The sequence below is a fragment of the Vigna unguiculata genome, chromosome 7 (assembly GCF_004118075.2).
Source record: "Vigna unguiculata cultivar IT97K-499-35 chromosome 7, ASM411807v1, whole genome shotgun sequence".
Taxonomy (NCBI): Eukaryota; Viridiplantae; Streptophyta; class Magnoliopsida; order Fabales; family Fabaceae; genus Vigna; species Vigna unguiculata.
This window is the reverse complement of record NC_040285.1, coordinates 33,375,266-33,436,213: the sequence shown is the minus strand read 5'-3', so window position 1 is coordinate 33,436,213 and position 60,948 is coordinate 33,375,266. Positions and strand designations below refer to the sequence as shown.

The 60,948-nt window shown below is 30.7% G+C and overlaps 6 protein-coding genes and 1 non-coding gene across 15 annotated transcripts in view; 4 read left to right on the top strand and 3 right to left on the bottom strand.

Moving 5' to 3' along the window:
• Positions 1 to 226: 226 nt before the first annotated feature.
• On the top strand, positions 227 to 9,201 carry LOC114192081 (carboxypeptidase SOL1). Of its 5 annotated transcripts, none has more exons than XM_028081655.1 (15): positions 227 to 437; positions 874 to 946; positions 1,058 to 1,153; positions 1,348 to 1,378; positions 1,492 to 1,548; positions 2,301 to 2,396; positions 3,570 to 3,692; positions 4,016 to 4,120; positions 4,563 to 4,609; positions 5,160 to 5,285; positions 5,379 to 5,481; positions 6,628 to 6,690; positions 7,893 to 7,976; positions 8,336 to 8,399; positions 8,727 to 9,201. In XM_028081655.1, the coding sequence occupies exons 1-15, from the start codon at positions 335 to 337 to the stop codon at positions 9,128 to 9,130; spliced, it is 1,575 nt and encodes a 524-aa protein (XP_027937456.1). In that variant the 5' UTR covers positions 227 to 334; the 3' UTR covers positions 9,131 to 9,201. The 5 variants fall into 5 exon arrangements, with proteins under 5 accessions (XP_027937456.1, XP_027937457.1, XP_027937460.1 ...); XM_028081656.1 differs by having other exon boundaries at positions 235 to 437; positions 877 to 946; XM_028081659.1 differs by lacking the exon at positions 227 to 437 and adding an exon at positions 1,841 to 1,896 and having other exon boundaries at positions 873 to 946.
• A 685-nt stretch (positions 9,202 to 9,886) lies between these two features.
• Positions 9,887 to 16,098, bottom strand: LOC114190472 (probable S-adenosylmethionine carrier 2, chloroplastic). Its single transcript, XM_028079369.1, has 12 exons — positions 15,923 to 16,098; positions 15,510 to 15,614; positions 15,064 to 15,146; positions 14,052 to 14,128; positions 12,712 to 12,802; positions 11,668 to 11,721; positions 11,497 to 11,592; positions 11,133 to 11,222; positions 10,766 to 10,817; positions 10,622 to 10,683; positions 10,456 to 10,536; positions 9,887 to 10,368 (listed from the first exon to the last, which is right to left on the bottom strand). Exons 1-12 carry the CDS (start codon positions 15,954 to 15,956, stop codon positions 10,249 to 10,251), a joined length of 945 nt encoding a protein of 314 aa, XP_027935170.1. The 5' UTR covers positions 15,957 to 16,098; the 3' UTR covers positions 9,887 to 10,248.
• Positions 16,099 to 24,000: 7,902 nt separating this feature from the next.
• LOC114192038 (probable choline kinase 2) lies at positions 24,001 to 28,465 on the top strand. Of its 2 annotated transcripts, XM_028081589.1 has the most exons (8): positions 24,001 to 24,219; positions 24,595 to 24,993; positions 26,699 to 26,820; positions 26,904 to 27,099; positions 27,234 to 27,351; positions 27,475 to 27,522; positions 27,818 to 27,918; positions 28,014 to 28,465. In XM_028081589.1, the coding sequence occupies exons 2-8, from the start codon at positions 24,640 to 24,642 to the stop codon at positions 28,164 to 28,166; spliced, it is 1,092 nt and encodes a 363-aa protein (XP_027937390.1). In that variant the 5' UTR covers positions 24,001 to 24,219; positions 24,595 to 24,639; the 3' UTR covers positions 28,167 to 28,465. The 2 variants fall into 2 exon arrangements, with proteins under 2 accessions (XP_027937390.1, XP_027937389.1); XM_028081588.1 differs by lacking the exon at positions 24,001 to 24,219 and having other exon boundaries at positions 24,484 to 24,993.
• A 2,538-nt stretch (positions 28,466 to 31,003) lies between these two features.
• Positions 31,004 to 35,126, bottom strand: LOC114191883 (probable aquaporin NIP5-1). Its single transcript, XM_028081329.1, has 4 exons — positions 34,387 to 35,126; positions 31,707 to 32,126; positions 31,557 to 31,618; positions 31,004 to 31,457 (listed from the first exon to the last, which is right to left on the bottom strand). The coding sequence occupies exons 1-4, from the start codon at positions 34,606 to 34,608 to the stop codon at positions 31,262 to 31,264; spliced, it is 900 nt and encodes a 299-aa protein (XP_027937130.1). The 5' UTR covers positions 34,609 to 35,126; the 3' UTR covers positions 31,004 to 31,261.
• Positions 35,127 to 42,174: 7,048 nt separating this feature from the next.
• Positions 42,175 to 53,246, bottom strand: LOC114192016 (type IV inositol polyphosphate 5-phosphatase 3-like). Of its 4 annotated transcripts, none has more exons than XM_028081549.1 (13): positions 53,164 to 53,246; positions 52,990 to 53,076; positions 46,687 to 46,789; positions 46,394 to 46,514; positions 46,200 to 46,262; positions 46,026 to 46,098; positions 45,820 to 45,924; positions 44,879 to 45,692; positions 44,066 to 44,247; positions 43,759 to 43,867; positions 43,101 to 43,240; positions 42,697 to 42,893; positions 42,175 to 42,489 (listed from the first exon to the last, which is right to left on the bottom strand). In XM_028081549.1, exons 3-13 carry the CDS (start codon positions 46,717 to 46,719, stop codon positions 42,470 to 42,472), a joined length of 1,857 nt encoding a protein of 618 aa, XP_027937350.1. In that variant the 5' UTR covers positions 46,720 to 46,789; positions 52,990 to 53,076; positions 53,164 to 53,246; the 3' UTR covers positions 42,175 to 42,469. The 4 variants fall into 4 exon arrangements, with proteins under 4 accessions (XP_027937350.1, XP_027937353.1, XP_027937351.1 ...); XM_028081552.1 differs by having other exon boundaries at positions 52,990 to 53,073; positions 53,164 to 53,181; XM_028081550.1 differs by having other exon boundaries at positions 53,159 to 53,173.
• Positions 53,247 to 57,869: 4,623 nt separating this feature from the next.
• On the top strand, positions 57,870 to 57,942 carry TRNAF-GAA. The gene has a single exon. It is a non-coding gene; the product is annotated as a tRNA-Phe (tRNA).
• A 1,141-nt stretch (positions 57,943 to 59,083) lies between these two features.
• The window catches only part of LOC114192492 (30S ribosomal protein S1 homolog A-like), a 6,364-nt gene continuing 4,499 nt past the window's right edge, over positions 59,084 to 60,948 (top strand). The window contains exon 1 of the mRNA XM_028082231.1: positions 59,084 to 60,094. Coding sequence (XP_027938032.1) covers positions 59,195 to 60,094 — 900 coding nt within the window. The 5' untranslated portion in view covers positions 59,084 to 59,194. The remainder of the gene's footprint in view (positions 60,095 to 60,948) is intronic.

Sequence of the window (60,948 nt, the reverse complement as noted above, 5' to 3'; positions counted from 1 at the left end):
TATATTTTGTAGTCTAAAAATATAAAAAATGATTTAAAGATTGTAAAATTTAAAAAGTTTTCTAACTACGTTATCTAAAACTCAAAAAAATACATCTAAATAAAAAAAGAAAATTATGAAAGTGCGGGAAGAAAGTTATGGAGGTGCAGGAAGAAAGTGGCTGAAGGTTGAAAGAGACAGCCATTTAGAGCCCAAATAGAGAAAAGGCAACAACATTTCTTGAATTTGAAAATTTCGATTTTTCACGTCACGTGAGCGTGACCCAGATAAATCGCAGGAAAACGAACAAACAACCTTAGTCTGATGCCTGAAACCGACATCTCCGTCCACGTCCATGGTTATGAAGACGAACCTGCTATTCTTTCTTCTCCTTTTTGCTTCAACAATTTCCTCTTCTCTTGCCAAGGGTTCCTTGCAACAAACCCTTCTTCCTTCAGGTATTCTTCGTATCTCAAACCACGCTAATTGCTTTTGTGTATTTGTTTTATTTTAGTTATCCGAGTTAATTTAACTCGGTTCCATTGCGTTATTTGAGTTAATTTGGCTGCATTAGGAATTAAGTTGGGATAACTATATTTAAGGTTCGGAACTTTTTATTTTATGATATTTTTTACTTGTTATAATTATTTTTGAACTTCTCGAGGTTCTGAACGGATGAGACTGGAAATAGTCTTGACTTGCATCTGGATTTATATTCTGTTTATTTATGTTTTAATTGCCTGAGTTAGGAGTTTGAAGTGAAATGCTTCAACTTTGGGGCGGGCTCAGAATTTACATGTTGTCATAATGAGTTGCCTGATAAGCTTTGCTGTTTAGTTTGGAAGGTTGAATTTTGAATTTGAAGTTTCTAACTCGTGCTTTTCTCGGTATTAGAAGAATTCAATGACCGTAGTAATGCAAGTCGCACAAGGCATTTGTTAGAGAATGAGTCTCAGGCTCAGACAAGGTAATCATAATGGATCTTCTCCTGGATTGCTATGATGTAGTTATTACTATGTTTTGTTCTGCATTTAATGTGTTTTCATTTTTAATGTTTGTTTATTATGTTATCTATCAGTGTTGATTTGGTACAAGGATATATGTCCAATGATGACCTTGAATGGGCCATCAAAAATTTTGGACAAAGATGCAGCAACATTTCCAGGATATACAGGTGATTCCTCATACTGGTACACTTCTCAATTGTCTATCCCAAAATTGTGCCCGGCAGAGGTCATTTGAGCTTACTGTCACTGATCCTCCATTTACGAATAGATGAACTTGTTAAAAGGTCTGTTCTTCTTGCAATTGCTCAACTGACTTGCACTTTGTTTCTCTCTTTGAGGGATTCTTGGAATGGGCTATCAGTATTGGGAATAGTGTAAATGGATTTCCACTGGTAATTTCTTTTCATTTTAAGAACTCATTTATAACTTAAACTTAAATCTAAATAAGTTTCATATTACTGATTGTCATCGCTTTTTTTTTTTTCTTTTCCTCCATTCCATATAGTTGGTGATAGAGATTTCGGACAAGCCAGGAGAAGAAGAGAGTGAACCTGCATTTAAGGTGAGTGTTTGCCACCCAATACCAGTGGAGCAACTAGCTTATGATATTATTTTATTTCAATTTTTCTGCTTTTGACTGGAAATATTACATACATTTAAAACTGTTAAAGTAAGAATACGATGATACATTGTATAGTAGATTGAAATAAGTTCTCCACTCATTTATCTTCAACACTTTTGATTCCCAACTTTATCCAATGGTTATTACTTAAGAATTCTTGTTCATTAATTTCCTATCCGTGCCATATGGGATACTTGTCTTGATATTCCAAAGTTTTCTTGTTCTTTATTAGGAACACTAATGCATTCTGCATGCATCAATTTACTGAACTGGCAGAAGTTTTACGGGGTAAGTGATCAAATAATTCAAAGATTTGAAGTCTAAAAGAAATCATTGATTTATAATTGCGTAGAAGACATCTGTCATAAGAATCCCACTCCTGTTCAATGCCCCTCTAAAATAATTATCTCAGTTAAACTGTAATAGGATGCAAAATAATCTTTGGAGGGACTACTCTATTTTTTTTTGGGATTTTTATGCATATAAGGTTTAACAATATGTTGTTGCTTTTTCTCTCAATAAATTATTATTTATTTTTCTTTTTACTGATATATGGAATAGTTGTGTTTTCATTTTTGGCCATTATTTTGTGTTCTTTGTCATATTTATACTTCTATTTTGTTAATTAAATCTCTGTGGAATGTTCTGTGGTCTTGTATTCAGCAACTCTGACCAAAATTATGCTGATGCAGTATATAGGAAATGTGCACGGTGATGAACCTGTGGGACGCGAGCTTCTTATAATTTTGGCCAATTGGTTATGTGATAACTATTTGAAAGATCCTTTGGTATTTTTCTTTCCTTTATTTGCACAGATATAATCTGATATGTTTCCCGTGTTTGTCACTTTGTTGTGCATGACAGATATGTGCCTTTGCTGTTACATTGCTGATAGTGTTAGAAAATCATAAGAACTACTTAAGAAATAGTTAGGAATATTGTTTGGGGAAAACTTATCTAAACTTTACGATAGATACATTTAAGGAGACATCACAGTTGTTCATGCCACATGCACTGGAATTGTAATGTCTAACTAAATAGTAATGATGATAGAATTATAAGGTCTAGCTAAGTAGTAATAACATCCTAAAGATATATCTGACTATGACAGCACAAAGAACATTACTGATACTGGTGCAAATTCTTGAAGATTATAAGCTGTTGTAATAAAGATTTTAAATTGAGGTTGTAGTCTCATCACACCCTTGATATTGTGGAAAAATTGGGGACAAACGCTGCCACAATTGTGGTTGCAAGTGATTTTCTTGATATTACTGTAAATTTTGGACAAATGTGGTTGCCCGTGACATCCTTGATACTGCTGTAAATTGTGGACAAATTCGGCCATGTTGCAGTCACAGTGACTGTAAACTTTGACATTTTAGCAAAAAATATGGTTGCATACTGTTATTTAAAACCTTGGTTGCAAATTGGATATTTATTGTTGTGCAGAGAAACGCTAGTGACTCTTCAAGAGAAAATTATTCTACAGCCTGATGACGATTTCTTCATTTTTTTTCCAGTATTGAATCTTTTATAATGAAAAATAGAATGAAAATCATCAAATAAGGCTTTCCCTTCCTGCTGTTAATATGAATATTCAGATGAGTGAATGTTAAACGACTATTCATGTTACAAATTCATTCAATATATAAATGAACTATATTTTGGTATATCGGAATTCATTTAATCTGCTTCAGTGCTCATATCTTCCATTTTGTCAGTGACACATTATTGGCAGCTTCTTCCTACACCCTATCAAAGTTTCCGGAAACTTTTGTCTGGAATAGGATTGTGATGAGTGTCTTCCGGAAAATGTTTTCTGGAATTGATTTAATGTGTTCCAGAAAGTAAAATCCAAAATTGATGGGGTGTAAGAAGAAGTTGCCCACATTATTTTATGATTATTTATTATTTTGTTTTTACTTTTACATTGTCCGACTTTTAGTGAAATGTTTCAGGCGACATTGATTGTGGAGAATGTACACCTTCATCTGCTTCCATCAATGAATCCTGATGGGTTTAGTTTAAGAAAGCGTGGTAATGCTAATAATATTGATTTGAATCGGGATTTTCCTGACCAGGTATATATATATGTTTTCTATTACTAATAGTAAGTGTAATGTATACAATATGCTAATGAGATTGGTTGACGTTCACTGTTACTATGAAATAAAATTCTAATATTAGAATTAATATTGATGTTTTCATGTTGAATGAGAATTTAATATTAGAACCATTAGCTTTTACTTTATGGATGTGCATGTATACAGATTTTTACCTTTTATTTGAATTTAATTTAAATTTAAAGTTGCAATTTGTATGTCAAATTGTTCGTTAAAATTACTGCTATTTCTTGCTAACTCTTCTAAACATTATCCTACAATGTTTGAATTCAAAAAATCAGTTCTTTTCTGTAAATGATGATGAGGATTCCCGGCAGCCTGAGACAAGAGCAATAATGAATTGGTTGAAAGATATACGATTCACAGGATCTGCCACGTTGCATGGGGTATTAATTCTTTGGATTCACATAATATCTTGTTTGCTTGATCTATTAATTCATTAATTTTTGTGAAGTATACTCTGGACTCAACTGTTCATTTCCGGTTTTTCTTTCATATATATATAGGGATCCAGCTATACATGAAGAAATTACATCCTTGGTTTTTTTCTGCAATCTTTCAATTTTCTCCATTAGATATACATACACACTGCTAAGCAGAATTATATGGGTTTGTTTAATGGCAATAAGATAAATTTGTCAAGTCAAGTCATTGAAAACTTGTGTTCATTTCTTCACTGACATTCACTTTATTTTCATTCTATGGTTGAAAATGTGAAATAACCCAGAATAGTGGATATTTTAGAATTGATTATAGCTCGTTTTCATTAGTATTTTTCATGTATGCAGACTTTGTTCATTAATAGTGTCTTTTTCTTTGAAACCTCAGGGTGCCCTTGTTGCAAATTATCCGTGGGATGGTTCTGATGATAGAAGGTTGTAAAATACTTTGGTGTATTCATTTCTCACTATTTTAATTTGCATTTTGTGTCTACTTTGCAACTCATTATGTGTTTCCTATGTCATAATAAAAGCTATTTCAATAGCTCACCATTTTTCTTCTGAAAGGAAAATTTTACCTCAACTTTAAGACTTACGGAGCTGAATGTTGGATGGTAAAAAAGTCAGTAAGAGAAAAAGTCACTGTAGTAGATAAGATAATACTGCATTGAATGAATAGACATACTAGACAACATAGGATAAGAATATATATGCATTAAAGAAAAAGTTAAAGTAAGTTGTAGAAAAGATGGTAGAAACATGCCTTAGTTTGGGCATGTGTGAAGCAGACTAGGAGAAGCTGACAATAAGGGGAGTAAATCAGATGGAAAATAGCCATATTGTTAGAGGTAAAGGGAAACCAAGAAAAACTATAATTGAAATTATTAAGAAATTATTCAGCCATCTTTTGTGCATTACATTAGAAATGTATAATGACATGTTTCCATTTGTGTTGAATTTGTCTATTGATATGAATAAATTACAGGACAAAGTACTATGGGTGTCCTGATGATGATGCATTTCGGTTCATGGCAAGTATCTATAGTCATTCTCATTACAACATGTCTTCAAGCAAGGAATTTCTCAGTGGAATTACAAATGGAGCAGCTTGGTATTGCTTTTTTGAATGTATTGTTTTGTAGTTTATTACTGAAATCTGTTTCCTTTTAATGTGAGCACAATTTAGAAATGGTACTCTCTCCAGGTACCCTCTATATGGCGGAATGCAAGATTGGAACTACATACATGCTGGATGTTTTGAGTTGACCTTGGAAGTTAGTGATAATAAATGGCCTAATGCTACTGAGGTTAGTTCTAACTTTTAATTCCTTGCAGTTTTAAAATGACCGAAGTATATGCAGAATAGGACAAAATAATTAAGACAAATTACACTTTACACCTGATATTTTTTTCTTTTCTTTTTACTTTGACCTCCCTTGATAATTATAAATGGATAAGAAATGGCAATATGTTGTTTTAAATTAAGAGGTTTGTTTAAGGTGAAAAAAATGGAGGCAATTGAATGCAACTATATTAAACCTTGGGGTATGAATGTAATTTTTCCTACATAATTATTACAAGAGAACACATAAAAAGCAAGAAAACCGTAAGTGACAGGAATAGTGGTCCAGTCAAGAAGCCCCAGAAAAACTTGGGATGCATTGTAACATTATTCAAGCATTCAATTGGAAGTTTTGATTGTCAAAACAAGTAGGATAAGAGGATATGTTTCTAGGTCACATTGTCTCTTAAATCTGTCTGGAGCCTTAGCAATACAATTACTACTGTTCATCCATTTTTAATATTTTTACCCAGATCTTACCTGCTCCATTATTAAAAATAATTCTCTAGATTCAATGATTATGAGTTTTCTTCCATTCCATTTACATAGAAGTTGGACTTGAACTATTGTAAGACACGTAATTTTTTTCAAGTTCTTTTAACTGCACTGTTTTGGACTCTTGACCAACATAAGCACGATAAGAGATAGTGGTAGACATATAGAAGTAATGATCACAAGGCACTAGATTCACGTTGACAGTGTGGTGGTTAAAAGGAATATGAACTCTAGGGAGCAACAGAATTATTATATGGTAGGGAGGAGTGAAGTGTGAACTGTCATAGAAAATGATTAAATGGAGAAAGTGGAAGAGAAGCAAAGGCTTGACAAGAATGAGAAAGGTGGAAGAGGGGCTTTTGGGAGGGGTAGAGTATTCTGTGCATCTGCAAAATTTCTTTTACTTCCCTGTATTTTCTTTTGTAATTTCAATCTAAACAGAGTTCTATCTAACTCTGCATGCTTTAGGAGCTTTTTTTCCACCTCTTTTGTATCCTAACTCCATGTATCTGTCAGATACTTACTTGGTTTGCATGCTTGGTATCTACATATAATTGGTTATCATTTACTTTAAGAGTTTCTTATGATGACACCTGTTTACTTTGTTAATGTGCAGCTTCCTATTCTTTGGAAATACAACAGAATGAGCTTGCTTAATCTTGTGGCAAGCCTCGCGAAGGTATGCTGTTTCTTTTCATAAGCTTACCTAAAGAACTAATGTGAAATTATCCTGTCTTTTGCTTCAGAATTTTTGTAGAAGCCCTTCAATGGTTCTTGTTAATATTCAAGAGAGAGGATGTAGGAAACTACAATCTGAGTGAATGTATAATTGTATACAAGTGATCTTTGACATTATGTATCAGCTTTAAATTATAAAGAGAATGAGGCTCTTTGCAGTCTGTTATAAAAGTCTGAGAACACATGCTAATTACATTACACGCAATATACTACAATGGCTACTATTTCAACAGCTTCTAGTGATAAAATCATATTTTCTTTTTGACTGTTGAAATTAATTCCCCTATATATGGTCACTTTTGTGCACAAGGAGAATGCTGATAGAGACCGGTTGACATAAAATATGATAATAAGGAGATAGATATAAGTTCTTAATTCGATGTTCTCCCTAATGGAACTGGACTTCTCCCATCATTTCAGTTACAGTTAACACTGAAAATCCGCATCAAATGCAAGCATTACACGTAAAAGAAATTACTTTCACCCTTCTTCAGATTCCATTCTAATAGAAAATAGATCCAAAACATATTTAAGCATTGTGAATGTATCCTGAGAAAAGGAGAACATAAGCTTCCAAGAACTCTTAGGCATGTCATAACCAAGCAACTATGAATCTACTGTCTCATGTATCCTCTATACTATTTATAGCAATTTACCAACTAAGGCTGTGAAGCCTTATTTATTTTTTTTGTGGTCATCTACTCAGAATATTTTCGAAGGGCAATGTGCACAAGGAAAAGGAAAGTTTAAAAAGGAGCTTCAGCACATTCAACTGCTTTCTATCAATTACAACCATGTGCACATTATCCTTTACCAGACAGATTCTTTTCCTTTGATTTCTAATATTATACTAATCTTCCCTTCGAATTTTACAAACATTGAAGGAAACCTGAAACATTCAGTTTCAAAAATGCTTGAAATAAGATGTGCAATAATATTTTGACAGTTTTTATTTTTGTTTATTGGGCTTAGTTGTATTTTATCCTTTCCACTTTATATTTTTTTTATTAAAAGATAACCTTTTACGTTATATAAAAACTATGCATAGATCGGTTAGCAGATTCTTATATTTGCACATGCTTAAAGTGTTGCTCCTACTGCTTCATATTTAGATCGATTCACAATTTTTTATCTACTCTCTAGACAGGAGTGCATGGAAGAATATATTCTTCAGTCGATGGAAGGCCATTACCGGGCTCTGTAACTGTCACTGGAATAAATTATACAGTATGTGAGGCTATTTATTTATTTATTTTTTGCATTTTTCCTTTCAAATCTGTCTCTAGCCCCCCTCCTTTCTGTATGTCTTTTCCATGCAGGAAGAATATATCTGCACATTTTGTGTTCAATTAGATAACAATGCGAAATTTTTATACTGATCTGTTGTTGTACTGCATCTTGTTTGACCGATTAATTTATTAGATAGAAAAAAAAATGATATCTTAAGTTTAAACTTCGTGTTTTAATTGATAGTCTATGGGTTGTTTTGTTCGTTGCTATAATTCTTGATATTTCCCAAATGCATGTTTGATTCACGCTTCACTTTGATGGTTTAATATGTATCTGTTAATTATCTGGACTGGCAGGTTACAGCCGGAAAAACTTTAGGCGACTATCATCGCTTTCTTGCCCCAAGAGATAAATACGAAGGTATTATTATATTTAATTCAAATTCTTTTTTCAGTATAGATTGAAGCCTACCCAGAAGACGTTCTCAAATAATTAAATAAAAAATGCAAATTTCATGATTTGGTAAATCTAGATGGGTTCTCAAGTCGTCCCTGTTATTTAGTTCCCTATTATTTCAACAAATTGAACACAAAGGGAATTCAGATTTTACTATGCATTAGTGAGAAATTCCTCGATGGAATATAGATGTCATCCCAACCCAGATGATAATATCCTCTTTTTTTCGGCCTATTACATTAGTTTCAGTTTCTTTATCATTTGTAATCAATTTCTCAATATAAATTGCAGTGGTGGCTACCATGATTGGCTACAAATCAAAGAATACAACTATTTGGTTGGATGATGGACCTGTGTCATTGGATTTTGTTCTTGATCCTGAAGTCAGTGTCAAAGGAAGTGTACTGCAGAATGTCTATGATTGTGACTGTGGCAGTAAAAGCACAGAAGAATTTGTTCAGTTTCTATGGGGCGCTCACTTGGAAGTTTTCTTTATTTTGATTGTCATTTTAGGATTTTTACTTTTTTTATTTCGGAGGAGAGCAAAAGTCAAAGTTTCTACAAGCAGACAGTTATCGGGGTCAAAAAAACTGTCGAGGTTTAAAGTTAATGAAATGCTGTTTGTATTAAAGTTTTGTTGTATATTAAGGTTCGATTCCTTCAGATGGCTAAAGTGTATTCATATCACTAAATGATGCTGTTTGAAGAAACTAGGACAATATTCATATGAATATTTCTGAAGATGCATAATGTTCGTTCATGTTTATTCGGCGCTTTATTGTTGGTACACTTCAGTTCGTGAAAGGAAGAAAAGGGGAAATTAAAAGAACGTTGCCCAAAACATCCAATTTTACTGGCATCTGATACCAATGTATTAACTGTAAGTTAATAGTTTCTGTCCAATAATAACTCAGACAAAATACCCATGATGTTTTGGAGAAATTATAAATGCACCATTTAAGCGTGGGTGAATCATATAAACTTCACTTTCTAGTTGGACATTTCAAATTCATAATTTGCTTAGCTGGAAGGTTTAGACAGTTAAAATATATTTCAAAGCTATTGATTTGAATTCGGCTTTTACTTTCTCCACCCCATGATTTCTTGCGTCTCAAGTTTTAAAAATGACCACTTGCTTCTGGATTACATATTTTGGAAAATTTTCAGAATAAGTTTTTCAAAATTTTCAGAACAAGATTTTTATAATGAGATTTCCGAAAGATTTTTCAGATAAAAATTTCTAGAACACAAATTTCTGAAAAAGGAATTTTCAGAATGCATAAAATACATTTTAGAATAAGTTTTATGAAATAGAATTTCTAAAACAAACTTTCTGAAACACGTAACATATAATGTCTCTTGGAACGAGTTTTTCAGAACACTTCTACACGATGTGTACAGGTTGAAAACGCATGCTTTTCATTTAAAACTGAGAAATGAGTTCTAGGGGCTAGAAAGACTACGAGCTACAATTTTATTTTATTTTTCTCTTCCTTTCCAAATCTCTATAGTACACTCTATTGTTTCGTATTTTGAATAAAACGAAAGAGAATAATTCTTCAGAAAAAAAAAAAGATGAAATAAATAAAGCTCCGGGAAGCCTTGTTAGCCTATTTAGAGAAAGCTCCGGGAAGATTTTATTCAGGCTTTATGACAAAGCCCAAATTTCAATTTAGGCCTGTCTTGAGCTCATCCTTTCAGGCCCGGCACCAATATAGGAATGAAGCTGAACAAAAACTGGCTCAATGCAATCATGAAATTAAATTAAATGTGCATTGCAACATCATCACCCTAATCCCTGCCTAGAAAAAACTCACTTCTGAATCTCAGCTTTGGTGTGTCGATTCCGAGCAAGTATTTGCTTTGTCTTCTCAAGAACACAAAAAAATATTGAACCACCAACTCCAATCCACAAAACCCTAGGCCCAATACCCTGCAGAACAGTGCAAATGTACAAAGTAAATCAGATAAAGCATTCAGCAAGTTTTGAGTTGAAGAAAAGTAAGAACAATGAGTATACCTTAAAAAGGGCATGAGTTCCTTCTTCTTTAACTATTGTCCTCACACAATCACTGATGCCTTTGTAATGGTTTTGTGATCCCTGAAGTTAGTGACAAAGACTTCAAATAAAGCATGTTCTAAGAGTGAAATCCACATAGCAAACCGTTAAAAAAAATTCTGTGTACCTGAACCATCAATCTGGTCTTTACCACATCAAGAGGAGTTGTGACTGCTCCAGTTATGGCACCTGTCAGGTATCAAATTCACCATTCTCAGTTCAAACAAATCAAGTTCGGCAAAACAGAGAGGTTTTAATAGATATGTAGTACCAGCCACTGCCCCAAGCATAGCATTCTCTGGATCATTAGGATCTCTTTTTGCCTGTAAAGAAACAAAAATTCCGGAACAATGAAATACCTCTAGCGAGCTTTTTGTTGTAACCTCATTCAAGCAAAGAGAAAGAGCCGGTTGTAATAAATCTGATAGTATTAATATATATATGCTTGAAATCCTTATTCCTGAGTTAACTACAATAATAACTAATTTTATGCACTTCTTTTCTTCATCTCAGACAAAATGAGATATACAATTTTACATGAAGCAGAAGCTTCATTTTTTAATAGATGGTTTAAAATCAAAAACAACTTTTTATAAAATTTCATAAAAATCAATTGACACTTCAAATTGCAAGCTTACCGCTAATTTATACCCAATACGGAGCTGCTCATAAATGCACAATTCTATGGCATCAAATGGTAAATCTCGCAATAAGAAAGATCCATATCCCTACAATATCCAACAAACAAAAAACAAAGTTCATTATAATATTCAAATAGCATGTAAAAAGGGAAAGCTAAGAAAATAATGTAAAAAGGCATTAAAGTTCCGATCACTCGGAACATCATATCTCTTCTCAATTACATAAAACTGCTTTTCAGAGTTCTCTGAATAAAAGGCACCACCAGGAACAATATTTTTAAAGCAGAAATCATATATGGTACCTATAAATTAGTAACTAACCAATGGTGATTCCAAAGATGTGAAATTTTGTCATACATACCGCATAAAGACCTTTAAAACCCTCATTTGAGACAATGAGACGAACAGCATCTGGAGCTGATCTAAATTGCCCAATCTGCATCCTTTGCTTAACAACCTAGAACGACATGGATATATTCCAAGTTCAAGAAGGCAGAAAATGCATGGCAATAAAAGAAGTAAAGCTAATTACCTCTGTTGGAACCCGAACAAGAGAAGAAGCAATGCCTCCAATAGCACCTGCAGCCTGCAATCAGCTTCAGAATATCAAAATAGCAAAAATTAAAAAGAAATGTCACTCCAACTTCAAGGTCAGGGCACCAGGCTAAGTGGCTTGTGTGGCAATCACTGAAGACAAGCTTGACGTTTAGATGATCAACATAATAACTCACCAAAATGTTTGGTTCACTAGTCATTAATAAGTTTTATAACTTCTATTTGTCTGTTTCAGTTTATATGAATCAAATTTTTCTCAAAAATTTAAATTAAGTTATACACTTCGGCTTTTGAAGACATGAAAATTGGGAGAACTTCTAAAGAATCAGAGGTACGTAAGTTGATTTTAACCACTGAGAAAAGCTTGATGCATTTTACCTCTTTATTTTATTCCCTTATAAGTGCTTGTTGAGGAGCTCATCTAAACTGGACTTCATGCATACTGAGGCTAACTGGTAAAATATTATAAGTCTGCTATCTTATTGGATTGGTTAACAAATTTTTTTGGAGAAATTTCTTGTAAATTTGGAGAGCAAACAAAATTACTAAATATTAGATATCATGATAGGTCTTTAAGATTTAAAATTGGACGAGATTGACTTTGGGGCATCATCACATTTTTACTTTGCAATGTCTTCCCCCATATCATTTACAAAGGTTGAAAAGTATCTTCAATATGCATATAAAATAATAAAACATGTTTGTAAATATGATTTGGTGGTACCCTTTAACATCAATATCATACATTAAAGAATTGGGTTCTCATGTTTTTGGTTATGTACTCATCTTGCTGTCACTCCTGGTTTGTGTATCCTAGGATTTAACTCACTAAGCAATGTATGAAACCAGAAAATTGGTATACAGTCATAAAAATTAACATCGGAATTCTAATATTATATGCAGGCGAAGAGCATAATCACGTACATATCTAAGGTGGAAGTTGGTGTGGCACATGGCAAATAAAGTCACTGCATAGTTAATTTGAAGAGATCGTTTCTTTTAAAAAAGATAGCCAACTTACAAAATGAGCCACAGCACTAAGATTCTCAGGCAATGACCTTAGCAATTGCTGCTTTGTGGGTTCATACACTCCAATAAAAATTGCAGACGCTCTGCAAGGAAGAATGGTCTATCAGGCATACGTGCTGATAATCAATTAAGAACCAATGTTTTTACCAAAATAAAAGAATGTTAAGGTCAATGTATCCTGGAAAAACTATCTCGTTGCAGTAGATAGATTAAAATTGTTATTATCTTCCTCATTGAGATATAGTAGAGTGAAAGCAAGAAATGCCCAAAATAGATCCTCTCCAACTATTGCCAATGATAATATGTTAGGAACAAGGCAATAAAGGAAAGAATAAAGAAGAGAAAAATAGACACATAGAATTTAACGTGGTTTGGCGTACAATGTGTATGCCTACGTCCACGACTACACTAGGAAGTATTTGTATTTCTGGTGTATCTTAAAGCTTTAAGGTGTTGGGTTGAGAGTGGTGTCAATGCCTTATGTGGTTGGGCTTAGGTCTCATTGGTGATGTATCTCCCCAGTGTTCCTCCCTCCTTAAAATCCTAACAAGTGGTATCAGAGCCGATGGTTAATACCGGCTCAGACGAGTGTAGTACCAGTATGGTCCTAGTATCGAAAGTCTTCCTGACAGTGTGGGTCAGGTAAGCGTGTCCCGTTAAGAAAACAACGACGGTACAGAAAAGGGCAGAAAATGAGTACTCGTGGTTGGGAATACCAAAATAGAGAAAGTAGAGCACCATATAAGGATCAAGGCCCATAAACCCATCGTCTTAAGGTTTTGGGTTGAGAGTGGTGTCAATGTAATACAAGGTAATTATGCTTTCAAATGCTTTGCTCATACTCTGATTATAAGTTAGAACAACATTAATGTTAACTTGTGTCCTAAATCATAATAGTAATGAGCTCTAGGCTCCAAAGAGCTGAGATAGTTCTGAGTACAGAAATAGCAAGTAGTGTATATGCTATTGCATATTTGCTCAGCTTAAAATCAGAATACGATCCATCTTTTTTCCCAGTACAAATACACAAACCACCTTCAAGAAAATAAAGAAAAAAATTCTTTATTCAGAACAAGCAGTTACAGAATATTTCAAAAAATGATTATAGAATAAAAACAGATTCCTTTGGTCAATTCCTAATAGGTAAAACTAGGAATATAAAATTTACATGCTTAAGTTTATGGCATATAAGCTAAAGCATCTAACAAGCTCGAATCTAGATAAGTTTGCTGCTGGAAAAGAATAAAGTGAAAATCAAAAACTCAAGATAAACAACAAAAAAGTAATTGCCTTAAAAAATTATGTAAATATGAAAAAAAAATGTTCACTCACGGCAAGACACCAACAAGATTTCCAGACAATCCAGTGTACAGACCCTTCAGAGCAATCTTTCCTCCATCACGAGCAACCTGATATAGGATGGAATGAGTTATAAAATCAAAATTGATGCAAGTCTGTTTGTTCTACAATTTTGACACTGAAACTGTAGAAAGGTAAAATGGCCAGGTTAATTGTTACACAAAAGGAAGAATTCCATGCATTGGTCAAAGTCGATTTATGTTTAGTGGCTTATACGAGAAACTCATTCTAAGAAGAGATGGTCAAGGGAAAATGGAAAAATACAACAGAACTAATACTGTTGTTGGAATATATGAAATATCTTATCATATATTAGGTTATCCTCGAAAGTTAGTTCCTTTATTACCTTGTTAAGATTGGTTACTATATTTTTTTATCCTATCATATGATTATTTTCCCGAATGAGTTAAGATACGATTAGAATAAAATTTATAAATAAGGATTAGTACTATTGGTCTTATGGACATATAAACATCATCGCACTGTAATACATCTCAATTAAGATCAATTCATTTTCTCGTTCTCTTTTTTCTATCTTCCTCCTTCTATGCTGAAAACACCATAATTTCAACCATTCTATTACTTCCTCCCTATGAGGATTAAAATATCACAAGTTAAGCAATCTCATCACAGTGCTCCATTAGCATAAGAGTTCACATCAAACACGGTACAATGAATGTTGCACACAGTCAATATCTCACGCAAATATACAATTTGAATATCACATATTAAGTGACAATTGTGACATTTACAGAATTCATACTTTGACATGAACTAACATTTAGAAGCCACACTAAAATGGGGAAAAGAATACAGTAATTGGATAACCGCATGTTCAGAACTACAATACATGCTTCCTCCTGCGTAAATGAATTTGGTTATATATGTTTCCTTCCTAGTTCCTCCCTTCCCTTCAACCGTCACCCAACAGATGATAACAAAGAAAAACTAGATTTAAGGTCTAGAATATATACACATAATTCACCTGTAGTCGAGTTTTGATGGTATCAATGGGGTATAAAGCTGTTTCTACCATAACACCCGCAACACCTCCAGCAATGCAACCATCTACAATTAGATCAATATTTGTAAATATGTCATACAACAAAATACTAATAACAAAATACAATTAGAGATGCATGATCAGATCCAACTTAGGACCAGTTTGAGTTCCAATGCCAGACCCTGCATCATGAACCATAACTTTGCATAGAAATAGAAACATCGTCAACTACTTTTCTTGTAAAATATGCTTTGAAATTTTTATCAACATAAATGTCACTGGTATCATTATCTGCTCAAAATGTAACATAATACGCATAATGCAATGACACCGTTGATGAACATGTATCTAACACCGTTTAAACACCAAAGGATTGCAGTATTTTATCCATGTATCGAACAATCTTCAGCTGGGATGGCAAAACTTACCATATAGAACACGTAAAAAGTCAAATGGCTTTTTCTCTCCTTCAGTGATGGACATGAAGAACTTATCTGTGTCCTTTTGAACAGACATTTTAGACTTCAATGCATCTGTACAGACAAGTCACTTGTTCAAGATAAGCAATGCAAAGCACAAACACAAACCTCTGGCAACAGATTGACACAGCAATTTCAAGGTATTAATTTTAAAAAATTAACTTAAAAATAACATAGTCCTCCTTGAGTCTGAGACTCTAGAAAAAGGGAGCAGCATGAAGAACCTTTAGGCTAACAATGGGGACAGAATGAAAGTCAGGGTCACAAAAAATAAAATTGAAATTTGAGGAAAACCCATGTCGAATGCGACAGAGTAATGGCTACTATGATTCTCAGTTACAAAGTGGGAAAGAGTGGAATACCAATTGAATCTGGGGAGGGAACTTTCGAGCTCATGGGCAGTGTGCAAAGATCAAAGCTTTATCAAACAAAAAGCAATTTTTTTCAGACAATTCAACCAACCAAGTTTGCTGAACTCGCTTACGGCGGGTGGAGAAGCCAAATCCTGCAACAGAGGGGTTTTAGTTCCGTTTGTTTATTTATCTAATAATAAGGTTAAATTAACTTAATTGTTTTAAAAAATTAAGAAAAATACTATTAATAAAATAATCAATCGCTAACAACTTTTACGAAAAAAATTTCTCAAATAATCTCATATTTCCCGAAAACACTATCCAAAAAACTTATTAAATAATTATAAGACTAGACCTATCAACTATAGTAGGTCAGAAATAAACTTTTAAAGAATCAATTTCTGTGAACTAAAATGACTTTCAGACAATTTAAAATAGTTGGAATTTGATTCTTCAAAAATTTGAACTTTGATTTTGTTAATAAATAATAGTGATGGTAACGATGATCATAATGCATCCCACAGCACATGATTATGGTTGCCATTGATAATTCGAAGGGTGACCAAATGGGGAGAATGGTTTTGCGGAATGAAAATTGATTTGACCATTTCCCAGTGGCAGTGAAATTGCCCTGCGATTTGAGTTTAAGAAAATGTGAGTTCAGATTTATATTGAGATTTTTTTAATGTTGTCTTGTTGAACATTAATAATCCAAATTCGAAAATGTCTGTGTTATTTTGTCTGCTGCGGTTCCCTAGTTTTCTATTGTGCTAGAGTATGTGTGTGTATATATGCATAGTGGATGAGATCTTGCAATTAGATTTATGTTTGATTAAATTTATTAAAAAAAAGAAAAAAGCTGAAAACTTTTTTTGAAAAACAAGTTGTTTTAAAAAAAGTTTTTTTTTTCTATTTCTATTTTCCTAGGATATTTTTAAGAACAAATAAATATATCCTTATTTTTAATTTGAAGATATTGTAATATATATTGAGATAAAAATTACTATTACATTGATATATGGTATAAAATTGTTTTGTCACTTACTGAATATTATTTTTTAATATTTATAAATAATTTACAAATAAAAATAGAGTTTTACTTTTTTCATACTATGGTTTTATTTTATTTAGATACTAAATTATGTCTTTGTATTTTTCTTCCATAAGGTGTGCCCCTTCCACACTTTGCTACAAGATTGACTCACTGCTTCATTCATCCCCACATTTTGAGTTTAGGAGACACTAATTTCTTTTGGTAATAAAATACTAAATTCATTCCTTTTATATAATTTCATCAAATCTTTCAATTTTTAAAATGTTTAATTTATTCTTTAATTTTTTTAAAATATGTTCCCTATTGCCCTTTTATCCAAACTAGTACGGATGACGTTGATGAATTAAGATAAAGGGATAACATTAAACAGATTTTTAAAATAAAAGGATTGAGTTAAATATTTAAAAAATAAAAACCAATTGAAAAATGAAAGCAAAATGAGAAACTTAATAAGTTGACTAGTAGGTTATACTTATCATCACTACGTGAAGGTATATTAAATTTAAATTTATGAAGTTGTCTCTTAAATTGAATGAGTCATAGCAATTGTTGAATCATATTAATAACTTATGGAGTAGGTCTATCATATTCAATATGTTTACTGTGTTATAGTTAATGAAGGATAAGTCAAAGTTTGATTTTTGGGTGTTTTTGGTTATAATTTGACTTTTAAAGTTGATTAAGAAGATCGTAGGGTGTTGTACTTCACCGTCTTCAGTTTCTAATTTCTTAAACCATAAAGAAAATCAAGGCAAGATAAAACTACTATTATTTTATATCCTGGTTTAGGTTTAAACAGATTTGAAATTTTTATCTGAACAGTGTTGTGATTAAGGTATAAAAAAACTAATTTTTTTAAAAATGTTCTACACAAATTTGACGTATGATTTAATATATAAATTATAATAAATAAAACATCATATATTATAAAAAAATATAACATACGACATAAAATATAAGAAGATTTACTATTACAGTTATCTTAAATTATTATACTGAAAAGGAAATATTAAGGCACATAACAATGTCATAAACAGAACTTAACATAAAATCGTTTGACAACAAAATTGTTCAACAAAACAAGGAATTTAAACTAAAATTGTTCTTTAAAAGAGGCTCACAATGAGCAAAGATCCAATGTGCCTAACTAAACACAACATCTCCATCTTCATGGTGATCAGTAGGAGTTCTCACATCTGCTCACACCAACATTGGTGATCATTACGAATGGAAAAACCAAACAAGAAAACAGACATAGAGATAGGGTAAGCTAGTGAGAATGATTTTAACATATCAATGAGCAAGCAAATTATTAAACGTAGTATCATGTGATAGCAACCATAACAGACCATCTAACTCAATTATCTGGATACATGTAATGAGATCAGATTCACTGGTTGCTTACACTTATTGTCGTCTCTACTGCTCTGCAGAGTCATTGCCAATAGGTTTCATCCTACCACACACAAGATTAGTCCATGATCATCTAAGGTCATTATCTTGCCAAAGACTAGGACTTTCTGCTATTCTCACCACTTACAAATTGACTCTATATGAGTCTGATTGATTCATTAGAGTGTCAGGATGCAGTCTTATTTAAATTCTTATTTCATTACATATACTACAATAACACCACCATAAAGTCTCTCCCAAGAAACTAATGGAATTACGTCAAACATATACCATATACATATTCTCACACATCCATTCTCATCTCATACCAAGCATATTGATTTCAGTTCAAAATATCCCATAATATATGCGTAGTCACATACTTCATGCTTTCTCAAGAAATACAACCAAACACAAATTAAGTAAGAGAATTAAAAATAAGTCTGCACCATTCTCACTTAGGCTAGAAGGTCTCACTCAAGCAATAAGGTCCCTCGCTTAAGCCAAAACCTTCTCGCCTAGCCGAGAACTCGAACAGCAAGGACAATGTACATCTACAGATTCTCACTTAAGCTAGACATTCTCACTTAGACGAGACTGCTCTCGCTTGGACGAGAATTCTCGCTTGAGCGACAACTCGCGCAGAAACAAAAGGGAGTCCTCTGCTATTCTCGTTTGGGCTGGCAGTTTCTCGCCTCGGCGAGAATAGCAGATTCTCAACTGCTCTTGTATGCAAAACCAGAACAAGACCAAACCACATCCAATTCATAACCATCCAATCACACACATCATTCAGTAATTTAAATCACGATTTAGAATAAAAACAATCATGCATTTCGAAAGTATTTGAAAACCTTAGCTTCCCTTACCTTACAGCTATTAACCTAGCAAAACAAGTTCCCCAACGAAAAGGTGCTACAACTTCAGAAACAACTACAGAGCTGAAAAACACAAGGCACGGGAAAGGAGAGTGAAACTCCATACAAGAATCGAAGTGGAACCATAGCTCCAGAACTAAAAGAGAATGAAGATGAAGGTTCGGAGCTAGATTTACACAAAACTTGAAGACGTTCTATCCGCTCGGAGAGGGATTCTGCAGAGGTCCTAGCTCAACTTCTGTTTCAAAAAGGAAAGAAAAAAAGTGAACTATTTTGAGTGGAAAAGACAAAGTGAGAGATAAAGTGAGCAGCTGAAAGGGTTGGAAAAAATTAATGGACAAGCTTTGACCCTTTTCAATAAAATTGAACCCAAAATTTTTAAAACAGAAAATAGATCTTACAATTTGTTTTAAGAATAATCAACTAGGGTTCAATTTTAGTTCTTAAAGGAGTAGACCTTCCATTGATACTTTATTTAAGGATATGTCAATCTCAAAATTTCAATGTACAATTTAATTCGGTAAACCTAAAATTTTGTGTTTGAGAACATGCATCAATAGAGACACGTTAATGTTATATAAAGTTTTTATACGTATTCTCTCTTGAACTTTAGTTTGAAGGTTTTGTTATATCTAAAATTTGAATTACAAGTACCATATTTAAATATAGATATATAGTTTCATATTCATAGAGTAGAAAAATTTTGAGGTGTTAAAAAAACAAATATAATATTTTTCATCATAATTAGGACACGGCCTCTATTTATACAAAGAATAAAGTAAAAACAAATAATTTACTTTTCTTTTCTGTTGAACTAAAAATATTATATAATTTTTCTATTTTCTATTTATTCTCTTTTTTTTTTTTCAAACAGAGCTTTCATAATCTTTATTCACCGTTACTAATCTCAGTATAGGTACGAGCATACTATCAAGAAGCATATAAATTATAGTTTATACACTCTTCTCTAACATCAACTTTTATTATCACACAATTATTTGTTCCCTCCCGTACTTTACTCATCACTCTAAAAACACGCTCACATTAATATTTATAGATGAATTAATATAAATTTGTTTCATTTAATATTTACAGTCTTGAATTTAAAAGTACAGATAAAAATACACATTATCCACGTTGGTAATATTTTGGAACATGATAATATAGGACATGGGAAATAGCTGCGCGACAATGGACATTTCATATACACATGTATTCGATTAACCCAAATGTACAAATTAACTTTTTTTCTTTTTTCGGATAAATGTTCAAACATGAAGGACCATTCATGGTGGTGGGACATACACAGATAAGGCCAAGAATCTTGTGATAAGTGTGCCACCAAATTCATCACAAAATAAAATCACTATTCCCACGTGCCATAATAAATGGGTAGCCACTTTTTCCAAGGATGAATTGTAAAACACAATACCAACATAGATTCACCTAAACTTTCTTTCCATATTTTCCAATAACCTTTTACTTGTTTTGTCTCCAGGTTCTAAGTTTGTAAATTTCTATTTATTTTTTTTCCAGAAATTTTCATATTTCATGAATTTGTTTCACAAATTTATTTTAAAAAATTAACAAAAAATCATTTTTTATTATTTTTTCTAATAATTTTAATTAATAGATAATTTTTTGTGAATAATTATTTTATACAAAATTATAAAATTTATAAATATTTCTTAAAAGATTTATATAAAAATTATTTTGTAAAAAAGTTAGTACAATTTCTTGCAAATTTATATGTATTTTTTGCGAAAAAAAATTAATAATAAAATTAACAAAAAATGTGTTTTATTAATAGTGAAAACTTATAATTCGGTAAAATGAAATCAGTTTATATATTTAACATAATTAATGCCTATTAATTAATTGAAGTTTAAAGTAAACTAATTTAACAATAATTGTTTAGAATAATTAAATATTTTAAAGTTACTTTGCTTCTTTAAAATTGTGAGTCTAAATCTCACATTGACCAGAATTGAGAAAGTAGAGCACTATATAAGAATAAAGACCCATAAACCTATCGCCTTAAGGGTTTGGGTTGAGAGTGGTGTCAGTGTCTTATGTGGTTAGGCTCAAATCTCATTGGTGTTTTATCTCCCCAGTGAAACCCCTTCCTTATAAACCTAACAAGTGGTATCAGAGCCGATGGTTAAAACCGGCTCAGACGAGTGCAGTATAGTCCTAGTATCGTGCTTCCGCTGGAGGGGGTGTGTACCAATGTGGTTGAAGGGACTCACCCTTGAGGGGGAGATTGTTAGGAATCCAAGTGTGAGTCTAAGTCCCACATTGACCAGAATTGAGAAAGTACAGCACTATATAAGAATAAAGACCCATAAATCTAGGTTTTGGGTTGAGAGTGGTGTCAGTGTCTTATGTGGTTAGGCTCAGATCTCATTGGTGTTGTATCTCCCCCTCCTTGTAAACCTAACATGCTGGATATTTTATATCGAATGAAGATAAAGTAAAATTAACTGGAATCATCTTATAAGTCATAAGTTGATTTTATAAGGTTAAGTTTAAATTAAAACCCTCTTCTTTAAATGATATTAGAAGTCTATCTTAAAGAAATTTGTTATTTGTTGAATTTATTATGTTATATATTATCATATCACTAATAATACATACTTTCATCATGTTTAAGATGCATATATCTATACATGTTTATTATTTGTTAGGTCTATTATATCATCTGCTATTGGATAGCTATCGCAATGTTATTAATGTATAGTCTTACATTCAAAATGTATATACCTGTACGTAAAGAAGGTGTATTAGTGATCTTATATCGACCAAAAGTAAGACAAGATTACTATAAAGTAGGTGCAAAACTCATTTTATAAAAAAATTTATAAAATTAAATTAAACTTAAAATTTAATTAAATTACTATTAATTTATTTTTTATGTTGTGTTCGCTTGAGTTCATTTGTTGTTTGAAAGGAAATGGAAAGATGGATTAGGAGGTAATTAGTATGTTCGTTTGCGTTGAATCAACTACGAGTGAAAGCAATGATTTGCAGAATGCACAACTTTTACGATCTCACCTAACATGAGCAAATTTGAGATGATTAATTAAGCAAATACCATTTAACCTTTGTGTGTGGTTGATAATGAAATGAGAAGTACGTGGAGAAGACCGTGGTGGTGAATAATGAAGTTGGAATCCATGCATGAAGTGGTTGTTCACGAGGTCTGGAACAAGGAAGAAAATAAACAAAGTTGGATCCGATTCAATCACGTGTGGAACCAATCCACTTAAAAGGAATCTGATCTATGTGTTGTTAGAATGATCCAAACATGGTATGTGGAGAAGAGATATGATTCCATATGAGTTGGAATCAATTCATATAAATACCAATTTATACTACTTATTATATAAATGACAATATAGTAATCTATCTATTGTTTTTATTAAAACATTTGTTTTAATCTATCACATTAATAAAATCACTCATTAACTTTATTTCTAAAATCATTTATTATCACATCTAAATCTTTAAAAAAAAATTAATACACAATTTACTTTCAAATTCATTCCAATTCATCTAATCTCTCAAACGTATTTACTCAAGTGCTACTCAAGTGCACACATCGTTAAGAATCACGAACCATGCTATAAAAGTTATAGAATCACTTGACTCGAAGAGCAAATGAAGGGTGAAGAATTATGAATGAGAACAAAATTTGTGGTGGTGAGTATGTGACATGTGATGTTGGACCCACACATCTTGATTCCGTGTTTGTACTTGTACCGTTACTTTACCGTCTAAATTCTTTATAATTAAATGAAAATTGAAATATTGACTTAAAATGGTGACAATTACACTTACGTCATAAAAAACATTGTTCAAAGGTAATATTAGTTATTTTTGTTTTAAATATCTTATTATATTAATACTGTATAATAGCTAATATAATGTAATACAAAAACAATATATTTCATATCAATTTATAGTGTTTGTGTAACGCCAGACACAACCGTCCATGTCGTGATTTTGATATACCCGTTTTCAACGCTCATATCATAGCCGAAAAGGCAAAAGAAAAAGCTCGTTTTCAATTTAAAACCTGAGAAGATAGATACAACTACATTGTTACCATATCCATTTCAACACAATTATTAAGAAAATGTTCATCTATTTCAAATTCAAACAGTGATATAACTCCTATTTTTGTTCACTATATATTCATATTTTTTAATAAACAAAAAGCTATTTCGTTGGAGCCGTGTTAAGCGATTCAGAACGCCATTTTTTCTGTCCCCAATTCATCACACGTTTCGTGAGGACGCGGTTCATCTTTGAGCCCAATTTGTCTTTTTATTTGCCCTAAAAATCTCTTATTCGTCCTTATCCTCTCGTTTTTTTCTTTCTCGTCCTGCTTAACTTCATCTTTTAATATAATTTAACCAAAAATAAATAAATTGAAACCACGAACGTGAACTTTTACCGTAATAAAATATACTTTTTTAATTATGAATGCGACGTTATAATAGTTTTTTAAAATATATTTTGTTATTTATAGTAATAATAATAATAACAATATCTTACTTTAGTATTCAATAAATTGATAACTTTTTATATTGAAATGGTCGCGAGTATCTTGCATTAACTTTTTTTGTTGATTTTTTTCTATTAGTCAATTACTATGTGTCAATTCTCATTTATTTTGCTTAGCAAATAGCGATGGAAAAGTTTGACTATTGGAACTAGAAATCTTTGAGTATAATCCACCGATATAAATGTTTTGTTAAACATAAAGAAGGAATGGTGTGTGGTCAAACAAAAACCAAATAAATTCGCACTGTAAACGGCCAAGACTTTAGCTAATAGAATACTTGTCTTCTTTTTTCTCTCTCTCTCTTTTTATAAATATATGCTGCAACCTTTCTCACTTCACAACAACATACAACAGCAGTGTCAGTTTATCATCACTAAACTCTTTCCTCTGTTTCTGCTTCTGACTCCTTTTGGTAAGTACCCCAAACTCTCTAAATTATACTTCTTTTCTCTTTCCCTTTCTCACCCTTTTGTCATTCTTCACGGATCACTGATTCCTGACGCCTCTCCTCAACTGGGTTGCAAAAAAGATTCTGTCTTTTCCACGCAATCTTCTACTTTCAAACCCTTTTCACTCTCAGCATTTCTCCTGTTTTCGAACTCTGTAATTCTCTGTTTTGGGGTTGTGTTTTAGAACACGCAACTCTACTCTGTTTTCTTACAATTTTCTTTTAAAGGGTAACCGGTTGGTGAAGTTTTCTCGCAATTGGGTTCTCAAAGCCCGCATCTTTCTTCGTATGTTTGTGCATGCAAAAAGGAAAGTTAGACATAACCAAAATCTGTTTCAGCTTCCTCTGTTTTCGGGCACAAACAGAGTTGTTCTGTTTTCGAGAATGGCCATCAAGACGATTGAACTGTTGAAAGGGTGCGGATCGCAGGAAGAGATAATGGAAGTGCTTGCTGCGGTGGCGTCGGATATGGGTGATGCGATCGATGACGTGAGCAGCTTGCAGGTGATTCCTCTGAAGGGTGCAATGACGAATGAGGTTTTCCAGGTAAAATGGCCTTCTAAAAATGGTGGTGAAGTCAGAAAGGTTCTGGTTCGTTTATATGGGGAAGGTGTTGAAGTTTTCTTCGACAGGGAAGAAGAAGTGAAAACCTTTGAGTGCATGTCAAAGCATGGTCAAGGACCTCGCCTTCTTGGCCGTTTCACTTCTGGTAGAGTTGAGGAGTTTATTCATGCCCGAGTATGTTCTTATCCTCTTTCTTTTTTAATATTTCTATTTTAAAAAAAAAATTCACACGATTGTTACACGGCCTCAGAAAGTTATCCTTGCTTACGAGATCAAATAGTTGTAGTTGAATTTTGATCCATTAAAGTTAACTTGGGGATCTGGTAAACGACATAGAATTTGTAATTTAATGCATGTTAGATAAATTTGATTTTTATATGCTTATTTAGCGTTTCTTAATGATGTGTTAATGTGTAATTGAATGAGTGAAAAGGAATTTAAAAATAATATGCAACTGGGATGACCGAGTCATCTAAATTGGCTGAGTTTCAACGACTTTTTGGCACCTTTGTGGCTGTTTTTCAAAACACAAAAACTCTCCTTGGAAAATAAGGCATATGTGACCCCAGCATAAAACTACCTCTTACTACCATAAATTTTAGTGTCTATGCATGAAACACGACATTTTGATTTGCTTCACTTATTGTAAACATCCAAACTACTAATACTTTTTTATTTATTTCGTATTTAGTGTTGATACTTTTATATACTTCCTTAACAAGTATTTGTGAAACTTCTATGCATTTACGGTGTTCATATATTATAAAACTACATGAATCAATATATATGTAATATAAAAATATTATTTCTTCATAAATCAAATAAGGATATACGTAAATGATATAAAGGAATTTATGATGATGATTTTTTTTTTTTTTGTGTGTAATGTTGTGGAATATATACATGTTGCAAGTATCGTATCTTGGTTTCTTTATATCGTGTATTCTATGCGTGTATCAGTGGTTGCAATGATTATTACAACTGGTTCTTGATCTTTAGAGAGTATATGCTGAGTTGAAAGTGAATTAACTTTTTGTTGTCCATTTTGCCTTTTTCTGTAGTCAAAAAGCTTTTCTTTGGGCTGATGCTCTCTCTTTTTCGTATTTTATTCCCTTTACTCTTGGAGCAATGGAGGGTTACCAATAACATTACCTGTTTAGGCTTAATAATTAAGAAGCATCTTTTAGAAATTCAATTGAATGGTGTTGAGTCAATGGGATCTGGTGCTCTTAGCTAGTGGCTTTATCATTCTTCTTACTACTTTGCTAAATGTTATTTTCTCTATTAGAAAAAAAGTACCATAATAAAACACCGATGGTACTGGGAATAAGCATCTGCATTTTTGTATGCATAACTGAAAATATCAGACTTGGGATTCATATTTGCTTTCCACCCATTAAATGCTCATTAATAGCTTCATAGTTATGCAATTAAGTAGCTGCCAAAAAAATGTTGTCACCTTTGTTTCGGACACTTCTGGATGCATTGAAGAGTTTCAACCCAAAAGGGCACTTTTATCTTCTGTTATCTCTGCATTAACAGTGCCATTCAGAGATTTAATCATGTGTGTCCACTCAAACCTGTCTATTTATGAAGATTTTTTACATATCTTGCCCAGATATTACGAAAATGAACAACTCAAACAAATATTATTGGTTATAGATAAATTGTGTGAACTCAAGACCACTTTAAAAGTAAAATCGTGAGGATTCCACACAACTTTTTCATGAATTTTTGAGAAAGTAAAGTCGTTGGGACTCCTGACAGACAAAACAATCGAACAAGTGATGATTATGAGTTATACATGCAGTGTTATTTATGTTCCTAGTACAATGATTGTGTATAACCTGTCTGCTTTTTTTTTTCTTCCTTTATTTAGACTCTGTCAGCTGCTGACCTCCGTGACCCTGAAGTATCTGCTTTGGTAGCATCTAAGATGAGAGAGTTCCATAATCTTCACATGCCTGGTGCAAAGAAGGCTCAAATTTGGCACAGATTGAGGTAGCTATTGGTCAGATCAGTCTTAACATCGTTTTTCATTGCTATGTTGAATATTAAACACTGTCTCTTGTGTTATTTACTAGGAATTGGCTTGCTCAAGCCAAGAGTCTGTGCTCCCCAAAGGATGCAAAAAACTTTGGCTTGGACAATCTGGATGAGGAAATAAACATCCTGGAGAAAAAATTATCTGAAGAATATCAAGAGATTGGCTTCTGTCACAATGATCTACAGTATGGTAACATAATGATGGAGGAGGAGACAAAATTAATCACTATAATTGTAAGTTGCGTGCATATATATTTCTGTATTAACTTTGGGACATAGGAGAATAATACCACTTTTACAGGCTCTTTTCATCTTTTATCAGTCATATAAATATTACTGCAAACTCACCTTTTGTTGGTTTTATGCAGGACTATGAATATGCAAGTTATAATCCTATTGCTTATGACATAGCAAATCATTTCTGTGAAATGGTGGCTGATTACCACAGTGACACACCTCATGTTCTTGACTACAAAAAATATCCAGGTAAAGTTCTTGTTTGTAATATCTTTGCTGTCCAAATTACCTCTCCACAATGATTATATAGTAGCTTCAATTACTGAGATCACTCTGAATTGCTGACACACCAAATTGGATATGATAAACCAGGACTAGAGGAACGTCAAAGATTTATCCGCATCTATCTTAGTTCTGAAGGTTAGTCCACTAACTTCACCACTCATGATTCTCATAAATCTGGATGTAGATAATTCCTATTAATCTATTCCCTTCTGATGAAAATCCTCAAAGAAATTAATAATTAGAACTCTTTATCTTTACACAGTTCAATTAGTTATCAGCTTATTTTAGTCTAAGCTCATTAACTCTTCAGTGTATGTATGAATGTGATGTCTCATTCACTCTTCAACACGCTTTGTCAAAATCATGTTATGGAAGTTGAAATTTCTAAATGTAGTAAATGAAATTTATTTTGGCAATTCCTTGTACACAGGCAATAAACCAAGCAATGCTAAAGTGAACCAGTTAGTGAAAGCAACTGAAAACTACACTGCTGCAAACCATATATTTTGGGGTTTGTGGGGACTTATTTCGGTAAGCTTTTGTTTGATTTGAATTGGGTTACTTGTTCATACTATGAAGGTAAAGGTGTATATATACTAATAGAGATGTTATGCATGCACATGCAGAGTTATGTGAATAAAATAGACTTTGACTATAAGGAGTATGCAAGGCAGAGGTTTCAGCAATACTGGTTAAGGAAGGCTAATTTATTGGACTCACCAAGCATCGTTTCCCAAGAACACCAAACTCTGAATGAATCTCTGCCATCTTTCACGTGATTTTGCTTCAGATGTCTTACTGAAGTTTAGTATTTTAGTATTATAGTATAGTATAGTATAGTATATATATATATATATATATATATATATATATATATATATATATATAAATAACACCTAAGATATGAGATGCAGCATCTATATGTAAATTTATTTAATCAGCATGAATGTGTAATTTTGATGAATACGTCTCTTTTGGAGTTGAGTTGAGGGATATGAGTCTATGTATTGTTTGCAATAACGATGGATTTGTCTTCTTATCTTTACACATTATCTTTACACATTAACTGAGGTTATGATCTGAATGGGGACATAGAATATTTATACCTGTCTCTTGCATTCCTGAAATCTATTTTCAATGGTTCCTCTCATTTAATATGCTTACCATCCTCTCTCTGCAAACTGTAATCCATTGCTTTGCAATAGAGAATTTCATAACTTTTAAGACGTTTATATATATATATATATATATATATATATATATATATATATATATATATATATATTAAATTTGAAATGTTCTTATTCTAAAATATTTTATTTTTTAAATGTTTTGTTAAGATAAGATAATTAAATTTAGTGAATTTCTATTTTTTTTTGGATAAAATATTTCAAATTACTACTGAATACCAAAGTATTTACATATCTAATAATTGTTAAAATTAAAATCTCTATTAATTGATATTGATTGATGTTATTTTTTGTTAAAGTATTTTAAGATTTTTTTTTCATTTATATTTGCAAAATCTTTTCTTAATTTAAGTTAAACAAGATTATTTTCGAGTTATGAAATATTAATCAAAGATAGTGTCAGGTTGGACTCATGCAAGGTCAGATCAAGTTAAATGCAAGCAAAGTCGACTCTATATAGGTCGATCAATTTGAGTTAATTTGATTCAAGTTCAACCAAATAAACTCGAGTCCTAGTTAAGTCAAGTTGGTTTAGGCTCAGGTTAAGTCGAGATCAAGTTGATTTAGACACGGGTTGAATCGAAACTAAGTTAAGTTAAATTACGCTAGGTCCATATTAAATAAAGTTTTATTAGGTTCAGAAGAAATCGAGACAAATTAAATCATGTTTGGCCAAGTCAAATTGAATCAGTCTTAGGATGAAAGATTCACTTAATAATATGTCAAATTAAATTAGGATTATTCTATAAATGAAACAAATTTTACCTAAAAGTAGAATCTACTTAAATCCATGTCGCCTTGAACTATGAAAACTAACATGAATTTAAGAATTAAAATTTTTACATTTAGATGAAATTTCATTTGTTTTAATTTTAAATAATACAATTACTCTATTGAAATTTTAAAACTTCAATTTATTTTAAAAAACTTTATCATATTTTATCATAAAACATTTTTAATTTTATAAAAGAAATTATTCTCTTAAAATATTTTATCCAAACACATAATTAAAGTTGATAAAAAACAAACAAGAATTTCAAATTTTACCATAACACATGTATGCACACACGTGCATATATATATATATATATATATATATATATATATATTAATTTTAATCAAACAAACCATTCATATGTATACCGTGTGAAAAATAATTACGCAACTATTTTCTCTTCTAATTCTGTTTTGAGTAATTTAGTTCAGCAACTCTTATATAAAAGAAATTTTTATTTAAAAAAAACATATTTTGCATTATTACTAAAATTGTTGCCAACTAAAAAGTACAAGAATATGTAATGTCGGGTTCTTTAACGAACTTTTAGTCTGTTTTTGTTTTTACTGTTGTTGTTTAAGTAAAGAGTGAATTCACAATGATTGTGTTTGGATCCCAATAGATTTGAGAAGAAGATCTAAGTGAAAGTGAGTGAGCCTTGAGAAAGACAATAAAGTCAAGGTGACACTTATGATAGGTTCATGTGCCATTAAAGTCTCCTATACATTACCAATTTTCTTGGCATTGTTATTATTGTTGACTAACAACAGTGTCTTTATCCCACGAGTCAACTCCATCACTAAAACCTATTATTGTTTTTCTATTCACAAATTACATTAATTAAATTACAGTTTTACTAAAGCCTATTATAAGGATTATTATTTCAGTTTTACTATTTTTCAATTTGTATAAACATTTGATTATAAGAATGACCTTTCATTCATTTTGGTGATGTATGAAATAGTTATATTTTTATAATTAGCCAAAACTATTTTTAAGTGTTGATTTTAAAGTTAATTATTAATTGTCATGTACTTTTTCTTTACTAATTCATAAAACATAATTGTATTATACATTTACTTTATATATTTTCACAACTTATTGAACACAATTCAGTCAGAAATATAACCAAATTTAATTTCTCATATTAAAATAAAATAAATCATAGTACTATCGCCCAAATTTACATATGTTTTTTTAATAGAATCTCAGTTTTGTCATCTCATACTAAAGACCGATTTAATTATGTTTTGGATCATATAAATATGTAAACTTTGTTAAATTCTTATTAAATTTTTGTGATTTATTAAATTTTTAAAATTTTTCACATAAAATTTTAAAGCTCACTAGATTACGAAAGTTTAATAAGAATTCCACTAAAAGATTATAACTTTATTAAAACTTAAAATATAATTAAACCAAAAAATTTAACTCACGGCTTATGTCAAAAAATTAAAAATGGAGAGATTTGTAAAAAAGAAAAAAAATACTTCCACCAAAAAACTCATGTATATACTATTTATTAAACAATGATTACAATATTTTCGCAGTAACTTTTATCACATAAAAATCTCTTTAACAGGAAGGTTAATATTTCTACAATAATTGGAAGAAATAAAAGTTCAGGAAAAAAGAAAGAAAATAATGAATATTTTTACACACACAAACCATAGATATTATTATTATAGGTGCAGAAATAAAAAGAAAACAAGTCATGGGTTTAGTTAGCTCTTTATAAGAACATTAGTTCCATGACAATACAAACCGAAACACTCTATTCATACACACTTAAATTCACATATTGAGATCGTTACCTAGTCCCCCCACATTTTATTTATTTAATTATTATACATGTAAAATCAAACCGGGAGTGGGGTGGAAGAAGAACAGAGAAGTTATTGTTGCTGAACTAGCGACGGAAACTCCTTACTTGTCGCGGTGGTTCAGCCTCGTTGTCACGGAGCTTCACCAGCGAGTAAACGCCGGCACCGGCGAGAGCACCCAGCGTGGGAGCTACCAAGTAGATCCATATATGCTTGTAGTTTCCTGCTGCAACGGCTGGACCTAACGTACGCACTGGATTCATGGAACCACCACTTGTTGGCCTAATCAACATATATGCCATGTCATTCATTTCATATACTAATAACTAATTTACTTCTTAAATTTGAATCATGATTTTGTTTAAGTGAATGCATTGTTACCCTGATATGAGAATGTTGAGCAAAACGGTTGCCCCAACAGCAATACCCGCCAATTCACCGACCTGAGGAGCAGCAAAGGAATTAATGTGTTTTGGGAAAGAGAAAGAAAAGGTGAAGTGAATGATGAAGAATTGGAAAGTCGAAACGCACCGCACGGGTATCAGTGGCAACAGCAGTGACAACAAACAAGAGATTGAAAGTGATGATGAACTCAGTAGCGAAGGCCTGACCAACGCTGACGGAAGGGACGGTGACCCCACCGGAGAGGAAAGGGTGGTAAACGCCTTTGAGAGCGAAGCAGGCACAGATGGAGGCGGAGACTTGAGCTGCGATGTAGGCAGGGACATGGGTCCAAGGGAAGTGGCGAAAGGCGGCGAAGGCGATTGTGAGGGATGGGTTGAGGTGTGCGCCTGAGATGTGTCCAATGGAGAGGATAATGAACATCACTGTCAACCCTGCACATGCTGCATTTCCCATCAGAGTCTCCACTCCGTTGTATTTGTTGTTCACTATCGGTCCAGCCGTTGCTGCGAATATCAATATGAATGTCCCCACAAACTCTGCTCCAACCTTTCATCATCACAAACACAACAACATGACCGTCTTTAGTGCCCCCAATGCATGCTGCAACTCAGTTTCTACTTTCCACACATTTAATTCTCTTCTCGGGAAATTCAAATCTTATACTTTTCTAAACAGTGTCACAATAATATGATGATGCGTTTGAGTATTCTTCACTCTCCAAAACGGTCAACTCTTCACATAACAATTAAGCCAATTACAAGTTGCACCTTAATATACTTGTATCTTACACCAATACCTCATCCAACTTTGCCTACTAATAAAGCAATGTCTTTTTTTTTTCTAGTGTTATGGGTACAAAATAGTTAAAATAAATAATTTAGATTCAATTTTAAAACCAAATAGTATTTTAAACTTCGTTCTATATTCTAAACACTGAAACCAACCATAGAATATTGCTCAACATAAGCTATCAGGAAATTTGTATTTTGTTAAAGGACAAAATCTGAAGTCAAACTGAAAAGAAAAAGAAAAAACCTGATTTGTTCTAAAAAGATGAAACGAAAGTACCAAAGCGACTGCAAGTATGTTTTTGTTGAACTTGAGCAGCTAAGACCTTTGTTATGAAGGTGAGTATGGACACACCTCTTTTTTGTTATTTATCTAACTTTGTTTTCACCTTTAATAAAGTTCTCAACGACTACTTATAAGAGAGGAAAAAGAACAAATTAAGAAAGAAGATTAAAATTAACTTTTCCTAAATCAACTTCTGAAAAAGGTAATTTTTCTTTTTTAACTTTTTAAAAATTTGGTTTTTGTTATGCTGGTTTGGACGTCTGAAATGCCTGTGCACAGTATTTGTTTTTTAAGTCAATGATAAAAGGCTATTTATTCTTTAGTGAAAAAAGGATATGTATTGTCATGTCCCTAATGCCAGTGCATTACTTTAGTCACAATTATATATTTTGTCTCAAAATTGTTGTCACTTGACGGTTATCAAACTTTAATAATACACCATTCTATTTTATGAATGTTTTCTTATTTCATCATTTACTGTATCACGCAAAGGTTAGAAAAAAAAAAACTTTAAAATGATATTTATAAAGCAATAAAGACGTTATTTTAAAAGCAAATATAATATAATTTTTTTCACAGGCAATAAATTAAAATGAAATATTAACCTATCATATTCGGTGAACAAGAGAACTGGAATTCAATAATGATGATGTGCTTAAAAGTCAGAATAGGAAATTTGAGCATAGACAATTGAAGGTGTATAAAAAAGTTAAAGAAAAAGGACAGCTTGGAAGGAAAAAAAAAAACTAAAAGCTTAGTGAATAGCCATGAACATCAACTATGATGGGAAAGCAACGTAGAAAAGAAAGAGAACGCCATTAACAGAACCCTTGAAAATCCTGAGTCAAAAAGTTGAATGAACCACACAAAAGAGTAGGTATTAGATGTATGCTGCTTAAAGTATATGTTATTGTTTTGTGTAACTTAATTAATATATGAAATATTGATATACAGAGAAAGATGATGACTCTACATGGGGAATTTGATAATGGTGTTTAAACTTAAAATGATTACATATAAATAAAAACAGATATTTTATTATTTTATTAAATAAATATTTATTCGTAAATGGAGGCACATATGCTACAGCCAACTATACAGGAAATAGAATAAAGCACAGCCTGCATGTACGCAATGCGTCCGATATGAACGGTGACACTTGCGGTCAATTTACCAGTATCTCAAAAGTGCTAATATTACGTTTTTATTTAACATTTTAACTATTAGAATTTATTAAAGAGTCGACACTTAAGAAAGATATTTAGTAGATATTTATTAAAAATAATGTGAGTTTTGTTAACTTTTGTGATTTTAAAAAGAAAAACAATATACAAATCCATGTTCTACATATTAAAAACCTCTCCTAGACAATTTCTTAGCCATGTCATGAAAATTGGAGCTGACATTTCTCATCGCTGTCATAGAAAACCGCATTTCGAGGCATGACATGACGGAGGTGTGTGAGAGAAATAGATAAGAAGAACAGAAGAAAACAAAGAAGAGAAAATATTTATAATAAAAACAATTTGAAAAGATATATATATTTAAGATAAATTCGTCATTATTCATTACCAAAATAATTTTCTTCTGAATTAGTTATTTGGATTTTCTAAACAGTAACCAAAAGAAAATAGAAGCAAATTGTACAATATCACCGACCGGACGAAAAGAAAATGCGAGAAAATGCAACACGTAGCGTTGACAAAAAAACGGAGAGAAAGATTGGTATTACCTTTTGAGTGAGAGAAACATTGGGCAGTGAAACACCAACGGAGAAATCGGTGAAGCAGGTGTGACCTTTGCTCGGCAAGCACTTGCATCTAGCCATGGTGAACGAGTCACGCTCGTGCGACAGCGAGTCCACACGCAGCGACGTGAACAGCGGTCCGCCCGGGGTATCCGGCGTCGCCGGCACCGAAGCGGCCGTCGGCGTCCCTGTCTCCGATTCCGGCATCTTTTTTTTTTTTTTCAAATTTCAAAAATATAAAAGAAAAGTAGAAAAGGATAATTGGATGATAACAGTGGACGATGCACTACATGATTTTGCAAAGGCAAGAGAAGGAGATGTATTTTTTTTTTTGTGTTTTCTGGGGAGGATTTGAGATATGGAAAGGGAAGAGTTACATAATTGGATGGTTTTTATAAATGTGTTGTTAAGGAGTGATGGGAGGAGAGAGCGGAGCCAGGGCTGGGAAGTTTGAGATCAGAAGAAGGTATCGAAATGGAGCATGTGTGGAGAGGTTAATAATGATGATGATGATGATGATGGAAGTGCGATGTAATTGTAGATGTTAAGGTTGGAATGGAATCGGGAAAACTTGTGAGAAAGGTTGTGAAAGAAGTTGGAAGACGGTGGAGAAAGAGAAAAGGAACGGTGGACGGTGGAAGGTGGAGGGAGAAGGAACTGAAAAGTGGTGGTCAACGAGGAGAATGGGAATGGAGGAGAAGTGAGGAGTTGTTAGTTAATACTACTACACGGATTATAATAATGGAGCTATGCCTCATTATTAAATACAAAAAATTAAAGTCGGCGAGTTGCTTCCATAATGGAAAAAGATTGTTCTCGTTATTCGTAAATTTCTCTTTTTCTTTTTAATACACTAATTCAATTTAGGAAAATTATATTAAATACATATAATAATGAGTAAACAAATAATAATATCATAAATTGTGCGAAAAAGCTTAAATAATAGAGGTAAAAATAGTATCAAAAAAGTCAAAGGCCTTGCATTATTGTTTATTTTACTTTTTCTAGTGATTCTGTAATGTATAATTCTTTATGTGATACTCCAATGACCTTAAGTTATTCATGCGTTGTGTTACATCGATCACATTATATTATATCTTATATATAATGATTTTCTTTGTTTTCTTTTCCAGCACATATTAGTTACGTCTTTCTATGATTTAGATTACGAATAATAATTTTAACAATTGGAACTGAAGGTTAGGACAAATGAAGTTTAGCAACTTCAGATTACGTTAATGTGTGTGGTTTACGTTAATGTTAAGTTCAAAAAGTTTGTCTTTAATTATTTAAAAAAGGAGGACTCACAGTGAAGTTGTGTTTGCAAGGATGCATGTTAGTGTGCCTTGAGTTTTAATGAATGTATTTACTTTAGTGCATAAAAAAAATTAACACCTAATTAGGTTGAAGATTGAGATTTATTTAAGAGTTAATGTGACGTGGCCATTTCAATAAACAACTATTTTAATTAATCACTTTTCCACGTCGGTACAAGGGGTTGTTTGGTTGGATGAGGTTATAATCTACACAGTGTGTTTGGATTTTTATTACATTTTGTGTTTAAGCATGAAAATAAAAAGTTAGATTTCTTGGAATTTGTATTTATTTAGACAAGAATTTTACGATTTTAATTTTTTTTTGGAATTTGTAGTTTGGGCTAATGACGAATGCAACATTCCATAGCAGCCTGGCATTTTGAATTATCACGCTTAGGAAAATACATAACCCTATGGTCAAAGCCGTACTAATTTTTAAAAAAGTAATAACATCATTTCAACTATAAAGTAATGTATATTATCATGAACCACAACCACCAAGTTTCATGTCATCTCATGTTCACTCACTCTTTGTTTTCTTCTTTTCGATTCATTTTTTATGTTTAGAAACCTCACAACTACAACACACAACAAAATAATACTCTGTATTAAAATGAAAATAATATTTTGTCCAAATAATGCAGCTATATAGCAATTAACAAAGCCATCTTGACTTCTTCACAACTGTTTTTAAAATAATTTTGACGTGCAAACTAAAGGGCATAAAAAAGTGTCGTATACTAAAAAGATGTCAATGGTAAGAATGGTTTTTAAATTGTAATAGGCACAAGTATGTATTAGAATTTTAATGATTTATTTTTACTTTTAAAACTTCACTGTTTTTTTTTTTTTAGTTTTGTTTAAATTCCTTTTAGGATTTTTACTTTGTTTCACATTTTTTTTCTTCAATTAGAAACTACAACTTACAAAATAGTAAAGTTTAAGACATTTTGGACAAACCAAATTTTATTTTTGAGTAAATGGTTTTTTTTTCTTTTAGATTTTTTTCTTTTTGTTCATGCATGATATTTCTTCTATTCGAGTACTACAAGAATTTTTATAATTATCAGCAAAATTCTTAAAATGAAAATAAATTCATTAGTATTAAATTTATCAACAAATTTTATCAACATATATTAGAATTTGAATTACTGACAACAATATTCACTGATGATGAATTTGTTAATCAAAATCATCGATAACATCCGACAGTAAATTTGAATTTGTATTATTGACAAATAATTTATCAATAATGTATTTGTTGATAAATTTCACCAAAAAATAGCATCACACTTTCCATTCCAAATTTTTACTAATTCATGTAAAATACGTTGGTAATTATATGTATTAAAATTCATCAGTAAAATTAGTTGATAACTTATATTTTTTATTACCAATGGATTTTATGTCAGTGAGAAAAGTGACAAATTTTCTACCAAATCTAATGATTTTTTTTATACATTAAGTGAAAATAGGTAAAAAGAAAAAATTAAAGGAAAACAAGGAAGAGGAGGAGGAGAAGCTAGAGCAAGTGGTGGTGACAACGACAACGAGACACAACATTGGTGGAAGGGAAACAAATTTTTCAACAACTTTGCAGTTAAGTACTTCTTCATCTGAAGTTCACAGCAAAAATTATGAACATTTCAAATTTTTTCTACACCAATTCTTACCAAAACAAAGCTTGTTCAAATATGGGCCGTGTGACTCGAAAACTAAATACACATTAATTGAAGTTCGCAAAAAAAAAATGACGCAAGAATCAATTTCTATCTATTTTTATTGTAATTTTTCAAAAACAAATATTGGTTTTGAATTCTTAACTATATTGTTTGTTTTTTATTCAACAAAGTTATATGGTGTTCTTAAATTTTGGTTTAATTTTTTAAATTTTTTTAATAGAATGTAGGAGTTACTAAAATGAAAATATGTTTTTTAAAATTTCATAATGATTATGGTTTGATAAAAAAAAATGGTAGCCTATAGACTATGGTTATTTTTCATTAATCCATAGTCTATTATGAAATTTAAAAAATAAAGTTTATAAGCTATTATTTTTTCAATTTTAGACTGAGTTTTTTTATCCAACCATAGCCTATTATGAAATTTTAAAAAGATTAAGTTTATAGACTATTTATAAATTGAGTTATTATATTAGAGAGAAAAGAACTTATAAATTGAGTTATTTTGATTTTTTTATAGAAAAGGCAAGGAAGAGGAGAAAGAAAATCCATGAAATCATGTACATTTCTCTCACTTTTTTTAGTTATGTTGAACAAATAGTTGAAATTTTATTTATTTATTTTTATTATAGATCAATGAGCTTCTATTATGTCTCCTTCAAAGTTCATTATAAGTTAACCAGGTTTAGCTTCTTTCCATACCAAAATTTATAAATATTTTTAATTCAACTTAATTTAAACTTGTAAGCCACATTTACAAATAAAATAAACCCAACTTAATAATTGTAATATAAATGTATATTATCAACCATTATATATTGACGGAACATAGTAGTTTTTATTCTTGTCTCAATACACTAATAAGTCTCCTATCATTTAGGAGTCAAGGTCAAGTGTAGTTTAAATACTTTTTTCTTTTTTCACCATTTTTTCGAAGTATTTTTGAAGGATAAAATCGTAATGAAACTTCTTGTTTCAAAACGGATAATACCTCGAGAATCCAATAATTGTTTTTAATGATAACTGCGGGACGGACTTGAGTTGGATCGGAACAATTCTAACAAATTTGTAAGTTAATATAATAAATGAGTATCGCAAAGTTTTGTTAAAAAATGCTACATTAATGAAACAAATGTATCATGTAATGATTAGCTTATAAGTTAATTTTAACGATGCGAAGAGAATTTGAATGTAAAGATAGTTTAATTAAATAAAGTTGAAGTTTTTGACTAAGTATTATGTATTGATATGTTATTGGGGGAATTAGTGATTAATGTGGGTACATGCAATGTATAAAAAGAAATAAAATAAAAAAGGAATGGTTGATGGTTATGTTAGGGGTACAGCTACGGGGAAATGTTAGTTGACTTGATGATTAAAGTATATAAGTAGTGTGGTGTGGTGTGGGTCACTGCGCGACCATCATAGTTCAAAATATATGAATAATGATATTTTGATTTTTTTTTAATTTATTATTTTAATCACTTTTAAATTGTTTATTTTATTTTTTTTAATGATATAAGAATAATTGAAATAGTAAATTAAAAAAGTGATTCAAAATATCGATTTTCCACGCTTTCATTTTTCTGCAAATTGGTGAAATAATACTGATCTCACTGGTCTCCCATAGCGTGCGCAACTTGCAACCACGTTCCAATCCCAGTTCTCACTCTCACTCATCTAACAAACTACAATGTCAAACTTCATTTATCTGCTATACCCTTTGCAAATTGATATGTTTAAAATGTTTGAAAACCTAAAACTAACATCTTTTGCAAAAGTGTGAGAAATTATTTGATGAAATGTTAAGTGCCCCACTCCCACTAGATTGAATGTGTTAGTGGTTATCGAACTGAAATAGTAAAGTAAAAAAGTAACAGGTTTAGGCTTTTACTTAAAATAAGGTTCGGTTCTTATGGAGAGCATGTGGAGACATTAAGTTTGTTCGTCGCATGATTCCAACAATCACAAACACTGCCTAATCATACATATCATGTAACCGAGTTTAGTGGCCAGCTATTTGCCAATTCTTCCACTTTTCATGATTTCCCGGGATTTGCACTATTAATGCGTACAAAATTATTTTAATTTAAGTATTCAATTTAAAATGGGGAGTATATAATAATAATAATAATAAGTATTATTAAAAATGTCACTTCTAATTTTTTATCCTACTCTGGAATGAAATTATCCCTTTTAATACATAATTGTATGTATTCTGATACACTTGGCACAGTTTAATAAAATATAGATTATGAGAAAACCGAGACTTTCATTCTTCAAACTGTGTATTCTAATTTGTTTACAGGATAAAAATAAATAGATTTTGTTTTTGTGGAATAATTGGTTATTTAAAGTTTAAATTTATTATTACTTGAAAATAAAATAAAAACTGATTTATTTTTTTTCTACGACAAAATTCATAATAGGATTATAAGAAAAAGAAAAGGCATAAGCGAACCGAAAAAGAAAACACCCTGATTTTATAAAAAAATATACTTTGACACAACATAAGACAAAGTACATTCATTTTACAAAATATCCTAATAGTATATATATATCTTAATTATTTATATTAAAATATTAATATATTGAATTGTCAAATGATTATAATTTTTTAAGGAGTATCAACATATTCCCTTATAAATTTACAACAGTAACTTTAATTTATTATTATATATTTTTGTCATTGTGTCTTTACATTTTTATTACATAACTAAGAAAAAAAGTAACAAAAGAGTTAATGTAATAATTATAAAGATAAAATTGTAAAGAAAACTTGCCCACAATAGTTATAAAAAATAGGTTAAAATACTTTTTTTGTCTCAATTTTCGTCAAGTTTTTTCAAATAAGTCCTAATTTTGGTGTTGTGTTCAAATAGGTCCTAATTTTCATCAATTATGTTCAATTGGGTCCTTTTTTGCTAACACCGTTTAAATCATTAACGGCCATGAACAGTGACTGTCACGTGTCATTTCGTGGTTTTTTTGAATTTTTTTTTATTTTTATTTTTAATTTTTTTAATTTTTTTTAAAATTTTTTTAAATGTACGCGTGTCAACTCAGGAGTGTGTCACATGTCACTTTGTGGTTTTTTTTTAATTTTTAATTTTATTTTTTGAATTTTTTTGTATTTTTTTTGAATTATTTTTTAAATGTCCACGTGTCAATCTAGTAGTGTGCCACGTGTCAAAGTCAATATTCTATATTCAATTTGGTCCCTATATTTGTTATTTTTGTTCAATTAGATCCTAATTTTTGTTAAGATTAACCAATTTGGTCTCTATAGAAGATGTGACCATATTTAATTTTTATATCAAAGTTATAATGATGTGAATTTTAATATATTATATAAAGATATTTAATAAAAAATATGAATTTTAATATAAAAATTAAATTTGGTTTTAATTTGGAGAGGGACCAAATTGGTTAATGTTAACAAAAATTGGGACCTAATTGAACAAAAATAACAAATATAGGGACCAAATTGAATTTAGAATATTGACTTTGACACATGGCACGCTACTGGGTTGACACGTGGACATTTAAAAAAAATTTAAAAAAAAATTAAAATTTTTTTAAAAAAATTCAGAAAAAATTCAAAAAAACCACGAAGTGAAACGTGGCACACTCCTAGGTTGACACGTGTACATTTTAAAAAAAATTAACAAAATTTAAAAAAAAATTCAAAAAATAAAAATAAAAATAAAAAAATTCAAAAAAACCACGAAGTGACACGTGACAGTCACTGTTCAGGGCCATTAATGATTTAAACAGTGTTAGCAAAAAAAGACCTAATTGAACAAAATTGACGAAAATTGAGACCTATTTGAACACAAAACCAAAATTAAGACTTATTTGCAAAAATTTGACAAAAATTGGAACAAAAAGGTATTTTAACCTAAAAAATAATGTCTCTTTATATATAACCAAAAGTAGAGACGGCTACATTTCTTTATCAGGGATATTTTATTTTATTAAATTAAAATTAATATTAAATTTTAATGTTATTAAATACATATTTTCATTTTAAAATTTAAAATTCAAAAACACACTTTAGATATTAATATGATAATGTGTTCCATCAATCACAACTATACTCTTATTTTATCCAACGCAAGTCATCCTTCTTCCACACCACACAATACAAAGCCTATGTAAATAAATGTAAAATAGACCAATAATTTGTGTATAAATAAATGTCAAATAAAAATTACAAAAATAACAATCTATGTACACAATCAAGTACCAACATGCTAGGGGATCTCAACCATCACAATCCCATTGCTACTTTGTCAAACCTAATCTTTCTCTTTCCCATTACATAAATAATGATAAAATACAAATATAATATATCTATATATATATTACTATAATTCAAGAAAGAACTTGTTAGTTATCGTATATATATATATATTATGAAATTGGTATTCAATTAGTTATCGTATCTGATCGAAACTCTTGATACTGAAACATCGATGAAAATATTCTACCATAATTAAATTATTAAAGGGATGTAGCAAAAAACCAAAACTGACCACAATCTTTAAGTCTTGTAATTCATGAATATAGTACTCATCTTTGATAACAACAAAAAGTATAAAATTCTTTCATATAACAAACAAAATCATTTTTATTAATAGCAATGAGAAAACACACGAAAGTTTATCTTATGCATTCTGCATATGTATCACCTGATTGCGTGTTGGAACCGCACTCAACTAAACTAAATCTGGAAAATGCCTGACACTGATCTAACACATATCTGCATTCTGTTTATTTTTATAAGCATACAGAAATTTTTTCATTAATCACCCTGCAGCAATCTTCTTTTTAGTGCAGTGAAGTTTGTAACTTTACGCAAACTAATCCAAACCCTCACTGTTAAGCTGATTCATGTGAATTGGGTATACGTATACCCAATTTATCAACAACATTTACATCTTATTCATCATATGCTTTACAAAAATCATACACTGTTTTCTGTAAAATGTTAAGTGAAAATAAAAAGAAAATGAAAAATCCAATTGCAATCGCTACCATTGTGTTCCTTCAAATTCAATAGATACTTCAGAACTCGTACAGTGTCTCTGCACCAGAGATTGTGAACAAAAAACATATGTCAGGAGTACTATTTTATAGATTTTCATTATATTCATGTTAATAAAAGAAAATCAAGTCTCCAAAAGATAATTATTTTGTTAGGATAGGATCTATGTGATGACTCTGATACCATGTTAAGAGGTGTACTTCAAACTTAACTTAACTCAATGTGATACTTTTAAGTTCAACTATACCTAAATTTGCCATGACTTCTTCATTTTCAATCTCTGCATCAGTGAAAGTCAGGGCTTTCTGCAGCTTCCTTGGAGAGAACACCTCAACCTCTGCCATGTATGTGGCCGTCACTGGTCTGTGGTCTGAAAATTTGAGTTCAGTCCTTCCATATCTAAGTAATCTCATTCCCAAGCCGTAAGAAAGAATACGATCACACCTGAAAGTAATCGCAAATTTTACAAAGCAAAATCATTTAAATATAAAGAAAGATTTTGCCAACAAGAGTGGTTAATTAAGAGATTGGTCAATACACCATATTAAGTGCTTTTCTAATTATTAAGAGAAAAAAAGACAATTAAATCATAAATATATAAACAGACAGTAACATGAAGCAAAATCTGAGTTAAAATAAATTGAAACATACCATGATGGTATTCGCCTCCCAACCTTTGGGTCTTCTCCATAGTATTTCTCTGAATTAATCTCATACTTATAAGTTGGTGGGAAGTTTAATGCACCTTCTGACCAACCACGAAATACACCTTTCTCCAGTTCTTTTGTAAGCTGTCATAATAAGATGTCAATAAAATACACAGCTACCACGACCTCATCACTTAAGTTCATTTTTTATGCTGGTTTTCAACATTAATCAATTTCATGGTACCAAAATGAAACACGCCATGGATAACTTGCTTCAACTTGGAAGCATGCATTGAGAATTTACAACTAACAGTTCCACATGTGCATGATTATTGGATACTGTTGTCATTTGAACACGTTATCTATGTTACAACAAGGATACGAGATTAAAATATCATCACTATGCAGTTTTATTTACATCAAATCTCTCAAAATGGTCCCAAAGCAGAGTAGTATTAAGATGAATTTCAAACCTAACTCAACTTCATAAAATCAGCTTATAAGATGAGCTATGTATTTACTTATAAACTGTAAATTGACATAGATTTCTAACAAATAGTGTAAACAATAGTTTGAAAAAAATAAATTTTAATATAATTGTTCTTTTGGGAATACTTGTTGCACATATAAACATCGAGTAAGAGTATATCAGAAACTGTTACCTGGTCTTTCTCAATCAATTTTGACCATTGCTTTTTTGAGATAAAGTCTCTTGTTTTCTCATATGACAAGTTGATACGATAATTCAGATCACCCAACCAAATTATTCTTCTGCAAAGTGCAGATAATTGGAATCAATCAAGTGGTTATAGTTCTTTTAGGCCAAATTTGTAAGTACAGAATTAAAGCATCCAGAATTAAAGCATCCAGTCAAAAGAATTAAAGGAATAATCATCATGAAAACAATCCCATTGAAAAGTCTAATAATCATCCTTTTAGTTTATCTTGGTATGTAAAACATTCACTCACTCATGATCAAGGATCTTTCTGGGAACTCCAATATCAGCAAGAGGAAATTGGGTTCTTTGATGTATTTCGCGAACATCAGCATTTCTTTTAAGTTCATCTACTTCCTTTTCACCTGCCGTAAGGTGGGTGCATATGAAACAAAACAGTGTCTGGTATATAGACATGCTGATAGATACAGATCCCTGAAAAGTTTTGAAAGTTTCTTATCATCTAATAATCACATCAACACTGATAGATATCAGGATCACCCAATATTTCCAATATAATCACCTTCAACAAAAACAAGTTTCTCCATAAATACTCCTCATTGAGAAAAATAAATTGTGTGAAAAAGTTTCTAATAATTAGTTTATGGATAATGAAGAAAGTCATTTCATTTTTTTTTCTTTCTTCTTATTTTTCTCTGTTAAAATACTTACAAAGAAACTTGTTCAAAGAGTCCAAAATATCTTCACTAAAAGTTACACTAAATAGTTGGTTAACTTGTTTGCCAAACACTAATGATTACAACATAGTGGAATCACTGAATGAGATAATCAGTAAAACGAAAGCGCCACCATTGATTGGTGCCCACACCATATATCAACCACACAATATATTACTTTATGTGGCAGTGGTAGTCCACAATTGATGCCAAAAATTATACAAGAGCCTAATATATGGCAAGCGAGTAATGCAGAAAACTTTATGTAACGAAAGGAACAAGAAAAAGGGTTCTGAGATAATGATAATGTAATGATTTAGCAACCAAACATTGCGAAGTCAAGCTGCAAAAAAAAAAAAAACAGATATTCTAAAGAAAGGGATAAAGACCTTGTTACCAATATAGCCCATAACACCGACACCAACAGTTGAGACCTTCAAATTCTGAATATGTTTACGCAAGCTACGACGAACCCATATGGTGATGAAAATCCCAACCATCTGTTTGCTCACTATCCTTACATATGATGATCTCCTTTTCCGCTTCATCAAAGCTTCAAGGTCGATTTCAGCAAGAGAACTTATGTCATCCATGGTTGGCTTGAAAGAATGGCATGTTCTGAAAGACTTTGTTGCTGAAAAGGATCTGATAGATTTAAAAGAAGTTGGTTTACTCAATGTTTGAGATAGCAAATGCAGTGGTGGCTCTGGCCAACTCAAACCAATCCTTTCAGAACTACTAATCATTCTGGATAGTTTACTGGTCTGTTGAGAAGATGGTGTTTCCGTTTTCTGGGACACATTTTCGTCACGGAAATGATTTAGCCTACTCAGCCTCCTTCCATCAGAAACCTGTCTCTGTAAATCATTGCCAATATGAGCAGCATCTGAAGCCAAGACTTCTTGTTCTGCGCTTGGCTTATCTGTCCCTCCATCAAACACGTTGTGATCTTCATCCACCGTAAGGACTTCCTCACCAACGTCACTATCGCTTTCAAGTAAAATTTCCTCTTCTATGTCCGCCACATCATCTGATGGCTTAAATTTTGATGGAGATGGAGGATCACTGAAGGATTTCATCTTTGGTGCTTTTGGTCTAACTCTATTCAGTGTATCTCGAATAATGTTCTCCCATTTTGGTACTGGTCGAGTATCTTCAGCACCAAAAATGTTACCAGGATTTAATGGTACAATCTCCTGAAGACTGGGGCATTATAATGTGTTATGCTATGTTCTGATTAAACAAGTGGGACAAGTATTCGTTTGCAAGAAGAGTAAAATTTTTGTATAAAGAAAATATATTGATTCTGACCGAAAACAAAACAGCTTACCCAAGAACATAGATATCAGCTGGTTCGTTAATGCGTAGCCAATCATCAATATCAAGATCATCAGGTGGAAGCCTTCCACCAACATTCCATGTTCCAACACATACTCTGAGAGACAAATATTCATCAGAATCCAGATGAAAGGAATTGAGCAATTCATAGCATTTAGAGTCTTCTGTTTCTAAATCAACACAAGACTTGTGCCTCACCTCAGTTCCTTCTTGTTTATATATTCAGACCTAAAAGTTAACGACTTTTGCCTCCTTAACCTTGGAAGAAATTCTGCAGTTCATTAGATATTTAGACGGTTGATAAAAACAAACAGGGAAAACATCATACCAATCTCTGCAATTGCATATATGAGAAGGAAAAAATTAAATAACCATTTGTCCCAATTGGAGCTTGTTCCCCTCTGCTGTCCCCAGAACGTGTCTGTTTTCCCCACCCTGCATACACAGATAGCAAAATCAATTTTGGCATAATCAATTTTCAGATTCTAAGAAAATTCAACCCACACGCAGAGACACACAAACACGAAGATATTCAAAACAGTCGAAAGATAGTTGTAGAGACTCACCTTCATTGTCTGAGTCAGTCTCAGGGTCATCCTCATTATCATCATCAGGGTCAGCACTGTAATCTGGCTCGTTGCTGCTCATGTTAAACCATTTCCGCATAACCACTCTAGCCCACAAGAGCTGCATGCAACACCAACCCAAAAAAGCCCATTTCAGCCCAATCCCTTTGCACACTGCCTCATTTTCCCAACACCAACTAACCCCAACACACTAAACACAACTCGTACAAGCATGCAGAAACAAGCCATGCACAACTTCAGAGAAGACACACCCACAGACATAAACACAGTACCTGTTGGTTGTTTGTTGCTGATCCTTGCTTCATCACTGTTACGATTGCCTATATGTGGATGAAGCAGAATGAGAAAGTGAAGGCAGAAACTGAACTGAGGTACCTGCAAATAGATAGGTAAGATGGGAACATAAAAAATAAAAATAAAACACATCACAGCAGTTGCTAACGTTGTCGAATTATTACCAAGTGGAAACAGTGAATAGTTGATATTGAAGCAGCAAAACTGGGTTTTTCTTACGTTTCTTTTTTCTTGTAGAGTAATAATTACAGGTATTTATTTTGACAATTATTGTTTACTTTCACATAGAGTTCTTGGAGTGAAAAACAAACACTACTGTTTACCACACCATTAGAGATTATTCCATAAGTAAAGAGGATCCAATTCAGTCGAAAAATGACATCATTGGATCGTTTATCTAGTGGCTCATATTAATCTATTTCGCATTCATACAAAAATTTTAAAAAATAATAATAGTTTAATTCATGTTCGTCGTGTATCCAAAGAAAGATGGAAAAATGCGGGTCCGTGGCTAAAATCACGGGACATTAGCAAGTTGCTGACATTAACAGGTTGCCAGTTGGAGGTTGTCCTAATAAATAAGATCAACCATACTCGCACATGTCAAACCTCCACAACACGTGGCATGCCATGGAGACAGATCTTACATAAAAAAACATTATATACGACAAGCCAATTCATTAATAAACTATGTGTATGTTTCCCATTAAATTCTATTAATCATTTCATGGTTCAAGATTAACTAATTAAACTCGAATTATTGTTTTATTTGAATAAAAAAACTGACTTTCTTCCTTGAGAAGTCTTAAATATGTTTTCTAAGGTAACCCTTGAGTGAAGTAAACGAAGAAACTTTTATTAAAGAGAAAAAGAAAACAGAGAGATAAATACTAATCTTTACGAGGGTGGATTAAATCATAATACCCTGTTTCGCAGCAATCAACACTGTTGATCCACAAGTCTTCAGGTATAATTGACACTGATTGATCCAGTTAAATTATGTTAACTTTTTTCCACATTCATCATATGTGGATTAATTAATAGACCGCGTGAAAAGCAACCAACCAATCAATGGGTGAGTCTTTGGTGAAAGGGCAAATTAGTGTTGCATTCTTCTTCAACCTAATTGGTTGAAAATGGACTAAGAAAATGCCAAAAAAGATTACTCATGATGAGATGAAATGGACGCACACGACGAAGAAATAATTGAATCACATCACAGGTAACACAATCCCTCGACCCCAGCTTTCAATGAAGGTACCAACCAGCAGTTGTAAAAAGAAAAATTGGAGAATGTCTCAGATAAGTTTTTTTAATATATTATTAAATTATTATATCATAATAAAATTTGTTCTAGAAGTGAGCTATTGTATATTAAATTTCCTAGAAAAAGCGACTGAAATGGGAAAAGCCATCTTTGTTATTCAAATTTGGAATGAGTGGAAGTTGTAAAATAAGAGTTACAGTGCAATGCCCGTTTTTTCAATGATAAATTAAGGTTGTTGAAAGAAAGAACATTCGTATTTTAAACATGTTTTCATTCATTAATTCTCTGTAATAATCATTTCTGTTTCCAAATGGACTATGATCATCTTTTGAATAGCTATATTATATATGCTGCATTATTATATTAATGGTGTTTATGATTGCCTTTAAATTTAAAGAGACCACTGACAATGTTACAATGGTAGGCGTTAACTTCAAATTCACATGTTAAACCTTGATTAATTCAAATCAAATTAAATATATATTTAACTAAAAATTCACTTTCTGACATCTACTTTCTTTTGTTTACGCTTCAAATTCAGAAAAAGAAGAAAGAAAGCGTACGATGAATAAAAAGTAAAGTACCCAGAAAATTATTGCAGAGGACCAGAAACTTTAATGCACCTATACGTAGTAGTTTGAATGGAAGATCAGAAAATTTTAGTCTCTCTAGTTGGAATTATTTTTCATTTTCTTTTTATGTTCTTTGAAATCATTTTATTTTTAATTTATTTACATTGAAAAAAAAATGTTCGCATCAGAATTCTGTTTTGTATTTTTTTTAAAAATAATAATATTTTGATTATTTTTTTAATCTATTTTTAATATATAATTGAAATCATCTTTAGATCATAACATCATATTACTACAATAAAATTAAAATAGATAATCGAAGGATAATTGAATTCATGAATTAAAAAATAGGTTAAAAAAAATTAAAATGTTAAAAAACAAATTGAGTTAATTATTTTGTGTAGAAGTTTATTAGTGTTATAGGACTTTGCTCAGGTGAAATGAGCTTCGGTGGCAACTTGTTAGTTCAATGTGGTTCCGCCAAGGCTGCTAAGGTTCATTATTATTATTTTATAAAACAAATCGATTCTTATAGTTTAATTTATGAATTGATGCAAATTTTATTTCTTAAAACATATCCCAACATGTTTTCAACATTATTTTAATTTTTCATCATTAATACATATACAGTAATAATAATAACGATTAAAAGTTATAATAATACAACTAACAATATGAAATTTAAATTTGATCGATAATATGCAAATTAAGACGACGTGACATACCTTACCTTCGTTTCGAATCTTGAAAATAAAAGGAGAAAAACAAACTAAAAAGTTTAAAATTTTTATTTTTATTTAAAATAGAATTTTTAAAAATTCGTAAAAACAAAAGTTCCATTGATGGAGAAAATGGGATAGTGGTGTAAATATTTTGTTCTCATTTCTATTATCATCTTCAAGGAGGCACATGCATATCATGTTCAGACATTGACTTGGATATGTCCCACACCCAATCATTTTTTTCATATCCATAAGCACCAAGCCATTCGTTCCCAAAACAAAATTGGCCCAAACACTTAGATTTTTAGGTAACAAAACTGATCAAATTGTGTTTCAGATAAAAGACCATATTTGTCGTCACTTTTTTGTTCTTTTGTTTCTGTAGCACTCTACCTCTTTTATAGTGGAAAACACAAATGTCTCACATAATTGCACATAATTGGTTATGATGTAATAATAATAATAATAATAAAAATAAAAATAATAATGATGAATCTATAAAACTTTGAGGTAGCTGGCTGAGTAATTGAATTTGAAAGGTGTGTATATATTCATGTAATCACATGAGAGAAGAGTGTGTGTCTAATTTGTAGCCAAAAAAAAAAAATCACATGTTCATGTTTTGTTTGAGTTATTATGAGATTTTTTTTTTTATCAACTTTATTTGGAATATCCACAATTGAAGGAGTATTTTGGTTTGGAAAGGATAAGGGGTCCTAATTTTGAGGAACCCATTAATTTCGATTATTAAGGCAATATTTGTGTTTCATCACACATTAAAAATTCTAAATTGTTGTAACGAACATAAAAGTTTAACAAATGATTCGTATTCATTCATGACATGCCTATGTTAATGAGTTTGTGCAAGTTAGAGAGAACAATATTTATGGGTTCGGGTATTTTGACCACTTAATCCAACCTAAACATATTAAATTAATTTCACTTAACCTTTATGATGAGATTATGAGTTTTGTATATGGAATCTAATATTTAAATAATAATCATAAATAAAATAATACATGTAATACAAGTTATTACTGTGTAGTGTATATAATAATTGTAACTATTCATAGAGCTTTTACGAAAATATAATATAACTATCCTTTATTATTTTTAATTCTAATCCTTATATTTATTATATATATTATATATATTACTTGTTGTTAAAAAATTGTAGGCACTAAGTTTTTTATAATAACTGTTTTTACTGTAAATTTAATTTATAATTACATGAGAAAAAAAAATAAAATACAGAAGTGATAAAAAGGCTGTCGCTAATGCTCCATACAAAAAATAAGAGAAAAAGTATAGATTATATATATTTTATTTACTTCAGTTTTAAAAACCCATAAATATAATAAACTACTAATGAAACCCACAACTACGGGTGATCGCGAAGAACTGAACAAGAGTGGGTGGGACAATTATTGATAAAGATATAACTCATTTATTCGTGTACTCGCACCAAATTCGTAAAGATATAACTTTCTCAGCTTTGTTATCTTTAAAGGTTGCTTTTAAAATTGACAAATAAACTTGACATTTAAAAATAATACTAATGTTATAAATTATACTTTTAAGATAGTACTTTTTATAATTTACACCGGTAGTTTTATATTTGCAAACCACCATAATATATTGATCGGACTTATGTTGGTGTTTTATTTTTGATATACAGTAATTTAAAAGTAAAATTATAATGAAAAAGACAACCCTGTCTCTAGATTAATTTTATCTAAAATGAACCTTGGCTTTCTTTTGTGGTATATATGATATGATCACCCTGAACCTTTATAAAAGAAAGATATGTATGCATTTAATATCTGGAAATTTATATTTGAAATTGTTGAGTGAAATTTAATATCTGGATTGTTCCATCAGTAAATTATTAGACAAAATTAAATTAACATTTCATATTATTTCTCTTTCTTTCTAAACGCAAAACATTACAGGGGTCCAACTAACACGAGAGGGGTGAAACTCATATCCCACTTTTTTCGCCCAATCAATTAGACTAAAGGTTATGATTAATGTCACTTATTCTTAATTTCAAATCACAAATTTAGAAGGTCATCGGAGTGACTTTGATCGAAAGCTACTGGACATGTTGTCGCTTGGATTTGAGTAATTACTTTTGATAATTATCAACAGATATAAAAAATGTTGGTAAATATTACTAACTGCTTTTTTAGTGACGAATTTTGATTTGTTGATAAAAGTTGATTATTCACAAACTCTTTATGTTTTCGACAAATTTCAAATCAGCAATAGATTTCTTGTTTTGTAGTACTAGTCTTAGTAAAAAGGTACGAGTTCAACTTGTTGAACTTAATAAAAGGTGCATAAGACATTAAGTATTTTAATTTGTTTACCATTAGATTTATATTGCGTATTCTACGATTCACGTGAATTAATAACATAATGAGATAGATCGATTCACGTAACTCTAGAAAAATTATTATATTTTAATATATAAAAGACAAAACTTTAATTTTTATTTGATTTTGTCGATCATTTGATTGATTCAAGTTTAAATTCATTAGTCGATATTTTTACATTTACGCGTATTTAATATTCATTAATTGTTATAATTTATTAGGAAGTTAGAGAATGATTTTTTTATACTTTTTTATTTAACTTTAATATATTTAATTAATGTGGATCTTAATTTCATGTTCTTCAATTATTTTAATTTTGTTATAAATATTAGACTCATAGATAAAAAATAATGTAAAAGTTAAAATAAGATTAATGTAATTTTTTTTTAAAAATTGTCTTTGTGGACTGATCAAGAAACCCGAAAACGGATCATCATAAGAGACCAACTACTAAAACTAACCAACACTTATTATGTTTGTCATCCCATTTTTCATATAGGTTAATAGTTAAAGATTTAAATCCTAATAATTTATATGCTTAACTAAATAAGTGTTGTTTATTTATAAAATAAAACATATAATTAATTATTGATAATATTTTTGAGAAAATAATAAAAGCAATCATAAATTAGCTTAATTATTTTTTTTTCTATTTCGTGTATTTTATTAAAAATTTTAAAATATAAGATGTGACATACATATTATATTTATTTTAAAATATAATATTTATAGATTTATGCGACAATACATATATATTAATATATTAAAGATAAATTTAATGCTTTCAAATATATATCATCGCTATAAATTTAATACATCATTTAACTTATTTAATTAATAAAAAACATTTCATATATATTGTCGCTATGTTTATTATATTCAAAAGAGAATTTCATAATGTTTGAAATAAACTCACAAGTGGTCTCGAAATGTAAACCCCACAAAAGGATAAGATTAACCGCACCAAATTTAGACAAACCGACGATCTAGCTTGTTATGAAAACTTAATGTTTTTTGTATATCTCCTCTCTTATAAAAGTTTACGATAGAGGAGATATTTATGTATTTATTTTTTTGTGTATTTTAATAATAATAATAATTTTTAGTTTTCTTTTCTAAAAAAGTGTTCTCTATAAAATCTGTATAAGAATAAATTAGGTAGGCAATTAACAGGGTCCGCGAAGTTTGTATAAAATCTGGAATTAAATGACATTGTTGGTGGAAGAACAAAAGTCGTATTTTCCATATTCAATCACGTATTCATTAATTGTTTTACAGACAGATAAACTGATAAAAAGCGAAAAGATTATGATGAAGAAAACGGAGAAAAGTAACATCGTACCTCTGTACACGAGATTAAGTTACAGACTGAGGAAGTGTAGTTGCTGCTTCTGATTCTGCTGCTGATGCTATCATCACTTTCCGGCTTCTTCAGGAAAACGAAAAACTTATATTGTGCTTAAGCTTAATTGAAGAAAAAACTTTACATATAAATAGAGAGAAAAAAGAACCTTACTCTTGTCGGTCCAGTGTTTTCTCTCTTGCGTATGTTTATTGTGTGTCGGAAGAAAATGTTTTGCTTAATTATTGACTCATGAATATAAGGAATGGAGTGGGAACATCTCTTTCTTTCAACATCTTGTCGATTTGACTAGAGGCTGCTGGTACACGTGGCTTTGCTTTGTGTCATAGGCGCCGAATGTAAATCCAGAAAAATTAATTAAAAATAAATGTGTGGTAGTTTTTGTTTGAACAAAATATAGAGGTATCTCTCGCATGATGTCAGCACCAGGCAAGGAAAGGAATTCAGAGAAATAATGTTAGAAATCTAAGATTAAGAATAAGTTTTACATTAAGTAAAAATAAAAAAAATAAAATATTATATAAAAATAAAGATTTGTAAATTTATTATTTTAAAATTTTAGATTAAAAATGGTCACAATTTTTTTTATATGATTGAATTTGTGTTTAAATTATACTGTGTTTTTCGGTAATCTACAATTATCTCGTGATGAAGATTAGGTAGATTAAGTCACAATTTCAGAATAAAATTTTGAGTGAGACAATTATTGAGGAAAAGATTGTTGTAAGATACTATCAATTATTCTGTGACGATAATCAAATGATTAAATTACAATCAAATTGTGATGCTTAAACCTTAAAACTCTTAAATAAATAAATAAAATGTAAAGTTATGCACAAATTAACAACAATAACTTTTAGTCTAATAATAAATGCTTGATTCGACAAACAATTTTATGATAATTATACAAGTTTCTGTTGGAGTTTCCATTTCTTGCAACAATTTTATTTTGTTTGAAAAAAAATTGTGGAATATTTTGAAATTCTCATATAAATTGACTTTCAATTGTAATATAATATCAAAGAAAATTAATGGATGAAGCAAATACTTATTATCTACTTATATGATTAGCATTAAAAAACTTTTATTAACAAAACTAATTATATAATTTTGGGATTTTTAAAACACATTTTGGTCGAAACTTCACAAATTGAGATACAATGTTCCATAACTATCATAACTATCAATCTCAACATCAACGGGGACCTCACTGTAAGTGCTTAAAATGTGCGAAAAAGAGTAAATTTTTGTTATTCTTGTGATATCCACAAATATTGATGACTATTTTTTATTTTAATTTTAGATATTATTTAAAAGTAAATTCTCATAATACAAGGTTAGATAAAAAGTTAAAATATAAATAAAATAAAATTACATAATAAAATATCAGTACAAAGAAGTTTTATCTTTCTAAAGAAAGTAAATTTAAATAAATTACTAAGTTATAAAAAAATTAAGTTTTTTAAAAACAAATTTAATTTTACAGATCTAAATAACATATACATGCATATATATATATATATATATATATATATATATATATATATATATATATATATATAATCGAATTTTAAATAACTTTAAAATAGTTAATACTTTTTTGTTGATAAATTAAGTAATAATAGTTATCAAATTAAATACCATGATATTCAAATGTAAATAGATATTCATTAAAAATATTCATTTAACATCTATTATTAGTTTAACCTTCATATATTTGCGGTGGAAAAGTTTCTTGTGATACCTGTCTGACAAAAAAAAAATGATGTAGTTGAACTTATGAAAAATTGTATTGAATAGTCTACCTCAAATAATTGATATTAAATAATAATTTTGACATAATAGAAAGTGAGGAGTTGTCATATTCCTCGACATAACGGCAAATATTTATTTATTTTCATTAGTTTCGAGTGAAAGGAAAAAAAAAAATCATCACTAACAAGTGTCACAAAGCCAGCAAAGCTTTCCTCGTTGTTTAAGCTTTACCCCTTTTTTGTTTATGTTTATGATTCCTCAGGTTTTAAAAATAATAATTTAATTATATTTCATATGCTTAATTCCATTAATTAATTTAGTGTATATGTAAACTCTTGCCAAGTGCCTCAAAGAAACGTCATGGTTTTCCGTAATCGTGGCATTCGTAGACATAACATGTGACAAAGTCAATAATGAAGGTTTGCACTTCCTCCAAAATGGAAGTGTTTTAAAATTTTAATTAAGGGTAAGATTAGCTGATATCGTTTCTTGTTACTAATGAGAGCATTTGACTTAACACTTGTTATATCAGTGAGACGCGTTTTCAAATCAACATTTCTACAATGATACAAGTTTTTAATATTGAAATTGGTATGTTCAAATTATTTTAATCTATCAATTGTGAATAATTATTAAATACTGTGATTTTTTTTTATATGCCAATTTTTGTGACCATTATTAACTAATTTATTTCCGAGTCAAAATGTCATGAATACAAATATAGAATTTCATTCGCACATACAAAACTATAATTATAATATAAATAAATATTATCATTAATTAGTAAATTCTGAACTAATTTTCAAACGAATTCTCTTCTCTTTTTTCTTTTCTTTTCTTTTCTTTTTCTTATTTTCTCTATTTGTCAATATTTTCTTTTATATTACTCGTCTGTTGAAATCTATAATGTAAGAAAAGGAAAAAAAATCGTAATAGAAGGAAAATCATGATATAAAAGTAGAGAAATGAATTCTAAAGCATGATCTACAAAACTCTAGAATGTAGTGTCAGTGTATCTCGGGTTCTGATACTACTACCTTTTAAGTTAGTGGCTATAATAATTCCTCCCCTAAAGTAAAAAATAAGACGTTATATATATATAAAGAGTTAAAGAAGCCATGTAGATGGATGGAATCAGATTTCACTTGGAGAAGAAAAGGGACAAATAGTACTTGTGATATAATTTCTTTATTTACTAAAAAAAAGTTTGACATAATAATTACATATGTTTAATAGAAATTAAAATGATATTTTTATAAATTATTTTTAAATATTTTTAAGGTCACAAACTAAAAGCATATATAACGCTTTCGATTCTTTGTTTTGTTTTTGTTTGTTTGACAACAGGTGTAGGCCCAAAAACTTAATTTTGGGTTTACTGTAATTTACCTAGTGGGTTCTTCTCTCATGCACCTCCACAGTTTCTTTTTGAACTCCCAAGTATTTAAATAATTATTTTACCCTTTTTTAAAAGTGATTCTCAGAAATTTGTACAAATAAATTAAAGCATGTTTTTTTTCAAAAATACAAAGATTACAAATGTTGATTTTAATTTAAATAATAAAAAATAATTGAGTTTTTAGAAATTAAAATGACAATAAATAATTAAAATTTCCATCAGTTCACGTAAAATTTCTTTCATTTGGGAATATATTTATGGGTTAAATATGTTTTTGGTCCCCCAAGTTTCAGTGAATTTTGGAATTAATCCCTCATCAAAACTTTATACCAATTTAGTCCTTCATCTTTTAAAATGTGTGAATTTAGTCCTTTTAACCAAATTTTGTTAAGTTTATCTGATGTTTCAAGCACATTTCATGATAGTATTGAAGTTAACATTGAAGCAAAAATGTGTCAAACAATTTAAATAATTTAAATACTACCATGAAATGCACTTGAAACGTCAAATAAACTTAACAAAATTTGGTTAAAATGACTAAATTCACACATTTTGAGAGATGAATGACTAAATTGGTCAAAAGTTTTGATGAGGGACTAATTCCAAATTTCGCTGAAATTTAAGGGACCAAATACGTATTTAATCCTATATTTAAATGAACCTTTACACAACTTTTCACTGCAACACAATATTATGCCTTTATTACTTACCATCGCTTTCTTTATATATATATATATATATATATATATATATATATATATATATATATATATATATATATATATATATATATATGTATAATAAAAATAACGAGTGAGAGAAGATATAACAAATCAAAGTGTAACTTACACATTTTTTTTAAAGAAAAATCATAATAAATATTAGAAAAAGGAAACAAATACAACAAACTATAAGTTAATACTTTAAATAACTTCAAATAGTGGGTATTAAAAAGGAATAAACCAATAAAAATATAAGGTTAAATAGTCTCTAATTTTACATAAAAAATTAAAATTTATTATTATTTCAAACGTTTACACATTTCAAATTTTAAAAATAAATAGATATAATTTTTTTAATCTAGGTTTAAATACCTTTTTGGTCCTCATTTTCGTAGTGTTTGTTGCGGATGATTCTCATTTTGACATAATGTTTAAAATGGTCATCATTTTTTTATCAAATGTTTAAAATGATCCTCATTTTCACAATTCATGTTTTATTTGGTCGTTTTCTGTAACGCCGTTTAAATCATTAACGGAGCATTGTACAAGTGACACAGTTTGTATTAGGGCGTGTTACGTGTACGGTACATATGACTAATTAACGTTAATTTCTCAATTTAGGGGAAATTTTGCAATTAAGGCAATTTTTTTCATCTTCGTCTTTCTTAAGCTCGGATTTGCAGAAGAAGCAGCTAATACTTGTCATTTCATCATTGGATTGCAGAGGTATACAATAAGGTATCTGTAAGCATCAATATTGAACTCTTTAATGGTTAACATCACTCTTTCCCAAACTACTAGGTGTGTGCTACTAGCGGCCTTCCACATGAGTATCTTTAATTTTTTACCAGAGAATTTTTTTCTAAAATTTGCATACAGATGCCTCATGCAAAATATTAGCTGCAACTGCAATCCAATAATGAAATAACAAGTATTAACTGCTTCCTCGAGCTCAAGAAAGACAATATTAAGTTTCAAGAATGGTCGGGACAGCTCAGTTGGTAGAGCAGAGGATTGAAAATCCTCGTGTCACCAGTTCAAATCTGGTTCCTGACACAAGATTCATTTGTATGAGTATCTATCCCCCATATTCATTTTGGAGATAGATACTTTTCCTTTGATCAAATTTGTGTTCTTCTAGATTCTGATACATAACATATTTCTTTGATCTATTTAGGTATCTGTAGATATACTTTTCCTAGATGATTAAAGAATAGATGCAATTTTTTATTAGGTAATGAATAGATGATTAAAGAATATATATATTTATATAGATATATAGATAATGAATTCTTTATCTATTTTTTCCTTTTTTTGAAGATGAAAAAATTTTCCTAATTGTAAAATTTATCCTAAATTAAAAAATTAACGTTAATTAGCCATATGTACATTACACTTAACACAACCTAATACAAATCGTGCCACCTGTACAATGCTCCGTTAATGATTTAAACGGCGTTACAGAAAAGGACAAAATAAAACATGAATTGCGAAGATGAAGATCATTTTAAACATTCTGTAAAAATGATGACCATTTGCAACATTATATCAAAATGAGGACCATCCGCAACCAACATTACGAAAATGAGGACCGAAAAGGTATTAAATTTTATTAGATTAACCCTCATAAAAAAGTTAATACAATTGGATTAAAAGAATTCTACTATTCACTTTAAAATTAAAAAACAAAAATATATAATAATTTGAAACAAAGATAAATTCAATTTCGTATATAAATTAGTTATGTTTAATCTTTTATAATTTAAATAACAAGTTGATATTTCAATAAAAATCTAGAAGTTTTATTTCTATCATAGAGGAAAAAAACAAAGTTAATGAAAATAGTGAAAATTAAAATACATATCAAAGATATTTATTTTTTAGAAAAATTTGAATAAAAGTATGGAGTAAACAATTGATAATCTTTTACTTTGATTTAAAAATAGTTATATACTATAATTTATATTACTAAGCATTTATTTATTACAAATAATATGATAAAACTAAAATTTAAGAATACATATTAATTGTAACTTATAGTTATCTACAAAAACTTATTATACCATGCTGAATTAATAGTTGAGTTCCAGATTTGAATAGCTTGAAAATTTTCTCCTTTGGCGAGGGAAAATCTATAGAGAATTTGATATTCCAAAATCGAATTTAAAGGTTAAAAATATCAAGGAGAAGAAAGGCAGAGAGGGAGACACATGACATGAAACCTGAAAAGGATAAAACAAAAATCAATATTCTTGTTTTGTGTCTGTCTGAAAACCAAAGGTGATGCTGTGTGCACCACCATTCCAAGATGCCATTTATTCTTCATCCTTCTAAATTTCTTTGCTTTCCCAACTGCACAACAATACCAGTTAAGGACACCACCCTTTTGGCCAACACCTTCATCAAGAAACCAAACACCAGTCCCAGTAAGCACCAAAAGTTTCGTTCTTTTGCTAAGATTACTCTTTCCACTCCCCGTGCATCCATAGTTTCTAAGAAAGATTCAATTTTGGGTTATACCCACTTCACACTTTGCTCCAGGAGTGATGGGTTTGGTGGATATTCCACCGATGTGTCTCAAGAGGCTATCGATGATGAAACCACCGCTCAAGAACTTGAGAAGCTTGAGCTGCTAAACAAGCCTTCTCCTGTGCTTGTTACAGAAGAGCCCTCGCCTGAAGTTGAAGTGGAACAGCAAGAAAAACCCTCGGAAGAGGAGGCTTTGGCACCTTTCTTGAAGTTTTTCAAAGGTAAAAATTCCGGGGAGGATGATGAGGAAGAGAGTGAGGGGTTGGAGGCTGAGAAGAAAGAGGGAGATAAGAAGGTTAATGTTGAGTACTATGACCCAAAACCTGGAGATTTTGTGGTGGGTGTTGTTGTTTCAGGTAATGAAAACAAGCTTGATATCAATGTAGGGGCAGACTTGCTAGGTACAATGTTGACTAAGGAAGTGCTTCCCTTATACGATAAGGAAATGGAGAACCTGTTGTGTGATGTGAACAGGGATGCCGAGGATTTCATGGTTCAGGGGAAGATAGGAATTGTGAAGAATGAGGAGGCAATAAGTGGAGTATCAGTGCCTGGAAGGCCTGTTGTAGAAATTGGAACCATTTTGTTTGCTGAGGTTTTAGGCAGGACAATTAGTGGCCGACCATTACTTTCCACCAGAAGACTCTTTCGCAGGATTGCCTGGCATCGAGTGAGGCAGGTTTTTCTCTATCTTTTCTTCTTTTTTTCTCACACCAGTATGGTAGATATTCCAACTTCTATGCAGAATTTTTTATGTGAGGCATTGAGACATTCTTGCATTTGCTTGGTGTATCTGTAATGGATGCATATTAGACACATTTGGATACATTACTTTTGCATATTTGTGAAATGTGCAAACCTTTTATTTTGTTTGTTTTGAAAATCTGAGGTTGCTGGATACTCCGCTATATGGCTAGCGAGAGGGAGGTTGAATATGTATCGATAATGGATCCTTCAATTTTTCTGATTTTTCATTTTCCTCTCACTATTTGGCATGAGATGTGCAAATTAGAGCTTGGTGATATGTATCAAAACTTGTCTTTTTTTATCAACAATTAGAACTTGGTCACTGGACAGAGCACAAGTTGCAGGCACATGACGAGCAAAACAAGGAAATTTTCCTTTTCTTCTATGAATGATATTCAAGGAGGAAATAAGATTGATACTGCTGCTTGTTGGCGCTGGGCAGTGATTTATGATACCATAATTTATAATTTTTATTCTATTTTTAGTAATGCTGGTGAAACATGCTTAGTTTGCATTTTTGGAACTGCAATAAAATATTTAGTATGTTTTGTGATTTTTATGCATATCCATATAAGTGTGTTGCACATATGATATCTTAAAAACAGGATACACAAATCTGATATTTGCCTTATCCATGCTTCCTTTTGGGTTTGTCAGTTCTTATGGCTACTTAATTGTAAAAATATAATATTCAAGAAATGACATTTGTCCTCCATTTAATAGTGATAACAAATTGGTCCTTCTGTGATAATCGATGCCAATTTTGTCTTTTAACGGTCAATTTTA

Excerpts from the sequence above, each read along its gene's own strand:
- LOC114192038 (XM_028081588.1), top strand. The coding sequence starts at position 24,544 with ATGTTTGTGCATGCAAAAAGGAAAGTTAGACATAACCAAAATCTGTTT. Across the intron at positions 27,523-27,817 it reads CATCTATCTTAGTTCTGAAG|GCAATAAACCAAGCAATGCT; the intron begins GTTAGTCCACTA and ends CCTTGTACACAG. Across the intron at positions 27,919-28,013 it reads GTTTGTGGGGACTTATTTCG|AGTTATGTGAATAAAATAGA; the intron begins GTAAGCTTTTGT and ends ATGCACATGCAG.
- LOC114190472 (XM_028079369.1), bottom strand. The coding sequence starts at position 15,956 with ATGAGCTCGAAAGTTCCCTCCCCAGATTCAATTG. Across the intron at positions 15,147-15,509 it reads CTTTTTACGTGTTCTATATG|ATGGTTGCATTGCTGGAGGT; the intron begins GTAAGTTTTGCC and ends ATCTAATTGTAG. Across the intron at positions 10,818-11,132 it reads GTATTGGGTATAAATTAGCG|GCAAAAAGAGATCCTAATGA; the intron begins GTAAGCTTGCAA and ends GTTTCTTTACAG.
- LOC114191883 (XM_028081329.1), bottom strand. The coding sequence starts at position 34,608 with ATGCCGGAATCGGAGACAGGGACGCCGACGGCCGCTTCGGTGCCGGCG. Across the intron at positions 31,619-31,706 it reads TTGCCACTGATACCCGTGCG|GTCGGTGAATTGGCGGGTAT; the intron begins GTGCGTTTCGAC and ends GCTGCTCCTCAG. Across the intron at positions 31,458-31,556 it reads CTCAACATTCTCATATCAGG|GCCAACAAGTGGTGGTTCCA; the intron begins GTAACAATGCAT and ends TATGTTGATTAG.
- LOC114192016 (XM_028081549.1), bottom strand. The coding sequence starts at position 46,719 with ATGAAGCAAGGATCAGCAACAAACAACCAACAG. Across the intron at positions 44,248-44,878 it reads TGGGCTATATTGGTAACAAG|GGATCTGTATCTATCAGCAT; the intron begins GTCTTTATCCCT and ends AAAACTTTTCAG. Across the intron at positions 42,490-42,696 it reads AGAAGTCATGGCAAATTTAG|AGACACTGTACGAGTTCTGA; the intron begins GTATAGTTGAAC and ends TCTCTGGTGCAG.
- LOC114192081 (XM_028081655.1), top strand. The coding sequence starts at position 335 with ATGGTTATGAAGACGAACCTGCTATTCTTTCTTCTCCTTTTTGCTTCA. Across the intron at positions 947-1,057 it reads GAGTCTCAGGCTCAGACAAG|TGTTGATTTGGTACAAGGAT; the intron begins GTAATCATAATG and ends GTTATCTATCAG. Across the intron at positions 2,397-3,569 it reads ACTATTTGAAAGATCCTTTG|GCGACATTGATTGTGGAGAA; the intron begins GTATTTTTCTTT and ends GAAATGTTTCAG.